The sequence below is a fragment of the Chenopodium album genome, chromosome 19, assembly GCF_948465745.1.
Source record: "Chenopodium album chromosome 19, dcCheAlbu1.1, whole genome shotgun sequence".
In the NCBI taxonomy this organism is placed as follows: domain Eukaryota; kingdom Viridiplantae; phylum Streptophyta; class Magnoliopsida; order Caryophyllales; family Amaranthaceae; genus Chenopodium; species Chenopodium album.
Genome location: NC_137852.1, coordinates 1,981,975 through 2,039,175, shown reverse-complemented (window position 1 = coordinate 2,039,175; position 57,201 = coordinate 1,981,975). Strand labels below are relative to the sequence as shown.

General features: G+C 35.1%; 4 protein-coding genes, 4 non-coding genes and 2 pseudogenes across 9 annotated transcripts; 4 read left to right on the top strand and 6 right to left on the bottom strand.

Moving 5' to 3' along the window:
- Positions 1–1,370: 1,370 nt before the first annotated feature.
- LOC145596091 (putative cyclic nucleotide-gated ion channel 16 pseudogene) lies at positions 1,371–2,179 on the bottom strand (annotated as a pseudogene).
- Positions 2,180–13,662: 11,483 nt separating this feature from the next.
- Positions 13,663–18,065, bottom strand: LOC145596090 (sister chromatid cohesion 1 protein 1-like). The gene is made up of 19 exons (XM_081652522.1): positions 17,998–18,065; positions 17,857–17,915; positions 17,688–17,732; positions 17,582–17,601; positions 17,400–17,476; positions 17,172–17,298; positions 16,645–16,714; positions 16,393–16,471; positions 16,139–16,251; positions 15,745–15,830; positions 15,503–15,664; positions 15,208–15,370; positions 15,041–15,123; positions 14,805–14,967; positions 14,618–14,702; positions 14,243–14,418; positions 14,060–14,144; positions 13,849–13,961; positions 13,663–13,745 (listed from the first exon to the last, which is right to left on the bottom strand). Exons 1-19 carry the CDS (start codon positions 18,063–18,065, stop codon positions 13,663–13,665), a joined length of 1,857 nt encoding a protein of 618 aa, XP_081508648.1.
- A 5,315-nt stretch (positions 18,066–23,380) lies between these two features.
- Positions 23,381–25,412, top strand: LOC145594770 (peptide-N4-(N-acetyl-beta-glucosaminyl)asparagine amidase A pseudogene; annotated as a pseudogene).
- Positions 25,413–26,001: 589 nt separating this feature from the next.
- On the bottom strand, positions 26,002–31,567 carry LOC145594627 (putative methyltransferase PMT23). Its single transcript, XM_081650955.1, has 7 exons — positions 31,052–31,567; positions 29,578–29,727; positions 28,841–29,111; positions 27,837–27,947; positions 27,344–27,752; positions 26,776–26,970; positions 26,002–26,625 (listed from the first exon to the last, which is right to left on the bottom strand). The coding sequence occupies exons 1-7, from the start codon at positions 31,541–31,543 to the stop codon at positions 26,421–26,423; spliced, it is 1,833 nt and encodes a 610-aa protein (XP_081507081.1). The 5' UTR covers positions 31,544–31,567; the 3' UTR covers positions 26,002–26,420.
- A 5,075-nt stretch (positions 31,568–36,642) lies between these two features.
- On the bottom strand, positions 36,643–36,724 carry TRNAS-CGA (transfer RNA serine (anticodon CGA)). The gene has a single exon. It is a non-coding gene; the product is annotated as a tRNA-Ser (tRNA).
- Positions 36,725–36,798: 74 nt separating this feature from the next.
- Positions 36,799–36,871, bottom strand: TRNAK-CUU (transfer RNA lysine (anticodon CUU)). The gene has a single exon. It is a non-coding gene; the product is annotated as a tRNA-Lys (tRNA).
- Positions 36,872–37,800: 929 nt separating this feature from the next.
- TRNAG-UCC (transfer RNA glycine (anticodon UCC)) lies at positions 37,801–37,872 on the top strand. Its single transcript has one exon. It is a non-coding gene; the product is annotated as a tRNA-Gly (tRNA).
- An 808-nt stretch (positions 37,873–38,680) lies between these two features.
- Positions 38,681–44,406, bottom strand: LOC145594934 (polynucleotide 5'-hydroxyl-kinase NOL9-like). Its single transcript, XM_081651284.1, has 10 exons — positions 44,209–44,406; positions 43,406–43,634; positions 42,573–42,670; positions 42,421–42,454; positions 41,401–41,570; positions 41,105–41,288; positions 40,184–40,364; positions 39,917–40,016; positions 39,584–39,711; positions 38,681–39,085 (listed from the first exon to the last, which is right to left on the bottom strand). The coding sequence occupies exons 2-10, from the start codon at positions 43,594–43,596 to the stop codon at positions 39,020–39,022; spliced, it is 1,152 nt and encodes a 383-aa protein (XP_081507410.1). The 5' UTR covers positions 43,597–43,634; positions 44,209–44,406; the 3' UTR covers positions 38,681–39,019.
- A 142-nt stretch (positions 44,407–44,548) lies between these two features.
- Positions 44,549–44,620, top strand: TRNAG-UCC (transfer RNA glycine (anticodon UCC)). The gene has a single exon. It is a non-coding gene; the product is annotated as a tRNA-Gly (tRNA).
- A 5,342-nt stretch (positions 44,621–49,962) lies between these two features.
- LOC145594539 (putative apyrase 7) lies at positions 49,963–55,721 on the top strand. Of its 2 annotated transcripts, none has more exons than XM_081650855.1 (4): positions 49,963–50,122; positions 51,756–53,869; positions 54,392–54,709; positions 55,276–55,721. In XM_081650855.1, the coding sequence occupies exons 2-3, from the start codon at positions 51,889–51,891 to the stop codon at positions 54,691–54,693; spliced, it is 2,283 nt and encodes a 760-aa protein (XP_081506981.1). In that variant the 5' UTR covers positions 49,963–50,122; positions 51,756–51,888; the 3' UTR covers positions 54,694–54,709; positions 55,276–55,721. The 2 variants fall into 2 exon arrangements, with proteins under 2 accessions (XP_081506981.1, XP_081506980.1); XM_081650854.1 differs by having other exon boundaries at positions 49,963–50,298.
- The last annotated feature ends 1,480 nt before the right edge of the window (positions 55,722–57,201 follow it).

Genomic DNA, 57,201 nt, shown 5'->3' with positions numbered 1-57,201 from the left:
CATATTCGGAAGTACTGCTCCATGTCGAAGAGGAAGTTATCAACTTCTTTCGCATCTCTAGCGCCACTGTAGTCGCGAGGTTTGGGCGGCTTTATCTTTGCCGCACCAACACCCAGTGCGTCTCTGCCCACAGCGCGCGTTAAGGTAGCACATTTCTCAAGTGCTTCGTCGGCTTTTCCTTGAACAAATTGCAATTGTTCGCGGAAGGCATCTCTGTCAGCCATCAATTTCACAATTTGCTCGGCTTGCTCGTGTACAATGACTTGGAGCTCGGCCCATTTGTCCGCCTTCTCCTCGAGCCAAGCGAGCCTTTCTTCTACAAATTCCATCTTCGTGTAGCCCTCCTTGGTGCCTACACGGGTTGCTTGCGACGAGATTTGAACCTGGCTCTGATACCAACTGTCACGGTCCGGGAGTTTGGACCCCGAAACGTGCGGCGCGCTCTAGCCTTTTGGCGGCAAGAACGCTAGCCTTGAGCGGAAGAGGGGGCTTGTGAGCACAAAGCAACACAAGCGGGCAATAGAATCTCAGGAGCACTCACGTCTATCTGGGCGACGGAGTGCGGGTGGTTGGGGCTTGTGACGGCCGATACTTCAAGGCGGGCATAAGCGGGTCCGAACCACGAGACCTTAGCGCATCAAGTTGGGTTGGAGGGGAGCTAATATGCAAGTAAGACACAATATCTATAAAGGTCTAACAACAAACAAGCATAAAAGCAAGGCAACACTTGGTAGAAGGCTTTAAGATTTCATTAATCATTCGCCCTCTAAAGAGCTTTAAATGACATACAAGGAGAATCCCTAGTGAACACTGATCTGACAGTAACACAATAATGGGACCTCAAGCTAAGAAAACATAACCTAAACTCTAGGAAAGCACTTAAATGGAATCTAATACCTCAAAAAGGAGTTGGATTCTAACACAAAGTCTTATATGTGACGCACCACACCTTTAGGTAACAATACTCATTCTCATTCCATATTGTAGTAGTTACATAAAAACTCCAGCATATATACATTTTAGTTTCTAGTATGCAAAAATTTTATAGTTCAAGAGAAATTTATTTTTGAAATTGAGAAATAATAGACTTGTCTTTTCCTTTTTTGGTATACAAGAACATCACATTTTCTAGTATTTCCTGCATTCATGTCCAAGCTTTACATTTCAGTATCTACAAAAAGAATGGAGATGCAATGTACTCCCAGCTATAATTGTTTCCTTAAACTGAATTGCATTCACAAAGTATGTTAGCAACATCTAGTAATATTCATAGGCCTTTAGTAAGACCTCAATTGAACCAATTATATGACATACTTCCAAGTGAAAATCAGCAGCATTGTGAGCTTAGGATAATATGTCATATATTTAAGTTAAGGGTAATGCTGCTTGAAAGCACGCTGAAACTCTTGATTGTGCGCGAATTGAGTTGCAAGAATCTTCATGTCATAAGCTTGCAGCACAAATGCTTCAACATCTGTGAGGCACTTTATGGTCCAAGTCGAAAAGGGAAGGCTGTCCATTGAAGTTGTAGGTTGTGAAGCCCATGTTACAAGGTCTTGACCACAGCATTCACCTGGTCCTAAGATGGTCAAAGTGGAGTTTCCCTTGTCCGTGAAAGATAGTTCCAATTCACCACTGAAGATAAAGAGCATTTGCTTCACAATATCGCCTTCATAAACTATGTATGTGCCTTCTTTACCAGAGAATGTTTTTAGGAGTTGGCAAATAGCCTCCACTAAAAGACTATTCATATCTGCAAACTTAGGCAACTGAAAAAAAAAAACCCAACTAATACATCAGATCAGCAAAAAGACACTATGGTTATCAACTTGAATATGATGCACAAAGGCAATTCTCTTAGCACTTTATTTGCAAATAACTATGTCAGTGTGCTGCCAATAATGAACAAAACGAATATACAAAAATGCAACTTGGGAGGATTGGAAATATCTTACTGTACCTTGCAGACAGAATCCATGTATAGGTATTTCCGAATTTCAGATCTCAAGTCCATAGGAAGTGAAACCAACATGGCCTCATCATCAATACCATTTTCAGTCCATTCAGTTTGAATAGCATGATCAACTCGTTCCTTTAGATCGAGTGATAGTTGATGATAATCCATCCACTCCTTAACTTCTCGTTGTCTAGCTCTTTGTTGTTCTTCCTTCTCCTCCATGGACTGTATGCCAGCCTTTTATATGTATAATAGAGGAGACCTTTAGCTAGAAGAAGAAGAGCATTAAAATTCAACAGAAAAAAAATAAGAGTAAGCGTAGATATAAACATGATTGAGCAACTTTACCTGAAACTTTTGAGTCCCCATGAGAAGCAAAACATGAATCTTTGTATAAAATTCCTCTTCACTATCTTATTTGTTAAACCACTACTAAAAATTCCCATTTCAATATCCTTGTCTTGGGTACAGTTGGAAAGAAGTTGATCCCAGTCAAGAGTTTTGGGTTCGAGTCCTTTTTGTATTACCACATCAGTGCAACAAATAATCCAGTATATGTTTTGGAAGTAATACACAGCTCCCAAAACCTGCACTACACAATTTATAAGACAGTACATTATGCTATCCAACACCAATCAATGCAAATAATGAAAAGATCTTAAAGATAACATGAAAAGGAAGTATTGTGCTTACATTACTTATACCCGTAAACCAAAGGAGGTTGTAGAAGGCCCCTGACATGCCACTTTTCAATAAATTACCAGCCGTTTTTGAAGCTTCTATTTTTGAGAAGCACATATCATATAACTTTGGATAAACTTGAATCCAAGAAATTAAATATAGTACCATAAAACTGGTAACATGTGACACAGGAGATATTGTAGCTTTTGAGGATTGAAGTTGTAGCCATATGTAAACCTGAAAGCAAAGAGAACTACTAAACTAATAATTTTAAAATTTGCATACAGAAACTTAATTAAACCTTTTATTGGGTAGGAGTTTGTAAAACACACCCACCGACCAAGCACAGGAAGACTAAAATTTCTCAATAGTGAAAAATATTCCTTTTGTAAGGAATGTAAGAAAATCATTTTCTTGTTTTCAGCCAAAACAATCGCAACCTTAGTAAAAACAAATGACACTTGCTGAATTGAGGAAGTGAATAGAGGCTAAATAAGTAAATCTCACACCATGAACATAAAACCAGAGAAAATAGCACCACACAATTTTTGATTAAATATGCAACTAAATTCAGATGTATCAGTTCACCTTTGTACCAAAAAAGACAAAAATGTATTAGTTCACCTCTGATAGTGGTAATGCTGCGATGAGGTCAATAACGAAAGTAGATTTAATGTTCTTGATTGCAATATCTCTAGGTTCTTCGATCAATCTCCTCCTTTTGAACACTCTAGAGCCAGGAGCTTCATAAGCCGTGCGAAATTTAACCAAAATGCCCAACATTAGGAAGGAATCTCCTATCATTTTTAGTATTGTCAGGGTTATTGCTAATTGTAGATCCAAGCCTACGGAAGTTTACGACTCTTGAAACGTTGGGATGTACATGACTACAGGGTCTATGAAGAAAGTTATCACGCAAACCATGATCATAAATCTGTTCCATTGAACCATAAGTTCGCTGCTTGGATCAAAAACTTGGTTGAAGAAGCAATTTTTTTCTCTAGCCATTTAATTGTGACTGGTGAGGCTAATGATGGAACGTATCCATCAAGGTTTAGAGTAGTTAGATGGGCGGAGATTGTGGCTAACTGAACGATGCTTCAAGTATTTATTTTACTCCTCAACGGAAAAGTCGCTAGTACTTCAAATTTAGCTAGGCAAAGCCATGATATTAGGACTACTGATGTTTAAAAAAGTATAACAAACTAAATTTTTTTTTTCAAAAATATTGTGAAAAGATTGAAATTATTTCACTTTGTTGATCAAATTTGCGTAAAATCCCTTTGTTTCTTGTAACAAAAGGCCAACGACAACCGACAAATAAGAATGTGAGGTAGAACGTAGAAAACTATTAAAAAAAAATTGTGAAAAGATTGAAATTTTTTCACTTTGTTGATCAAATTTGCGTAAAATCCCTTTTTTTCTTGTAAAAAAAGACCAACGACAAGCAAGAATGTGAGGTAGAACAATTATATAGTTTGGTACTTTGGTGTAATAAACTTAACACGAAGATTAAATTGCATAAATTAACTCTATAATTTCTCAAGTGGAAAGTTGTTGGTTCAAGTCTTAATTGAAACATTTAAAAGTGAGGTAAACTCTTAAATAAACCTGATTCACATACATTAATTTATTATAAACCATTAATAAAAGGATCACAATGTTTCAATATTGTTATTTTATAATAATGGTCATTATATAAATAAAAAAAAAAATTAAATAAATAGAAAAAAACAATATGTTAAAAATTGGAGTAGGCCCATTTCTAGCTTCAATGCCTACTAGGCGGCGATCGTGCTCCATAGTCAATACCCAATATTAGGTCAACTTAAATCAAAATTTGTCAGGTTTGCTCACAACGTAAAAGGTCAACACTCAACAGTGCAAGGGAGTTTTGACAAATCAATTCTGCAAGTCTAAATTAAACGTTCGCGTAGAAGTAATGCCACACAAGACATAACTTCCATCTTTATTGTGTGCTTGGAATGAACAGAACAGATGCAAAAAAGTACTCTAGCAGAAAAGTGGTGGTACGTTACACCGTGTCTTTTACGCACTCTATGAGCCAACTAGAGATGCTTTCTAAAAGCAAAATGAAGAAATGTACTAGTAAAAAAACGGCCTCCTTCTTTCTTGTTTCTATAGTTTTATCAGCCCAACATATTCAAGCAGCATTGGTGTCAATTGGAATTGGCGTAGGAGTAATAGGAGCTTTCAGCATCGTTGTTGGCGTGATTGCTCTACGTAAACTCAAACGCATGGAAAAAAGAATTACAGAGCGCCCTCGTGCACCCAAAGCTGCTGATCAGTTTCTTAAGAGAAGTACCCGTATTGCAAATACTATGCCGGCAATGCCGCTTCGATGTGGCTAGAGTTAATGCGTCGCCTTTGGTCCTTCTAATGTTGTTCATTTTTTTTTACCGAAGGTAAGAAGAAGATCGACCTTATCCAGCCAAAACTTCGCATAGGTCAACAGACTCAAATTGGAGGGCAAGGTCCCTTGAAGAATGGGGAAAGGGTCGGACGTTTGCACTCCATATAGAAAGTATTGAGATGAATCTTTCAAGACCTCCAAAAAACTTCTCTATTCATTTTATGATAATTGCAACAATTTGACTAGCACACATGCCAATACACAACTAGGGATGTCGGTGGGGCAGGTCAAGTAGGAGACCCGCTATGGGTCTCGGTTTGGCGGGTGGTGGGGAGGGGGTGGATTTTAAGTTGTACCCGCCTCATCCCCACCTCATACCCACATCTATATATCTTTTAAAGCAAAATTACATACTTTTATACTATTTATAAAATAATTACGTAAAATACAATATTCATTATAATACTTTGTACGACACTTATATTATAACACAAAAATGTGTGTAGAATGTTTTATTTTATAATTCGTATTAATTATGTAGGATTGTGTATTTGAGATACGGAGATTAGGTGGATCTTGGGTGGGGATTAGACGGGTCTTTGGTGGGGATTGGGCGGGGATGGATATCCAAGTGGGGGGTTGGGCGGGGATGGAGATGAAAATTAGACCCGCCGCGGGGATGGGGATGGGGGAGATGAAAATATTAAGTGGGGATGGGGATGAGAAGGTCAACATCTACCCCGCCCCGCCCCATTGACATCCCAATGCACAACTTTAAGTATAAATATTTATAAATGCATATTAGTAATAAAACGTTGATATATTGAAAATATACATTAACATAAATCCAGAAATGTTTTACGGAGTATATAACAACATAAATATATATAGATATAAAAATATACTCAAAATAAGTAGTACTTTTTCTCTTTTTTTTTTTTTTTTTTTTTGAAATAAATAGTACTCGTACATACATAATTGATGTAAAAGTCAAATTGTGTGCCATTATTATGAAACAAAAGTATATAGCATAATTTTCCTAAAATGAATAGAGAATTTTACGTCATGTGACTATGCTTTATCAATGATTATTTGAGTTTGTTTTATATAATGCTCATCCTCCCCTCTTCGCCGCACCTCCCTCGCCCTCATCGCCGCTCCTCGCGCCCGCACATATCTCCCCTGCCCTAGCCCCGCAAAACCCTAGAAACAACTCCCTTTCCCCGTAAAATTGTTGGTCGGTGGGGGGAGGTGCGGCGAGTGGTGGAGGAAGTGCGATGAGTGGTGGAGTGGCTGGGTGGTGGCTGGAAAAAGTGGGAAGTGAAGCAATGTGGTGGTGGTTGGATTGGTGGCAGTGTTTCCTTTTTGTTATTCAAAACAAACAACACAGCAAAATTGGGAGATTTTCATTCCATTTTGATTCTTTCCCTATATTCATTCTTTTCCGATTACCCCGTGCGAACCAAACAACCCCTAAGATCTTTTGGGATGGTTTCCAAAAACAAATCATTACTAGGATTATGTTAGTTACATTACTTACATCAATCATTTACACGATGAAGTTGAGTTTGTGAAATAATTAAGCTGGCACTATCACGTGATTAGGCCTGGACTCATGATGTTATTGTACAAGAGCAATTAAAATCCATATGAACTTTTAAGTAACAAGATGTTCTAATATCTGACGATAAGTCACTATCTTCCAACTAAAAAAACTTTAAGTTCAAATATAATTCCACAATCTGGTACTCATTAATCATTAACCAAAGCGTTGTCCAAACCAGTTAGGCAGTTAACTCGCCATCTAATAGTCTTGAGTTCTTGACTACTGAGCCTTTGAGTTTAAATTAAACTTTAGGCCCAAATATCCAAAAAAATCTGAGTCAACTTTAGTGGACCATTTTTCTTTAACAAAAAACAAACTTTAGTGTCTTATAAGCTCTTAACTGATCTCGCTCTTCTATAATTTTAATTTTAATTTAATTTTTTTTTTTTTTTTTTTTTTTTTTTTTTTTTTTTTTTGTTAAAAATGTACTCCGTATCTAGGACTTGTTCATATTTACTGAAGTGAGTTGAAATGAACTGATTGGAGTTGAACTGAGCTGAAATGAACTGATTGGAGTTGAACTGAGCTGAAATGAACTGATTGGAGTTGAACTAAACTGAATTGAATAGAGTTTAAATGAATATTTTATGAGAGAAGAAAATTAGAAGCTGAACTGAACAGTATTGATTGGAGCTGAACTGAATTAATTAGAGCTAAACTGAACTGAACTAATTGGAGCTAAACTGAACTGAACTGGACTGAAATTAAGCTGAAGTGAACACGCCCGTACAAACAAATACTCGTATCACTAAACATGAGTATTAATAGATGAAGTTGAGGGTTATAGAATTTTATCATCATAAAATGAATAAAATGGGAACGAGAACATATTTATGACCGAAGGTGCGCCGATGTAAAATTGATTTTGTATTTATTGCAATACTGTATTTCTGTAAAAAAAAAAAAAAAAACGACAAATTTAGGCGTATCAAATAATACGAGAATATAGGCTATGTAAGTATGCGTGATTTTGTCATGAATTCCCAACTTAATTCCATTTTAGGAAGTACAGTATATTTAATGCTTATATATAGCCCTAAAGACTATATACTACCTCCGTCCCCTTTTGATAGTCTCTTATGGGCATTTTTCACGGGAATTAATAAACACAAATAAAAATAGTAAAAGTACATTGAAAAAAGTAAATTAACATTGGATATGCAAAAATTAGAGAGAAAAAGTAATAAAAGTGCATGGGAAAACAAAATTTATATGGGAAAGTCAAATTTGCACAAACATTGTTGCAAATTGAAGGGAATTTTGGTAAAAAAAATTACGGAGTAATATTAATGGTAGTTGGAAAAAGCAAATGAGGTAAACATTTTGGGACTAAAATTTGCCCGAACTATCATTTGGGGACGGAGGGAGTATATCACTATACCATTACCCTTTGATGAGAGTTGACCATTAAGAAATACAGAGTAACAACTACTGCACGTACGGATTATTGAACAAATAATTTCAATTTTTCAAGTGAAACTTCATAATACTCTTATACTCCGTATTACTTCATCAAATATTGGGCCGAATGAACCATAAACTTGTGTACAATCAATGCAATCTATCCTTTCCACGTAAAATATTTTTATTTTTATTTATTTATTTATTTTTTTTGACGGGTCCATGTAAAATAATGTTAATGTCACTAATTATTTGAACATTTGAAACCAAGGCCTTGTGTAACGAGTCAAACTCAACAGCTTTGCCAAAACTTGACCAAATTTTCAAGTTTTCGTTTGATAGTTGAAATTTTTTTAAACACTCCCCGTGTAATTGCCAAAGTCGAAGCCAAAAAAATAAAACTCGTCCGTACTTCAAAATATGATTTGATTAAAATGCATAATAACATTTCAATTACTGAAAATTTATTACCTAAATAATTAGATATTGTTGTACAACATATATATAGGAGCTGATATTGCATTGATTTAGGTACGCCTTTACGACATTTACCCAAAGTTATTTGTAGCATTGTTTGAAATTTTCTCATACAAACTATATAGGAAAAAAATAAATCCTCATCATGTATCACACTTTGTTACGTTGTGATTATTGCTTATATTTAAAGCTGTAAGCAACATATCGTGAAATAATACCGTAAATGATAAAAAATAAAAATTAAAATTAAAAAAACAAAAAAAATCTTTAGCTAACAATTTTTCAGAGTAAGCAATAATACTACTTTAACTTTTAAAATTTTAATTAATTTTTGAATGAAACAAGATGATACTAAAAAAAATTACAACCAGCGATTTGAAATTTGGTTGAAATTTTGAATTCATACTTCGTAATTATTTTATATTGCAAATAAGACAAATTGATCATAATTTTGGCCATCAACACCAGTCCAACACTCACTTCCGTGAATAGAAATGACTCCGGACTCCAGCAAACAGATAGCTTAAAGTTTTCCTGAGTTCTTGGAGATATCAGATACTCCCTCCGTTTTTTTTTATATGCATTACTTTCCTTTTATGGGTGTTTTTTTTATATGCATCACTTCTATATTTGGTAAAGTTATACTATATTTTATTATTTCTCTCTCTTACTTTAAACCCCACTCAAATTATTTTATCATTTCTCTCTCTTCTATGTCCCCACTTAAATAATAAAATATCTACTCTCTCTCACATACTATCTCTTTCATGATCCCCATCATACTTTTATTATAATAATTTATTCACCCACTCACAATATTATATTTATCTCCTAAAACTATATGCATTATCAAGTGATGCATATAAAAAAACGGAGGGAGTATGAATATACTACCTCCGTTCCCTTTTGATAGTCCTTTATGGGCAAATTTTAGTCCCAAAATGTTCACCCCATTTGCTTTTTCCAACAACCATTAATATTAATATTAATTTTTTTACCAAAATTCCCTCCAATTTGCAACAATACTTGTGCAAAGTTATATTTCCCATGTAAATTTAGTTTTCCCATGTACTTTTATTACTTTCTCACTCTACTTTTTTGCATACCCAATGTCAATTTACTTTTTCAATGTACTTTAACTCTTCTTATTTGTGTTTATTAATTCCCGTGAAAAATGTCCATAAGGGACTATCAAAAGGGAACGGATTGAGTATAATAGTATGATAGACATTTTCCCTCCACCAATAATTAAAAACATTATTGAAAAATTTAATCAAACAAAAATGCATAATATATTGAAAATATCTGTATTCCACTATTAAGTTCCATTTTCCCAACTCATTTGATTTACTTACAAAATTTGGTATCACAAACATAAAATTAAAACACTGCCTAAATTCACTACCATCAAATTTATCTATTCCTATCAATCTAGATTGGAGTAACCAATGAAACAATAATTCCTTCATATCGGATAAGATGTCTTCTCCTTATATTTTTTTAAAAAAAAAAAAAAAAAAAAAAAAAAAAAAATCTTCTACTCCTTACCTCTACCTTCTCATTCCCCTTTTTACATATTTCACCACTAACCTCCAAAAGCCCCTTTATTACCATTTCAATTTTACCTATTTAGAGAAAATCCATACATCAGAACAAAACAGAAGTACAAAAATTGCACTGAACCAAACCATTGACATTACACATAGAACAACTCTTAAACCCAGATTTATCCTTATGACTTCCATCACACCATTGACACACTACAAACCTATACCCTCCACACACTTTACAAATCCCTCCTTCATCCAATGCCAACCCTCGGATCATCCTCTTCAATTCTCCGCTCTCTTGCAGCCGTCGGATCTCCTCCACCCCACCAACATACTTTCCACCAACATAAACCGCCGGTAAACTCGCCTTCTTCCCTGAAACAGTACAAGGAATTATCCTCTGCAACTCATCTACGAACCTCGCATCCATCGCTAAATCTCGTTCGTCCATTTTAACCTTGTACCCTTTCAAAATTGATCTGACGGTCTTGCAGTCCTCGAACGTCCTCCTCACCACGTGGAGGCTGGTGTAGTAGACGACCACCTTGTTGTGCGAGTCCGGGGGCGGGTCGGGCTGGTGGGCCTGACGGTGGGCCCAAGTTCTGACCCGGTTGAAAACAGAGGGCTTTCTGGGTTGGGTTGTCCGGGTCGGGTCGTCGTAGAGAAGGGAGTCGATGTCCTTGAAGGAGACGGAGTGGTGGGCCGGGCTGAAGGAAGCAGAGTAGAGAGAATGCTTGTGAAGTGGGGTTAGCAATGGAGAAGGGTGGTGATTGAAGAGGGTTTCAATGTCTTTTAAGGAGGGAGAATGTAGGTGAATTGGTGAAGAAGGAGGGTGGTCATCCAAGGTTAAGGAGGGTGATCTTGTGTGGGTGCGAACAGAGGATTTCTTCACCCATGGAACCCACATTTTAGGAGAGAAAAAGAGAGGAGAGAGAAAATTTATGGAAAAAAATTGGGGTTGAAATTTTTGAAATGGGTTGATTAATTGAGAGAGTGAGAGGTTTATAAAGGGTGAAAGAAAAAAAAATTGGATAAACATCAAAAAAAGTTGGATGGAAGAAGAAGAAAAATGGGTTTGGATTATTAGTAGGTTCTAGTGAGTTTCATTTTTCTCGTGAGTTTAATTTTGTGCAAGTGTGCAAGAGAGCAAGAGCATTAATTGTTTGATTTTTTTAATTATAAAAATTAATGAGAATGGTGATTATATGTTGATTTATTACCTTGTTTGTGCTTTGGAGTTTGATGATGTGTTAAGATAGCGTAATGTGAGACATTGTGTCATTAGTGAGTCATGTGGTAATTGACTCTTGTGTCTTCGGTTACGAGGTACGGTTGAAAATGGGTTGAGTCGAACTCAGAGTGAATTAAAAATTCGTAGTTTTTTTTGTAAATAAATTTTTAGTTTCTCCATCCCGCCGTATAGTTGTATATTGATATGACATGCATATACGGAGTACATTATATAAGTACATGATCTTTTTAATTCATTACGGGTATGTAAATTTGGGATTTTAATAAATATGTTATCAATTTTTTTCAAAAGGTCACTTAAATAAGAAGTACATAGACGGCTAACTTTAGCTGATTATTCAAAAGCAATCACATACTCAAAACGTAAACTAAAAAAATAAAATTAGTTATGGGTTCGATCCACATACAAGACCGATTGTTATATAGGAAAATTAGGAGTATATAAAAATTAATAGTATTTGAATTTGTGGAAGAATATTGTAATCATAAGTCATTATGCTAGGTGTGAATATGTGATTTAGTTTCAAAATGACATATGGATCAAATGAATCATGAATTGTAGACTTATGAAAGCTTGTTTCAGGGATAAAATATCAATTAACTAGGACTCAGTAAATAAATTAATGCTTATAGATAAGTTACATAAGTAAATGAGGTTGGTGACTTGGTGTGCCTACTTTAGGAATTGCACATAAATACATAATCATCTTAAGTTTTAAACTTGCAAAAATAATTAGACTATTACATAGCTTTTCCCTTGATTCTCTCCGCATCTCCCTCTTAGGAAAGTAATCATCAATTTAATGCATAATATATCAACCTTACCAAAAGTATCTGATTGCTAATAATTTTTGTAAGAAAATATCTGCTTGTATTAAACCTTAGGTCTATCTGTTTCATCTTTATAGTTCGTATAACTTATCTCGACTTGTCCTAAAAAAGAAAAAAAAAATTATTTAGACTTAATTTAAACGAAATAAGTTTAGATAATATAACGTCACGTTAAGGAGTACCGGACTTCCGGGGTAGACCTCACACAAAGGTCCCAAACGATTTGATTGGGCAAGCTATTCATACCCCCACTTCTCCCCATAATATTTCTCAGGCAGAAACTATTCATACCAAGTACTTTGTAGTTCAATAAATCCTTTGAAATGTGATGCAAAATTGCAAACATGCAATACGTACGTGTAGTATATTAGAGTTATAATTTACTGTACAGTTTTACATGATTACAAACTGTAATTATGAGCCATAACATATGCATAACCATCAATTATGTGGACCACGACAAAAGCTTTTATTTCTTAAAGTTGCCAAATGGCAAATTTCATCATGGAAACTAGTAGGTGATTTACTTTTCATGGGTTAACAGCAATACAGCATTACTTGATTTTTCTAAATGAGGATTCTATGTTCAAACCTGCCTATTTTGGTTCAGAGGTAACACTCATGTCTATTCTAGTATGCCTAGAAAAAAAAAATCTATCGTTAGAAAGAGGAATGATTTATATGTGGATTTCCAAACACGGATCCACTATTGAACTTTGTAAAAGATATTTATGGAAAATGTGACAATTAATTTTGGGCGGATGACATACTCCATATAAGTATATTGGTCATTGCCAAGAGTGTACGTAGCACGTAGGTGTGAATCTGAAATAATGTTATCAAGTATAGCAGCTGACCAAAATAAATATCAGCAGAAAATGAAGCATGTGGAAACAGCTTAAAGAGGTGCCCATATAATACTGCAAGAAGTTAGGGAGTGTGAGCTGTTTCAAACCGTGTCAGCTAGATTTAAATCTTCTTCATAGTTTGCCCAGATAAGCGTATCCCATTTTAAGGGGTGAGATCATGGGAAGAAAATAAAAGACATGAAACGAGGCCTTTATGAAAGTGACATGAATAAAACATGATCAAATCTTTCGAAAATTATCGTTGTATAATATATATGGCACACTTGACCTTATCCTGATCAGGTGAACAAGGAGATACAATGTACTTTGCTAGTGATACTTAATTATAATAATCAGGTCGTATAGCTGGATAAGACATTCACTATCACTTAGTTTAATTGGCTGCCTTTTCGACAAGTGTTTCGATAAACATATATACCCTCCTAAATATTTTGTATGAATTTAAGTCAATAATTTTCTATATCTTATATACTAGGATGCAGTAACCAATATATTAAGAAGTATGGACTAAGACCTTTATCTTCTGTATGTGTATTGAGAATGAGTTTCCTGCAAGCTGCTTACTTTAAAAAATGTCTGAAGCAGTAGTGCTGATCAGTGAGACAGAGTAAGTGTAATATCTTGGTGTTGAGTGATGAATTTGAGCTCTAATAATGCACCCATCTTCACATCTTAGCTCCCCTAGAGATGTTAATGTCTCCATATGCCAAATTCTGCTGCACTTTCAGGACATCACGCGTAACCAAAACTGCAACAGATTAGATTTTTGTGTCAGTAGTTTGAGAATCATTTGTGATAAAAAACATAAATCAAAATGTAGCTTATGAGGCTATAAGGGGATTGATGTTTACCACAAGTCTGATAAAAAAGCTGTGCAGCTTGCTTCCTGTTCATTCCAAAAGCTAGCTGGTTCAATGATTCTGTCTGAGGTGCTCCTGGGGTCTCGAAATATGTCTTCAAATGCCTAGGATAGTGATAAAATCAGGGATCAGCAACACAATATTTTACATAAGAACATAATTTGCTTTTGTAAAACAGAATCCGAAATGACTCAGGATTTACGTTTTGATATTGTTGGCCATCACCTCAGCTTCCTCATCAATTGCAGCACGCTGAGTTTGAGTAATTCCTGTTTCTACCAGCAGCTCTGCAAAAATCAAGCAGTGATAAGATTGTCCGAAACTTCCTCACAAGTATTGCTACTGCAAGAGCTAAGAGCTCATATATATATCAAGTGCATGTTACCATGATCAGGGGTTGGACCATGTCGAGTGTGTCTAGGCACCTTGAAGCCTGGTTGTCGCTCAACAAATGAAGGAAGGTTGAGTTCTGCTGCATCATGTATCCATTGGTTCTCCTCATCCAGCGACTCAAGCCCAGCACTGTTAACTCTTGTTGAAGAAGGCCTTTTCTTTCTTAGCCTAGGAATAATGAAATTTCAATAACCTCAAAGCATATGAATAAATCCATCATGTGTCAAAATACCAGATTTGAATTGGTTTTTTCCAGAATCTCATTCATTTTCTAAAGTAATGAGATTCGTATCAAGAGGTAAAATCTGATTCCCTTTTAAAAACAAGTAATTATACAGAGGAACTGCATTTTAAATTTTGTACTAACCGTTCTGAATAGCTGTCTGAAGTGTTAGACATAAAGTCAAGTCCAGGACCTGGGCTGGGAACTGATAATGATTTAACAGATGCTCCTGTAATGACACATAAAGTTCAACTTTACCATCTAAAATGCAGTAATTTCTTACAAATAAGGCAACATCATATAAGAATATCAAAAGGCAGCATCAGTATACCTGAGTTAGTGACTGCAGCATTTGGATTTGTTGTGCCCACACCATTAGACATGAGGTTGAATTCATGGAGAGGTATCTCCATTCCTGTGGCCACGTTGCTTCGTATTCTTTCATGTGAGGCTACTCTTTCAGTTGCACCTCCATTGCCAAATTCCCCCATAGGCTTCAAAAGCAAAAATTCAGTTTGACCATACATGGAGTTTTATCACATAAAGCTAGATGAAAATTTTTCTTACAATCTCAGGTGGATCTCGATAGTCTTGTCCAGGGAGAGGTGAGGATGATGATGGTTCTGGTGGAAGGGGTGAAGTAGTTCTTCCTGTACAAGATATTTAAATTGTTGTGACATTTTTCACAGCCAAGCTAAAACTCTCTTATAGGAGAGATAGAGTAAAACACTGACCAGAAGGTGAATCTTGTCTAGGCTGTATACTTGTCATCCACAGATCTAGAAGCGGTTGTGGATAATACACTTCATCATATTTTCCGACTAAACCACAAGATAGCGCAACTGGTGGTAGGTCTACTAGTTTGGCTATCTTCACAGTTGATTTTGCTTTGTTATGCTGCAAAACAGTATTTGCAAGGTGAGCTTGATAGCAGTAGTTTCCTGCCTTAGCAACTCTTAGAGAGTAGCACTGTATGCATGCCTTCTATGATAAATTAGAAGTATTATAAAGTATATGTGAGGGAAAAACCTCTACAATTTTGGGCCTTTTGACCCGTATGTCACCAGAATCTTGGAGCCAAGTTTGGTATAAATTGCTCTGAAGCATGGTTTGTTCCATATCCATTATTAAAGGAGCTTCCCTTGCTTTTCTTCTTTGTGGCTTTCGCTTCTGTACATGTTTCTGTGGTCTCTGTAAATGGGTTATAATGATAATCAGTTACATTTTATTTCCAAACAGGACACAGACACAACACAGCTTATAATAGCTACCTGAATTGCCTCCCTGATTTGGGAAGGAGATAAATTAGCATGGTCTACTGGTTGTTGGTCAGGAACGTCGTCGCCAGCTCTATCATCTGCATCCAACTAGTTTGTTAGATCCATTTTGTAAAATCCCAACAGATCAAGTAGGTGTTTTAATCTCTGTCTATACTCTAGAACAACTATATCTAGCCTTATTAAATCTTTTTCATGATGAAGCTTGAGCATAGTTATGTAGCACCAATTGTACAGTTATCAGTTTATTTCTGACTTTCTGAGCATGCTTCTTCAAATAATAATTTTGTGCTTTCTTTTTTAATATTGTGTCGTGTATATGACATGTAATAATCCACTGAATAAATATATCTGCTCAATTGGTTACTCATGCATTCATGCTACCAACCTTTCTTTGGCTCCATTTCTGGAGGTGGAGAGTGTGTAGTAGCAGGTGGTATTTCAGTTTGCCCGTGAGACGGGAAGTTAGTTTGTGTTTCCTCATCTCCTTCAATATCAAACCTGCAAGGAATAGATTAAAAATGTCAACTGAGAAGATATAGTTAGCTGATTGAACATTTTAATCATCAAAAAGGCTCAAGAGCTTTTTTCTTGAAGTATTTGGAAATTTCTGACTCATTCAGCATTGCAGTTGGGTTTTACCTTTCAAAGCGATTATAGAGGCCTCCTCCTACTTGAAATGAATCAAAGGGGTCATCTAAGGTGATATTAGCACGTTCAGCTGAGAAAACAATAAGCAGAATGCAGAATAATTAGATGGTCATTACCACTGAGACTGATTGATATAAATCCATTATGCACACACCTACACAAACAATCTACTGTAAACAGACAGAATTACAAGCCTTTGGACAGAAAATTGGGGACTTATTGGACTAGTGTCTAGAGAAAAACCTTGATGGTGTCTATCATCTTGTTCTTTTTCCTTGAAGCTCTCAGTGAGCTCATCAATAGTATCCAGTCTCTGGAAGATCACAGACAGGTTCAAATGTTCAATTATCAGCAAATTAAAGTTGCAACAGATGTCAGAATATCACAACCCCTAGAAAAGATTCAAGAATACATAACACATCCATAATGTGGATATGATCCCAGCTAGTATGTAGGCTATATAGCTGATACATATGTACATGGAGTATGTAAATCAGACTTGTGCACTATATTTTAACCAATTAAGAGCTTTCCTTGATATCAATGTGGCCAAAGGATTGTAATTGACCATTTCTAGGAATTTTTTGTATGAGCCTACTCAATCTTTCATGACGCATCTAAATGACCAAGGATTAGACAGCTAATAACTTGGTGAGGAATAAAAGTTTTGAGTTAACTACATCAGAAAGAGCAGTTATATAGCAAGTACATGAATTGCATCCCAGGATAATCATGAACGAGTTTAGATTAAGTGTGGTGCTTCAATTTACCATGGCAAAATAAGCTGTTTGCTGGAAAGTTGCACTACTGGTGAATTTGTTAGAGTAGTCAATAGACTGATCAATATCACCAATATCTGCATCATCATGATTCTCAGGCAATGTCACTGCCTCAAACCTGCACATACAACACCAACATCAACTAAAACCCCCTTTAAACCCAGAAATCTAAAAGCAGAAATAAACAATATACAGAGGAGAAAATAGTATAGGACCCACTTTGCTTGATTCTTGCTTTTGGGAAGAACTGTGGGGTCCACAGCAGGTTTCACCTTCCATGCTGAGTTGATCTCAACCTGCACATATTCAACACACTGTCACACCCACAACACAATCTCTCAATAATAAGCAGAATTATGAGAGAAAAAACCCTAGGATTAAGATTAGCAAGATTAACATACCAGAAGACGATTAACATCATCTGTTTAAAACAGAAATTCACAATTAGCAGCTATTTAAACATGATTATATTATTTTATTCGAAAAATTGACTAAAATGATGCTCACCATAGAGAAGTCTAACTTTGCGCTCATAAACAATCACCACACCACCTAATTAATAAATACAAAAATTGAAAAAATAAATAAATTATTCAGATAAAATAAAATTGAAAGTTTGCTTCAAAAAAAAAAAAAAAAAATTGAAAGTGTTACTTATTCGGCAAGTATACTATACCCATTAAAATTCCAGACAATCTTAGCGCCATTGGTACAGAAGGATTCAAGATTTCTTCGCTGAAATTTTACAATTACACAATAATGTCAGAAAATTGAAATCAAAGTTGACCTAAAAAAAGAGAGGAGAAAGAAAATAAACCATATTCGGATGATGTCGATTTGATCGAGCTTTCTCCGATTCATCTTCGCGTGCATTGTTGCTGCCATCCTTATACCCACAGAGAGAAGAGTTTAGTGAACTGTAAAGCTCCATTGATAATTTTATAGAAAATTTCGCAGTAACACTGAAATTGATTAACATTGAATAATAACATCGACGTGATTCCATTTTTAATTACAACAAATTTTGCAGAATTTGAGCAAAAATATCAAGAAAATGTTGAAATAAAATGGAAATTGACTTGAGTTTGAAGAACTTCTGGATGAATTATTAGCTCACGAAAATTGATTTCGTCACATAATTTCCATAATAGAGCTAGATTAAAAAAAATCCAATCTATATTATATAATGTCGCCATTTTTGTTGAAAAATAAAACTATATTAAGTATAAAACAATTACAAAAGCAATTTAAACATAATTTCAAGTTCCCATTGATATCAGATGATGAGTGAACTAACAAATTCGTACTCATAATGAGAAACTTAAACACAAAAATCATAAAAATAAAAAATAAAAAAAAAATAAACCAGCTAATTTTGGAATTTTGAAAACAGAGGACAAATTAACTAACAATATCATACTCATACTGTAATAATTCCACAATCCAAATAAAAACAGAAAATATTATCACCATTTTAGATCAACTTGAAGATCTGTAGAAGTTAAGAAATCGACGCCAACAAAAGTTCAAGTTCAAAAAAAAAAAAAAAAAAATCGAAAACAGAGGATGAACTAGTAAAACCTAGCTAGAAAAATAAACTTCAAATAATCAATCAAAACCATAAATGGATGAATCAAAGCTAAAATTGAAGACTCAACGAAGTTGCAGAGAGAATGTGCGAGAAAATCGTTACCATATCTGTCCAAGTGGAGCTTTTCGAGCAAGCAGTTGATGAGAGTAGAACATTGTCGCTAAATTCCAGTTTTATTTCAGCTTAAGAGAGAAGAAAATGAAGATGGAGGAGGTGAAGCAGCTTCAGTGGAGCTTAAATAGAGCTTTAATGGCGGAAAGAAGAGAGAGAAACTAGAGAGAGAGAAGGAGAAGTGTGTGTGTGTGTGTGTCAGAGTGGTATGTAACAGAATCCCCGCCAAAAGGCCAACAGTGGAATTTTGAGTGGGGGTGGTTTTTATTTTTTACTGTTAGCAAATGCATGTGCATATTATTTGTACTTTGCAGCTTCATTTTTGTGTAACCATTTTTTTTTTCCTTTTTTACTCATTCATTTTCTTGTGTAACTTAATAACTCAATACAATATACAAGTACGATTGTATGAAGTATGGTGATACAAAGAGTGTTAATTTCTATTATGATTATACGTGTATGAAAGTTGGTATCTATAGCTCAAATGAATAACTTCGTTTGTGGATTGTATAGCTTAAATAAATACGGAGTAGCTTCAATTCGTATGTGGTTGGTTGGTTGCGCTTTATGCTGTACTCCTAGTCAAATATATGTACTACTTCGTATATTTTTAGATATTGTTTATCTGTTATATTAGATATTGTTTATCTGTTATATTGTACTAGTACAACATTACCCATCTACCAGGAATTCTAGTTAGTGCAAGTTTGCAACATTGCATGTACCTATGTAAGTGCACCAGTAGCCACTTTGTTAATTTGGTAACTGAAGTATAAAGAACCAAAAATAATAAGGAATGTTATCTTTAATTTAGCCCAATGGATAATGGGTTAATGGCCCATTGGATCACAAACATGCTTTTGGAGTACGTCCTGTTGGCCTGTTGGGGATGCATAATACATACTGTATATGCTTCTTATTGGCATAGTAGTAAGAATTAACTAGGAAACCAATACTTTCTCTGTTCCTTTTTACTTGACGTGTTTCTTTTATCACGCTTGCCAATGTAAAACTTTAACGATCAATAATTTAAATTTTCCTTAAGTAAAAATTATAAAAGTTATAATGATAGTACTTATTGAGACGAATCCAAAAAAATCATACATAATATATTTTTCCTTACATATTATTCACAAAAGACGATCAAAGGAGGGGTGGTAAATAGTGTAAAAGTCAAAGCGGGTCAAGTAATAAAGAACGAAGAAAGTATATACTAGTATAATAATTTGTCATTCTCCAAAAGTTAATAATGTAATTAGTCATCTTTGATTATTATAATAAATTCAATCTAAATGAACATATCAACAAATGAGCAGCTGGAATTGCCTGGCTGTTGACAAATAAGCATCATGCATCTTATAACATGGATAATAATCCAAGAAGTTTTAGATGTCCACTCTTACCACCTCTTGATGTCCAAATATAATATACCGGAAAATGAAGACCTATTAAAAATAAACATTTAGGAAATACAATATTTTAATCGATCGCTTATGTTTTTTTTTAATTTTTTTTTTTTTTTTTTTTTTTTTTTTTTTTTTTTTTTTTGGGGCGAAAAGGTTTTTTTTGTTGATGATGTAATAATATACTCCTTCTATCCCTTATAGTTTGCATTATTTAACTCAAAAAGCTCTCACAAAAAGTAGATCTATGGTGCAAATAAAAAGGAATTGAGAGAGTATTACGTAAATGATTTGGTGTTATTATTCGAGAATCGATGAATAATTATTTTTTTCATTGTATCTATCTATCCTTCCTCTTTATATGTCATGGCCTCATGGGTAACAATATAAATTGTGTTTTAGTCAATTATTCTGAGGAAATTCTTGTTCATAAGACTGATTTGCGAAATCAGTAAATCAGGGGGCAAAAATGTCTTTTTCCAATTAAAGTTGGGGGCAATATGGTCGCATCGCTTGTTAAAGGGGAAAACGTCTGAAATTCTGAATGACATGGCAGACGTTCTTCATAGTCAAACTAACGCTTGACTAGTCATGTTCTAACGTCCGTCCTCAAGCCAATTGTTCTAACGTTCCTGGATACTTTCCCAATTTCTGAAACCCTAAGGTCTACATTCTCACCGATTGTTTTATCAGTGGCCGGAACTATGACATTCCATCGTCGGTGATCAATTGTATGTGAAATTGAGGTTCTTAAGGGTTAAGCGGTAGTCGGAATACAACCAAAAGTTGCAACCGCGTCCGGTCGAAATCAATTAGAACAGGTTAGTGGAAGTACTGAATTTGGTATTTTGTCGAATAGTAAGTAAATTTGCGACATTGTGCTCATGCTATGGTTTCAATGAATACCGTTAGCTTATCATCAAACGACGTAAGTAGCGGACTTTGTAACGTTGAAAACTTCGACCATCAACATAGCATGTCACCATCAGCAGAACTCAATATAAAAATATTACTTTTGCTGAGGAGGGCCCACAAATGCCGCTGATTAACAACATTTCGTTAATCAGGCTGATCAACCGAGTCGGCCTCAATTATTCTTTGATAGAATTTCCATTTATCTTCGCACACAAATTACAAAATTCAATATATATAAAGAGTTTATATTTTGCATGACGATATCAACTATGGAGCTATTTGTGCAACGACATAATTGGTGCAAATATATTTCGAGAACATCCAACAATGTAATTAACTAATTAATATTAGTTTATATTTATTCTTCTTCTTTTTTTTTTGACAAAGGTCAAGTATATATTTCAAAAAAGAGAGGAAAATTGTTTTAAGTTTTAAGGAATTGAAAGGGAAAAAAAGAAAAATTCAATTGATCCTCCCATATATAGTCCCCCTTGGAATATATCTCCCCTCCTGGCCTGCGAAGTGCAAACACCCCGTCAATATATGATCTCATTATCATATGATAAAACTTTGCTTGCCGGCAATTTGATAGAATTTTCTTACATAATTCCAACTCTTAATCACGAAGAAATAACAATAGTATCTAATTGTATATCTAGTCTACAATATAATGAATATATTAATTGTCAACTAACGAAACTTCCACCATTTTTATGTGAAGGTTCATAAGAGAAGCATCTTGTAGGATATTATTACTGAATTAGTTCAAATGTCTTTCATAAACAGGTTAAAAGTGATTAAATTCGTGAGATTATTAGTTGATAATTACTATTCTTAATTTGTAAAGATAAAAGGAGTAATTATGACTTATGAGCCTAAGTCATAAAGCTAATCACGAGTTTTTTTAGCTTAACTCCACTCATTAAATCGTACTTGGAATTCATTGTAATTTTACATGTTTTTAAAATTGCAATGATTGTTAAGGTGATCATAAGACAAACTATGCTAAAGGTTGTAATGATTTCACTTAACTCATTATAATTTAATGTCGATCTCGAGTTTGAATTTTCAATTTGGACTTAGATTCATAATTCAAGTCGTTATCAACCCAAGTTTGAGTGAGCAACTCATGATCAGGTAATAGATCGCGACCAAGCTAAGTAAAATAATCTTCATCAATTTTCTTTCCTAACAAATCAATTATCACAAAGCAATTAGAGATTTTCTAAACTACTTAATTATTAACCGTTACTTAATGTCGTAAATGGTCTATTCTATCTAGTTCAACCATGCAAGTCTAACCAAAAGTTTATAATCGCTAACATCCTCTGACCTTACTTATCTTCTCTCGACACTAACCATAAACAGCTCCAATCAAACTCACTCACAATAAGCTCTATTCTATAGTGCTCATTTTAATCTCATCTCATACTCCCTTTTATCATGAGTATTCATAATAGTTTGATGGGCATATGTGCAATTGCACAAATTTGACCTTAAACTTATGCAATTGCATATTAATAAAGATTATGAAAAAAAAATAGTATTTGTAAAATTATACTAATATTAAGGGCCTGTTCACATTTACTTAATTTCAGTTCAGTTCAGTTCAGCTCCAATCAGTTCAGTTCAGCTCCAATCAGTTCAGTTCAGTTCAGCTCCTAATTTCCCTCTCTCATAAAATATTCATTTCAGCTCAGTTCAGTTCAGTTCAGCTCTGCTCCAATCAGTTTAGTTCAATTTAGTTCAGTTCAGTTCAGCTCTAATCAGTTCAGTTCAGCTCAGCTCAATTCAATAAATATGAACAGGCCCTAAGACTAATCCATTAACATACTCATACACAATAACAATTAATTCTTATACTCTATATGTTGCTACTTCTTAATAAATATAAAAGTGAATAATTAGAGTGAGGAATAGCTAAACTGATTAGAGTTTTCCTCCCTATTTAACGATTCCACGGATCAATTCACAACATCTCTCTACTCTCTAGTGTCAAAATCATCACAAGTAGTAAAAAAACAGGGGAATAATTACCAACTAAAATTGGATCTTTTCCTACAACTCCATCCATGTGAACAAAACAAAACACAAATCGAAATCTAAAGAATAAAAAGTCAAACAAAACCCCTCCATATAACTCCCTCCATCTTAAACAAAACCCAAAAAAACAACAAACTTTCTATTTTTTGATCAAACACTAATTCAATTCAAACTCCACAAATACAAACAAACAAAATGCACTCCCACCACTTCTCCACCATCTTCCTCATCATCTTCCTCACCTCACTTTCCACCACCTTCTCACAACCCCACCACCTCCTCAAACCACCGTCTTCCGCCGCCAACACCACCGCATCCCAATCCATCGCCCTCACTCCGCCACTCCCAACCGCCTCCCTCCCACTCCCTCCACCAGAATGCACTCTCTCTCTCCTCAACTACTCCTTCGCTTACACCTACAATCAACCTCCTTACTCCGTCCTCTACTCGCCGCCGGCCGACTGTCCTCCGCCGTGGTCTCACGTCGTGCTCCAGCTTTCCGGCGAGGTCTCCGGTAATCAGTATGATCGTATTGCCGGAGTTTGGCTTTCTGGGGTTGAGATTCTCCGGACTAGTACCCCTGAACCTTCTGAGAATGGAACTTTCTGGGATGTTGAGAAGGATGTTACTAGGTATTCCTCTGTTCTTGAACAATCTAATGTTTCTCTTTCTATGATGCTTGAGAATTTGGTCAATGATGAATTTACTGGGATTTATAATATTAGTCTTACTATGTTGTTTTATAAGGATGATGTTGTTGCCGAAATTAAGAGTCGGAAATTAGGGTTTGGTTCTGGGGTTAGGGTAGGGTTAGAATCTGGGGTTTTGGGTAGTGGGGTTTATGAAGAACCAGCTGATTTGGTGATTCCTATTGGTGAAGAAGGTGAACAAGGGTATTGGTTTAGGATTGAGAATGAATCTGAACCTGGTTTTAAAAGGGTTGCAATTCCGATGAATTCTAAGCGGATTGTGCTTGAATTGTATGTTTCATTTCATGGGGATGATGAGTTTTGGTACTCGAATCCTCCTACTCAATACATTGAGATGAATAAGTTGAATACTCGTCGAGGGAATGGTGCATACAGGGAGGTTTTTGTTAAGATTGATGGGAAGTTGGTGGCATTTGAGGTGCCGTTTCCGGTTATCTTTACCGGGGGAATCAATCCGTTGTCTTGGGATCCAATTGTTGCGATTGGGGCGTTTGATCTGCCTTCGTATGATATTGAGTTGACCCCGTTTTTGGGTTCCCTTTTGGATGGAGAAAGTCATACTTTTGAGCTTGGGGTGGCTAATTCGCTTAGTTTTTGGTTGGTTGATGCGAATTTGCATGTTTGGGTGGACAAGAACTCGACTCAGGTTGAGGGGATGGTGGCTGTTAGTGAGCCATCTGAATATGAAGAGTCGCGGGAGTATAAGTTCAAGCAATTGGATGGATCATTTGAGATTGAAGCTGAGAGAACGAGTCAATCTTCTGGATGGGTTAATTGTAGTACTGGCAATTTTACCACTAGTATAACTCAGAAATTGAAATTCAAGAATTCGATTGAGTTTCAAGGAGCTGGTACACAAAAGACTGTTGAGCAGAAGGTAAAGGTGAAAACAGAAGTGAGGGTGGTAGCAGAAGACGGTACAGTGGTCTCTTTAAGAACTTCAAAACGTCAGTATCCACTTCAGATTGTAACTTCAACGATCCCTGGACCGGAGATAGATACAGAGGTGATGACTACAACCATATCAAACGAATTGAAAGTGAAGTCCTCTGATGGAAATGTGAAAACAACTCTTCAAAACACTCAAGAGTCAGAGGGTTCAATGATGGTAAAGGATCATTCGGTTCTCTCTGGTAGAGCTGTAACTCGACAAACTTTGAGCTTGAAGGGAGCTAGCTGCTTTTCAAGGAACGCTGAAGCAGCTGATGGGATCCTTCTAAGGGATGATTCAGTTGTTGCTTGCTTTAATCTCAACAATGATTTATTGAGCGCTTGGTAGACTTACAGAACTCTTGATTTTGCATGATTATGGAAGATTTTGAAGCTTCACTGTTAGAACAATAATGTATCATGTGGCCAGTGCTTAGCTTATAATCATTATTTATGCACTCTGGCTATCATGTCTCCTCTTTACCTTTGTAAATTACATTACTTGTATCTTTGTTTCTCTTTGTTTGAATGTGTGTTGTACTTTTCCCATGTAATGAGTTTTTTCTGGAATTGAAGGAATGAAGTTTTATACTGCCATGTTGCAATGGCTGTTTTCATCAAACTTTGCGCTCTTTTTATTACTGTCTTTACTTCATCATACTTTTCTCGACTCTCCTATAATGAAAACAAATTAAACTATTTGACTCGCGAGGAGTATAGACAGTCTCTTACAGGTTAGTTAATGTGTTGAAGTCTTGTAGACCTTAATTTCTGCTTGTGTTAGCAGTCTTTCTTGGTATCTTTTTTTATTGTAAGTACAAATTTGTAGCAATCTCTAATGGTTCCTATTTTATTTTATGAAAAAGTAAATTGCTAGTAATGCAAACAAAAGTGCCTGATTAATGTGGATGTGCTCTGCAGGCACTAGGTTGTATTAACATCATGTTGGATCAAAGTATTTGCCTCAGGTCATCTCTACCTTTGAAAATTATTACTAGTTGTCTTCATAATAAAAAAAAATAATAATAATTATTGCTAGTATTTCTGTTTGTTTAAATGTGTTTGTTCTAACTTGGCACCACCCAGGGCTGCTAATAACAGCACAGGAAGAGCAGAATCAACCAGGGAAACGAGAGCGTAAACATTATGCAGAGACCATTCCTAACATAATTTTTCCTTCATTTCCTTCATTTTATCTTCAGTGGCTTGCTTGGGATGAAGTAAATTATTTAAGGGGATAATAGGAGTTAAATAAGAGGTTGCAAAGTGGGTGGAGGTGGGGGTGGTTGTTAGTTTAATAGACCACCTCCTCTTCCTTTAAGTCCACCACTATTCTCGCTTATTTAACACATCATTATCAAATTATATCATCCCTTAAATAATTTCCCTCATTCCAAGCATGGCCTCTATAAGGCTTGTAATCAAAACATTCCAGGAAATCCCTATACACACTATCCATATGTGGTATCAAAAGAATGGTAAAATTGCATTGAAAATTATACAATAGAAGTCGTACTTGTTCAATTCTTTGCTTGGTTCATCTTTGCACCCGACCACCATGTGGACGCCAGAAACTTTTCTGGCCAACAAGATATCGATCATTGTAGGATTTCACAGACCACTGAAGAGAACGAAAAATTGCTCCTATGCTGTTGATCTGTTCTTTGGTTTCTTGAATCAGTACCCACCCACCTGGTCTTACAATGCGATCAATCTCTGCAGCCAAATCTATGATGTCGCACCTGAATGGTACAAAAGTTCAGATCATCAAATAGATGAAGAGAACAATAAGGTTGCACTGACTCAATTGATTTCTGTGAAGAAATTTACTCTGAAAGAACTAACATTAATAGAGAAATGAACACTAGAAAGGTAAATATTCACAGTTTTACCCGTTTGGGAGATTGCTGAAGAGGAAAGTAGAGTGCAGGAGATCATAAGTCCTTGGATAAGTGTTGAAAGATTCACACCAATCATGATACACTCCAATTAACCCTCGGTCAAAAATTATGGGAAGTGTATCTGGCTCATGGACTGGAACAACATTCATCACCCACAGTGGCATATCAATAAGTGCTGCAGCAAATCTGTGACAAATGCAATATGTTTAATAAGTTAAAATTTTGAAACACAAAACAATTATAAATTGTGCCTGTCTAAGTTGCAAAGATGGCAATGAGCCAGGAGTAAATTTGAAAATATACCAAGAATAGAAAAGTAACAGAAAGGTGAACTTGGTGTAAGCCTTTAAATAAGTAAATCAAGTGTTCAACAACCTTAAATAATTCCTCTCTAAGGCAATAAGAATCAAGTGCTCAACACACAATAGTATGCAAAAACTGATAAGCAATTGATGATCAGAATAAAGCAGTTCTGCTATAAGATTTGATAAGCAAGGGCAACCAAAAAGGAGAGGGTACAAACTAGCAAAGTAAAGGTCATTTTGTAACAGAATCTCACCCTCCGTGACCAGCAGTCATGTCCATTACATTACGCACACTTGACCAGTTAATTCTAAGGCCACCTATGTAAACATCTGCCACGAGAGCATGCCAGTCACGGGTGTCATTATGAAATGTTTGTTCCACAAGTGGTGCTGAAGGGAGGCTATATGGTTTAGCGGTAAGCCTTTTGGGCCAAAGAGGAGGCCAACTGGAAGCTTCAGGTGGAAGCTGGGGAAGACATTTTTGAAGAGGTGAGTACCATGACATATTTCTCCCCATTTCACACATTGGCGGTTCATTCTTTTCACGTTCCCTGTAACAGGATGGAGAGACAGGTTTCTGATACACCACTAGCCCAATACCTGTTGACGCCATGGTTTTAGCCACTACCTTCCAGCACATTGATTTTGTTAAAGCTACCATGGCTGCAATAAAAAAGCATACAACAGAGATCACAGACATATTCAACACTTCTTGACATCAAACTCCCTGTTAGGAAATTGACATACAGTTCCATACGGTCACGTCCTTTTCATCATTGCGATAGACTGGTGTAGCAGACCAAATGAAGAGCCCCCCAGGCCTGAGAATCCTGTTGAGCTCCAATAAAGGTTTTCCACCTACAAAACAAAATATGAACAAGATCATAAGGCAGATCAAATACAAATTTTTTACTGATTGGGCAGCTAAACATAGCAAAGTTAATTACTTCATAACTCTGTCAAAAAAAAAAAAAAAAAAAAAAAAAACCCTTCATAACTCAAAAGCTGGCAAGCATGTCAAACAGACATGTTGACCAATAAACAAAACTCAAGTTGGACAAACAAAAGCTACTGTAAGGCAATGCAGAAGAATTTATCAAGTGGTGTTTACATTCGCTAGCTACAACCAGATACTCTTCTACAATCCATGTTTATCAATTTAGTTCAAACTCAACCTACGCTCGAGAGAAACACAATCCTAAAGAACTCTAATGCATAATCTTCCACAGCAGACAGAAGAACAAGAAACTTAGAAAGGAGATCTCATAAAACCAAAGTAAAGCAGCTATGTTTGAGCACCAAGTTGAAAATTGTGACAGCTTTTTGGTGTTCTCAAATCAGTGAACTTGAACTGCCTCCCAGTAATCCAGTATTAAAGCCTAATCCACCTCTTTCTTTCCCCTCCAAATATATTTGTCATTAAATGGCTTCCATCCTCGAGATCCAGATAAATGAACTTAAGACTCTGCTTGTGTATCGTGTAATACATCAGCAGACATATACATCAAGACTCAAGAGCTAATTTACACGAGGCAAAGAGTGAAATTGAGTGGCTAAACTGCAGTTTAACAAACATGAACTTTTTTTCTTAAGAGTCACACTGAGTAATTAACTGCTGCACAAATTATGCTCTGATAAAATCCCTTATTTTTCCAGTTTAGCATCACCTTGTTATTATCATGTTGCAGAAAACTATAGAATTAGATGTATGAGAAATAAAACAAAAGTATGAGGTGGCTCTCAGGAAGTACCATCTGCATCCCAATGTACCCTGCACCTAGCACAATGAATGAGATCATAGGCATTGTCTGGAAATGTTAGTTGTTGAGTTCCAATAACTGAAAGAAATGCAGGAATTCCACGTTCTAGAGCAAACTGTATTTGAGCTTCGTGTTCATCTTTAGGGGCCAATGACATGGTAAGAACATCTTTATCCAACAAATGTCCTCCAAAGCTGGCAACTCCACAACCAACATCCAGAACAACTCTGATGTTTTGACCCCATTTGACAAGGGGTGTAGCCTAATAAAGAGTAAAAGAAGAGTCAATATAAAGGCATATAGAGCAACAAAGACTATTTACAAGCAAAATGAGAAAAGTTGGTAAATTCTGCTACAATTTGGAACCGGTTCTGATCAAACTCTGAAATCTGTAATTTATATTGATTTTCATATACTTGTAATAACTTATCATTAGACCAGGGTGACATTTCAATCTAGAGACAACATTTAAGTTATAACTTTAGTCAGGGATGACCTTTAACGTTTTTGAATAAACAAGGTGATTATTCCTATGATAAAATAATTTAGTACTCCATTAAAGATAAATTTTCTCGGCCAGGAAGGCGGATATGTTCTACCCCAAAGTATATCACAGGCCAGATGCACTTATGTAGTATAAAGTTATTATCTTTCAACTAAAGTAGTACTATAATCATAAACATCTGTGATGTTTTTAAATACTAAACAAACAAAATCGAGAAATATACCTTTTCAATAAACTGGATATAGTTTGCTACACCTTCCTTAAATTGAGTTCCACCTCCAGGAAAAATAAAATGATCACCTGACTTGACAACCCAATGCTGGTCCTTCTTGTAGTCTACTAGCTTTGGGTGAGGGACATTATCATACCAAATCTGTGTCATAAACAAAGTTGTTGAGCAAACATTAGAATAACATATCCAGATACGTGGCACTCCTAGAATTTAAGTAAAAGCAGTGCCGCGGAGAAAAACTAGTAGCACAATCATCTTACTGACTTTCAAGTGCATGAAAGAATACATCCCAGCACCAAAATACTGAGACAACTCATGTAAAACTACAATTCTTCTACTAATAATCATGGCCGGTAACACTTAGGTAGAAAAAAAGTACAATTCAAGGTAGCCAGTAATACATTCATACACAATGCTACTCAAATCAAGTACTCGTATAAGTGTTTGACACAGATTCATGTACGAAAGTCTGACTCAACTAAGTTCCATGTGTTTTGGTCCATAATGAAGTAAGTCACAACAAGATATGTTTATACCCAAACTATGTTGGAGAGTCGAGGATCCGACATAGACACTATTTGAGGTAAAATGAAGGGTCATACTTACACATGAAAACCACACAAGACGTACAATTAACAATGATCATCATTCCATGAAATAGCTAACACCAAATCAAAACATCCGCCCATGTGCAATCATAACCTACTTCAGAACAAGTCTTATACGTCCAAATAACTCCAAGTTTCTTTTCTTGTATTCCAATACACTACATTACATTATAACAACTCATACATACCCACATGCCACATTTCATTTGACAAGCTAGTACCTACTATATGGTTTATTCATTAGTCTATAATTAATTAATTAATTATACTTTATTTAAACCACACGTATACTACTGATCAACAATTATTAAAAGTTTCATACTATAATTTTAATAATATAAACTCCTTGTTCAGAACTGAGCAAATCTAGTGCAAACAATATTATAATTTCACTGTGTCATACACCAAACTTTCCTCTTCTGTGGTCCTTTAAACATTCTCAATAATTTACATTTACCCATTCCAATATTTTTTTAAAACTATGACCTAATAAATAAAGTCTTATGAATTTCTTAATAATTCTTTTAAAAGGTCTCGTATTAAAACCTTTGATCTAATGCAACAGTGCAACAATGTAAACGATATTCGATATTAATCCTAGATTTCAACTTTATTCCATCCGAGCTACCAACTAAGCTAATTGACATACACTCGTATGATAAGTTTTACACGACATAGGCAGCAGGATCCAACTTAAATCCTAGATACCAATACCAAACCATCTCGAAACGAACTACCAACTAAGCTAGATGACATCCACGACTCGACTCGACTCGACTCGTACTCCTACATGAAATTAATCGGAGTATTGAACAGAAAAAACTAAAACCTTACCAATAAGCAAGTAACAAGCTCACCATGTCCCTACTTTTAGGCCAGGGGATAGGAATCTTATAACCTCTCGGCAACGGCACCAAACACCGAGAATTCGGCGTAGGGCAATGCCGCTCTCGATGCTCCATATGCTTCCTCGATTTCAAACCCTTAATCGCTTTCCAATTATCAAGGCAAGGTATATAATCAACCGCCGACAATCCACCCTTACACACCTCCCATTTCAAATTCAACAGATCTCCGTCGAAATCAATCTCGCCGGAAACGGTAACCTTCGCCGGAGATTCCGGCGAATCGATCGGAGCGGCGACGACGGCGGAAGGTTCTGGAGAGATTGTTAGAGGTTCGAGAGGCGTGCCGCGGCGAGCGAAGTTGAAGGAGGGGAGAGAGAAGGAGGAGGATTGAGAGTTGGAGATGAGGAGGAAGGTGAAGGAGAGGAAGAGGAGAGAGAGGATGAAGATGAAGGGGTATTTCTTTTCATGGAGGAAGGTTGAAGATGAAGATGAAATCGCCATTGTTGAACAGAGAGAAAACAGAGGAAGAAGGGAGAGTTTGTTGGTGGGAAAATAAATTAGTTACGGAGTGCGTGGAGGTGTGTGTCAGAAGAAGCTCAGAGGAGAGAAAATGGAAAGAGGGATTAAATTTTATGAATTTTTGATGAAGTTTGATCGTCGAGAAAAAATTGCTGAAAAAGAAAGATTTAAGATTAATGGCGAAAGTATGTGATGCGTGGGTCCTTTTCATCAATCAATCAATCAATCAATCAATATATATATTAAAACTCATGGCAAGACATGATATTTTGCCATGTGTCAACAATTTTGCCATTTGGCATATAATGTGTCGTCGCCAAATCATACCATAGCATTAAAAACTCTATGCATTAACTTTCATGTATATATGCAGATAATGGGAGAAGACATCTTTCAAGCAGTCAACAGCTTTTTCTCGAGCGGATATATGCTGAAAGAGTGGAATAAAACCTTCATTTGCCTTATTCCAAAATCAGAGAATGCTAACAAGGTAGACTTGTTCAGGCCAATTGGGTTGTGTAATACCATTTACAAAGTGGTTTCGAAGTGTATGGTGAACAGGCTAAAGCCGGTCTTACAGGAAGTAGTTGGAGAATTCCAAAACGCTTTTGTCCCGGGAAGGCTGATGACCGATAGTGCCCTAATGGGCCATGAACTTATCCAGTTTGTGAAAGGTAAGAAGACTAAAGATGGAATTTATGCGGGGGTGATGAAGGTAGATCTTAACAAGGCTTATGATAGGGTAGATTGGGACTTCATCAAAGGGATCTTAAGAGCAATGCGATTCCCGGAGAGATGGATCCAGTGGGTTGACCAGTGTATCTCGACAGTAAAGTATGCAGTCTTGGTGAATGGGGACCAGTCTGATTGGTTCTACCCGCAGGCTGGATTGCGTCAAGGTGACCCGTTGTCCCCATATTTGTTCATCCTTTGCATGGAAGCCCTTTCACGAAGACTTATTTGGCTACAGGAGCAAGGTAGAATTACAGGGCTCAGATTGTCAAGGAGAGGTCCCTATATTTCACATTTGTTCTTTGCAGATGATGCTTTATTCTTCTTCAAGCCAAGCTTAGAAGGATGCAAGGAACTGAGAAGGACCCTGGATGAATTCTGCTGGATTTCGGGCGAGATGGTCAGCGCTAAAAATCATTTGTAATGTTCAGCCCAAATACTCCATCTACTTTTGTGAGAATTCTCAGGAAAGCTCTGGGCATGATGAGCAAGTCCACGTTTGGAACTTACTTAGGGTGCCCTATGGATGTTAATGGTAAAAGCTTGTCCCAGTTTGACTACCTGGTGGAGAGGATTTCAAGCAAGGTTCTATCATGGAAGTTCAGCGCTCTATCGCAAGCAGGAAGGCTCCTTCTGATAAATTCAATCTTGATGGCTTTGTCTACACAGTAGACACATCTTAGCCTTGTTCCTGCTGCCAAAAAGGATCCTGAGAAAGATAAATTCATTATGTCTGAAGTTTTTCTGGGCAGGGACGAGAGAAGGAAGACCCATCTACTGGAAGAGTAGAGAGATCCTGGAGAAGCACAAATCGGAAGGGGGTTTGGGTTTGAGAAATGTGCATAACCTGAATGTGGCAATGGTCCTGAAACAAGCCTGGAGGGTACACAACGACAGGGGCTCTTTGATGAGCAGGCTTATCTGTGGTAGATATGGAGACTCTCCAATTGAATGGGGAATCAAAGGCAGAAGTCCTAACAGATGTTCATGGGCTTTTAGAGGAATGTCGAAATCAGCAGTACTTATGAAAGAGGGCTTCTGGTTCAAAGTTGGTGGGGGACGCAGAGTGAGAACTGAGGAGGACTGGTGGACTGTGGGAAGAAAAGTGAGGCTGAAAGAGGGAATAAATAATGAGGATAAAAGCAGATACAAAAAGGTTGCTGACCTGATTGATGAGAAGGGAGATTGGAAATCTGGAGTAGTATGGAGGCTATTTGACACAAAGGATGTAAAGTACATTCTTTCTACTCACCCAAATGTTGACCAGGAGGATGAAATTTTGTGGGGGGGGACTAGAAATGGACAGTACACTGTGAAATCAGGTTACAGATGGCTTACTGGACAGGGGGGTGGTAAAGCTGGGTCAACGTTTTGGAAGGATTATTGGAAATTGAGAATCCCACCGAAATGGCTGATGTTGGGATGGAGAATAATGCAGGGAGCAACGAGTTGCAGTGCAGAGCTTGCTAGACGGGGAATTAGTGTGGATACCACATGTGTCCTTTGTCGAAGTGGTAGGGAAACCCCAGCCCACCTTTTTAGGGACTGTGAGCTAACAAGAAGGGTATGGCTGTGTGGTCCCTTGGGAATTAAAGCAACTGAGGAATGGCTGCCAGTGGAGACATGGGTCAAAAATATGCTTCACTATGCAGGAAAGATGAAAACCCCTCGTTTTTTGGGTTTTTCCTAGCCACGCTGTGGGGAGTCTGGAAGCATAGAAATGAAGTCCTGTTCAAGAAGACGGTTTGTCTCCCTAGTCGGGTTCTGCAACTGGTAAGAGAGGGGGTGGATTTAGTATCGAAAGAGTTAAGCATACCGAAGATAGGAGGGGAGAGAATGGATCGAGCAGACAATGTGCTGGATAACCTGAATTATTGGCAAAGAGGAACAGGAACCCTAGGAGAGGTGGGAGTGGTAACAGTAGATGGTGCCTGGAAGGAAGAAAAGGGAAGACTAGACTCTGCGGCAGTAGGTTGGATTGTCTCCAAGGAGAATGTTACGATTGAGGAAGGAAGCAAGAGAGTCTTAGGAAGCTCGGCGATCCAATGTGAACTTCTAGCCATAAGGGAAGGGCTTATTATGGCCAAGCAGCATTTCACGCAACTGGAAATCAGAACAGATAGCAAGGTCAGTGTAGAAGCTTTCAGATCCCCAGGAAAGGCGCCGAAGGAGGTTTGCAATTTGGTGGCAGATATCCTTTTCCTCTCTTCTGATCTTACCTATCTGTGTTGCTGTTATGTACCAAGAAGTGTTACCTCTAAAGCCCACAACCTGGCCATCAGGGCTAGGCGGGGGCGTTAGAGGCTCTTCTTTAGGGCTTTTGTTTCCTAGTTGTCAAAAAAAAAAAAAAAAAAAAAAAAAAAAAAAAAATTCATGTATTAATATTAAATTTAATTGATAAACTCTTCATATGCATGGCATGACAATTTCCCTTGAATTGGACTATAACTCCTTAATAATTACATAATAATAAAGTTTGTAAGAAATTAAACATTACTCCGTTTTTATTTTGTGCATTAACTCATAAAATTGTTATCATAGAGTAAAAGATTTTTGTGCATTATGGAGTCGTATATATTTTGACATCAAATTTATAAAGATTTGATTTATCATATTTTTATGATTATTTTAATGTAAAAAATTTATTCTTATAATCAAACCAACTCATACAAGCAACAAACTACTTAAGCTATCATATTAAATAAAAAAATTAAAAAAAAACCACCACTTAATCTTTCAATGACAAACAAGCCAAAATATATATAGTTCAATTAAAGTAATAAATTTATAATGACCCGGGGCATCGCCCGGGCCAATAACTAGTTTATTTTATTTACTCTTTGTTTGGCAATTATCATCAAGTTGTTGACCGCTTCTTCTTCATCAAACAAAATTATCTAAATGAGATAGTATATCGTACACAGGGACCTCAGCTGAACTGAATTGTTTATGAAAGAAGGAAATTAGTAACTAAAATAATTTAAAATTAAGCTGAAGAGAACAGATTCTTAGAACTTGTTTTTTTTTACCTGAAATAAGGAGATTTGATCTGATTTTTTTTTTTTGAGGGCATTTGATCTGAATTTAATAAGGTCTAATTTGGTATAATTTGAATTTTTATTATCTGGTCTGATCTGATTTAATAATTTGACTAAACTTTGAACATATTTTAATACTAACCAATAAAGAAAATATTGTCAAATTAGATCTTGTTAGATCCATCTCAACATGAACTTTTTAAATAAATATGTAATTTACATAATTTTATTCAATGCGTAATTAACGATATTTAGCAATAAGTAAATGCTTAATAAAAGTTCTGAATTTATTAAGAAATAACTCCGAATAAGTAATAAATACTAACAAGTTGAATAGAACAAGTCCTCCATCTTAATTATTACAAGGTATAATATACGAAATACTCACCCTAACTTTGTTGGTAGGTATTGGTTCGGAGATAAGAGAAAAGATTTAGCCCTTTACTCACTAGAATGCTCCAATCGTCCAAGGAAGAAAAAGTTTTATGATCATTAGAGTATTTTTAACGTTTGTAATCCTTGTTATGTTAACTATGCTAGTTGTAATGATGGTCTAATAGAGTTTGTAGCTTGTAATAAAATAGTCATAGGCTAAAAGTAACAGGTTTAATTGTGTCTTGTTTTCACTTATGCGAAAAAAAATATCTATGATTTGAGATTTACTTGTATTCAAAGATATACTAGCTATCTCGGGTTTACTATTTGCGGTATTTGTGAATTTAACTAGTTCTATGTACAAAGTATATACTTCTTATTATGTTAATGTTAAATTGTTGTGGTGAGACTGTTTGTACTCCATGTTAATTTATTTTCAAATTGAGCATCTTTTAGCTTTGGCAAAAGTGTAGTCTTGGGGTGATGTATCACTTGATTAGCTTAATAACAACTTGATGATGATACATGTATAGTAATGATTCCATTGGTTAAGAATAAAAACTAAATTGTGGTAAGATTGTTTAATTTGTACTCCTTGTTTAAATATTTCAGTTTGAGTATTATGTTTTTAAGCATGAATTTATTGTCCTTTTTGTTTACAATATTTGATTACCTTAATGGCTTAATGTACTAGTTAAAGAAATTACCAAATGAGAAAAATAACAATACATAAACGGCACAGTTGTAGAGCAACAATTAATTAGATTTTGCTAAAATTAATGATCTTTTATTTCTGTGAAATGCTTGTTTATTGTTTCCTAGGAGTATCTAAATCTGATCCAGGTAGCTCAATTTTCAATGGCAACATTTTCAAGGTGAGCACCGATTTCTTTTGTTAACAATTTCAGGGTTTAGAAAAAAACAGGAACAAAAAATCGTCAGCAGCAGGATTCGAACCTGCGCAGGCAAAGCCCAACAGATTTCGAGTCTGTCTCCTTAACCACTCGGACATACTGACGGTGGTTGATCAGTGTCATACAAAATAAATAATATATTTTATTTCAAAACAATACAGGCAAAATAAAATTATAGCGCCCACCGTGGGGCTCGAACCCACGACCACAAGGTTAAGAGCCTTGCGCTCTACCAACTGAGCTAGACGGGCTTGTTGGTAATTAATTGTTTATTAGATATTTGTTCGAGATTTAACCACTCTCTCTTTTTTTTTTCCCCTTCCTTACAATGAACCCCTATTAATACTGACTGAGTAGGAAAACTTTTGTATACACCCGGTTTTCAGTAATTTACTGTACATCGGTTACACTTTTGTTTAGTGTCACTTTTGTCAAATTTAGTGTCACTTTTGTCATATTAATCAATGAAGCATAAATAATTCTTATATATGTCAGGGTAACTTTTGTGCGTTTTAGTGTAACTTTTGCACATTTTATTGTCACTTCATAACGGATGTTCAGTAATTTACTGAACATCAGTTTTATTTAAAAGTTTGTGGACTGAGTAATCCCTGTAATACTGATTGAGTAATCCCTATACCACTGACAAAGTAACGCCTTTAACACTGTCAAGTGACCCCTATTACACTACAAAGTAATCTCTGTCACACAATGTGGCCAGCCACATATAAAACTTTGTGTTTTAAGAATATTCAAATACTTTCTTCTTCAAAAAAAAAAAAAAAAAAAAGTCTCCTCGTGTAGACGTAGTTATAAATTGTTCACTTTGCACGTGTCACTGTTTGGACTTTGGAGAGTCCATTTATGTACCAAAAAAAAATAAAAATTATCAACACTTGTATACTAGTTGTCCTATATACACGTATATATTCCCTATCATAACATATATTTCAGTTCGCACAAATAACTAATGTTATTTAAATATCTAACACTATACACGTAGTTATTAATATATACCTTTCTCACAATTTTTTTTTTTTTTTTCAAATTAAATTTCATTTCTACAGCAAATTGGGTAGATTTCATTACTCCATAAGATATTTCCACTATTTTGTTGAGGTAGATGTGGTATTTCCGTATTTCTAATTTGATAAAAAATTGTAGAATTACAAACATGAAAGCGTTTGTAGTCCAACGGTTAGGATAATTGCCTTCCAAGCAATAGACCCGGGTTCGACTCCCGGCAAACGCATTTTTTAAAATTCAACAACTTTTGTTGTCTCTTTGTAATCTCTCTCTTCAAGCATTTTTCAATATGTACTGCCTGGATTTACACGCTTTGATCTTGCTTTCCATTAATTTGTTACTCCGACTCCTATATTAGTAATCTAGTACGCCTTCTAATTGGTACTTCGACGGATCAAACTCCTCTAGATGGATGAATGTGTTATGCGTAGATAATTAGCTTTGAGATAGTGACATCAGCACCATGCATTAATTAGGCTTCAAGTCACATGACATGATTATTGACATCAACATCAGTACCATTGTAAGTAATGTACCTTTGTCCAGAAACAAGTTCTCAAGTGCATAAAAACGTGGACTGATAGCACAATAAGGCATATTAATAGGTAGAACTAATGAGACTTGTTATTTCTTGAGAGATTATTATCTTCCATGGTTTTAGCTGTTAAAGGCACTGTCTATCCATTCTTCACCTTGGTCCTTATGTATAATTTCTTCCCCTTTTATCCATCTTGGCATCCTCTGTATTCATTCATCTTCAAAATTTTCTAGATCATTAGTTCATTACCTAGTAGCTTTTGAAAAAGTTGTTGATAGGAATTGTATAGAATTTTCTAGATCAAATTGATGAATTGTATAGGAATTATATACTTGATGACAAAATAAATGTGTCTCGGATTGAATCTTTCCCAATGAAATGTCACAGATGGAACAAGGTGAGAGCAGTAGTCCCCTGCACATACTTTTCGTTAGTAAGACTGTCAAAATGTCTTAGATGTGCTTAATTTTTTCGCACAGTTTCAACAAACTGAGGATCAGAAACACTGTCAATTATGCGGTTATGCCATAATGTTGTCTATCAAACGACCACTGTAAAAACAAAATGTACCCATTAAAATTACAGCTAAATTCATGGATTGATGCTCCCTCTTTCTGCCTTCAAATCTCATGGATTAAAATCGCACAGTTCTGTTGGTATTTTGTAACTAAGTTATATAGCAAATCTCCATAGATGCATCCTCATCCGGCAGTCACCTAATGTTCTAAACACTAGTTAGTACTAACTAATTAACTTAAAACTACAATTATATCATAAGTACATTACAGTTTTCTACTCCACTACTCTGACGTTCCTCTCAGTTGGACAAAGTCTATCAGCTAGTTTGCGCCTTTGTGGGGATGACATTTGCAGACATGTACGGCGACATGCAACCTTGTACCTGCAGAGAAAGATCGTAAAGCAATAGCAAAGTCAAGATGTTATGGTTTATAAGAGTTTATTGAATGTAAGAAACAATGGAGCTGATAAAAAATTTTATAAATCCAGAAATCACATCAGGTATAAATATGTTGATTCAAAAATTTGCCTGCCCCTTCTCAAAAAGTAACACTCCCTTCATCCTTGTAAATAAAGCCACGTTCCGATTTTGAGCCATGGCAAAATGACAAGCCGTCTTTAACATTTAGCAAGTTAAGCTTTTCAATATTACAGTTACTGTTAGCAAAGAGTGTTATGAATGATTAGACTTAAGACATGATTGAGATCAAGTGAAGGCTAGTTAAAGTAAGTAATCAGTAATCCTGCCCCGGATAATCCGCCAATCAATAGTTTAATAAGATTTTTCACTATTGCACAAACAACGTTTGAAGGGCAAAAGGAAACTACAAGACCTAACGAACTATGGGGAAGAAAATCATAAAGAAAACTATTATCATACCTGCAGCAGGCCAATAGGTATCTGAATATATCCTTGCAGGAGAAGATCTACACCAGCTAGGATATTCTGCGGAACAGGTGTGATCAAATAGATCACATTCTTCAATGAATCAATGCCTCTCACGATACCTGGACCGCAAAATAACATTAATACAATCAGATAGCTATGTCCATACGCCAATGAATAGCGTGCTTTGCATATAGCAAAATAACTACAATATTTCTTCAAAAATTAGAAGTGTGATCTAAGTGGCATTATTAACAAAATACAGCATTTAAGTTTAAATACTTTGTATTGATTATGTCCTATAAATATATTATACATAGGACATACCAAGGCCAATGCAGACAGGCAAAGATTGAGAATCTTCACAGCTAACAGCCAATCCTACTATTGTTGCATTCAAACTGTAGAACACTTCAGAATTTGGTACCTAGCAAAATATCACATAAAAATGACCCTGATCATTGGAACATAAATGACAATGATCTACAAATACTGACATCAAATAGATAAACATGTAATTATAGGAGTAGCGATAGTTCAAAAATATACAGTACAAGTATAGGAGCTTGGTACGGAGCAATTAAAATAACATACCTCGCAATGAAGATGCCTGATTTTGATACTTGATATAGGGACTTGATAAGGAGTAAGAGAGGCTAATGCAAGAGCAAGTTCTATGATTGTGGTGATATTCATACCACTTGGAAAGCACTGCCTAAAGTAAGCCATCAGTCGTAGCTCTCTAATAAGACGTGCTTCCTTCTGCACCAACACCCTGGGAGACGGTTGAATCAACACATGAGGGGGAAAAAAAAAAATTCTCTTAATCTTCAGAAAAAGAATACAAATGGGTTCAAATAGTGATTTTTCTATTGACAAGAAATCTATGCAAGAGTAGAAACAGTAATCAACTATAAAACAAGGAGCATTGATCCCTTAAGTCCAAACTGCAGCAAGGAATAAAAGAGATAATGCTTGTTCACTGTTCAGAGAATCAGAGGAGAGGGGGTGGACGATGAAAGAATAATTTCCTGCGCTCATACACTGTTATTTCGGTTGGCAACAACTGCAGATCGATTCAATTAAACAATTACCCCTGAGGCAAATCTACCCAATTAATCAAACATTCTTTTGTCAAATTTGGTTAGAATGAACCAGGGGCCAGATATACGTGTTCTAGAAAAAAGATAAGGTTGATATGGATTTTGTTTGGACATTAATAGAACATGCAAAGCCTGAACCAATCCAGGTGTCAATTAATGTTGTGCCTACATCAGGTATAGTTAACAATCGTCTAACATCAATTTTTTCTTTCAAGCCAAACATTATTGGTCATCAGGTTCAAACATATAAGCGCTACAGCTAGGTTTTGTGGAAAACAGTCCAAAACTCACAACAGAATTTGTAGAGAAGTAATAGAACATTCATGATGACACAGATTTGAATAATTGCAGATTGCAGCCAATAAATCTAGCATTCCACCAGTTCACATAAATATGTATATCGAGAGCTTACGATCGGTTGTAGGAATCCTTGCGAGCAGAAGTGATCTCCACCAAGTTTACGGAACATTCATCAAGTTCATCAAGCCAGAATGCGCCACTAGGTAGATTCTTACGTTCAGAAGATATATTTATCTTAACCACATGTGTAGCAGAAATGTGTTTCAATATATCAACCAGTATATCAAAGCCAAGACCTGTTGTACAATAAGAATGTGAATAACACATTTATAGGATTCCCAAAGAAGAAGAAGAAAAGTACAATATTCAAGGGGAAGAGAGAGAGAGAGAGAGAATTTCACGGCCTACCTTTAACCCAACCAGGCGTGTTAATAATAAGGGGCAGCTCAGCTGCACCAGGGCTTCCATTCTTACATGAAATCCTTAGGTCCTTTCTATAGTGATCATACAACGCATATATACAATTCAAGTATGTTTCAGGGTCCCTTTTCGAAGAAACATCTCCAAAGAAATAGCATAATGTGTAGAATTGAGTGGGAATTGATAAGAATCTGTTAAAGCTCAATTATAATGTGTAGGATTACAAAGCAATCCCTTCAATGCTCCACATCTCTATCACATTTTAATGTCTGGGTGTGAAGAATCAGCTTGTTTCTACTTAGTGTAATGTTCAATATTATGGTTGATTGCCTCTCATTAGGAAGTTACCATTAGCCAAAGTTCTGCTGACATCAATCACTTTGAGTAACATCTTCAACTTCAATCACCAAGCTAGCAGGTTTAGTTCTGAAATTTGAATTTTTATAGAAGTTTCTTAAATTACCAAAGATATTTGCTTAATGCACCTCCAATGCTTGCTTGATGTGCCTGTGATGCTTAGTTGATGTACCTACAAACTACAAGTGAAAATCTTCCCCCTATACTAACTTTTACAAAAAAAAAATTCATTTTTATTTTCACCTGCTGTTTACTTGTGACGCATTCTCACCTGAGGTATATTTATCAGTTAAATTGAAAAATGCCCCAAATTTTCAGGCGATGCTTAAAACCCACATATAAATATATTAAGGATAGTAAAGACAAACAGAAGGAGGTTCGATGTTTTGTGACAAGGTTATCAGGTATTACAACTAACCAAACACATTAAATTAAAGCATACAGACAAAACATGGTCATTTTACTGCATACAAGAATAGAGCATAAGTAAACAGAGCTTCAAATAGTAAAAGACAATGTCATAGATTAAACCCAAGCATAATGGCCAACAATATGACATTGCAGATGCATTTTAATTTTTCTTTCACCAACAATATAAATAACATTCTCTTAAAGGACATGAAAGCGTATATTACAATAGGGCGTTTATACCTTTGAGGTGTCTTCAGACAAGGGATTGTTAAGTCTGGATGAAGGAAATGAAATTAATTACAAACGACAAAACATTATACAAGTAATAATTAGTGTCTTCTGATGAAACACACATAAGAGAAGGTAAAAATATATCTCAAAAATAAAAGTACCAGGAGTTGCTTCATCAATGATAGTAAGGGATAGGCATCCAGGAGGAGTGAACTCTGGCTGACCAACATCCGTATCCAGATAAGCTACACTTTTGTATCTGCCAACCAGAAGCAATCATAATATCATTGAGTGACATACGTATACAAATATTTACTCAATACAATAATAGCTATGTGAATTTCGAACTTTTACAATGTCATAATGGTTTATAACATCTGACACTTTTAACGTAGTTGCTCCAAAGTCAGCCAAGAAATCCAGGGAAAAACCGAACAATACAATTTTGCCAGCAAACATAACAAAAATGCGTTGTTTTACTATTTTGAGAAACAATGGCTTTTTTTTTAATCAGTCTGCATGCCCAAGTTCAAGGTAACACAGATAAATGTAAACTTCTTTTTCCAATAATTCTACGAAGAACCTAAAAGGGAAAATAAACTCTGCAGGAAGAATATCAGTATAAGCTCAAATCCAGATACCAATTTGATTGAAAAAATCCAATCAGCAACAAAACTGAACTATTAAAAATTATAACATAAATTATGTAAATGATTTTCAGTTACACAAGTTCATTACATAAACTAACACAATCCGAACATACAAAAGCTAGGGGGTTCATGTAAGACCCTAATTACATTCCAACTTTACCAAAGTATTCAAGTTCACACAGTACACGAATAATACTCCGTAGCAAAACCAACAACTAAGCAGAACAACCACAAAATGAAACAAAAATTCTGGACAAATCTTTAACTGCCCAAAAAATGCCATATAACTTATGAGAACTCAAATGAAATTATTTGCCAATATACAAAATAGAGAGGAATCTAACCTAGGGAGGAAAGTGTTAAGGAGGTAACGAGAGAAAGTGGTTTTGCCACTGTTCTTAGCGCCGCAGATGAATACAACAGGAGGCAGTGATCTGGTAAAACTTTTTGCTATGGTGTCTGCAGCAGCTGACCATTCTTCAGAAATCTCTATGCCTGGTGATGGGGTCTTTCTTGCTGGAGCAAAAGCCGCCATTCCTTCTCCTTTCCTCAATAACTCTGTACTGTATGTGTCTGCAATGGCGAAATCAGAAACAAGATTTGTTTATGAGAAAGGGTGTACCTTATTGATGGTTTTATATAAGAAATTTAGATCAAATAAATTAATCACATAAATCAAATTCCAATACTATAGTCCAAAAAACCAATATCTAACTCTTATCCTTCATCTTTCATGCTATATCAACTTCCCAAATCATCACAAATTAACAATCACTTTATTAACATTCGAAATATTACAGATTTTGGCAAATTTCTAACCATTTTGCTCAACAATTAAAACAAATGAATTGAGTATCTATCAATTTCACCCAACTATCAAATATCAATATAGCACCATTACATCAACTGATCAAAATATGATTAGATAAGCATAATCTTAATATCAAGAAAACATCAAATTAATCACGATTAAGAGCTAGGTTATGAGCTAAAAAATCAAATTATACACTAAAAAAAATTCAAACATTAAACATATAACAGCATTTAACAGATAAAAATAGTGAAATTAGAGCAACAAGGTGACATATAATAAGAATTTATAGTAAAAAAAAATAATAAAAATTGGCAATTGAGCAATTTGATTTACCTGCTACTACTATGAATATGAATGTGAGTGAAAAACAGTTCACAAATTAGGAGTGAAAATCAAATGTAAAATCCCATGTATAATGAATGAAGAAAGAGTAGAGATAGTACAATAGTAGGATTTTTAGGTTTGGAGAATCCAGATTTTGACATGTTGAACAAAATTAACAAAATTTTCACAAACAAGGGGAAAAACAACAAATTGGTAGTTTTTTGGGGAAAAAAAAAATTAAAAAATAGGGCAGGGTTTTTTTTTTTTTTTTTTTGAAGCAAAAAAAAAAAAAAATGAATGCCAATAAGTTTATCAAATGAACGTTACTGTAGTTAACATAATCAAATAAGCGTTTGTAGTCCAACGGTTAGGATAATTGCCTTCCAAGCAATAGACCCGGGTTCGACTCCCGGCAAACGCATTTTTACAATTTTTTTAACCAATCTTATCATTAGTTTTTTTTTTCCCTTGGGAAAATATACTCTTTGTTGGTAAAATAAGTTTATAAAATGGCTTGTAAATTTAGAATTTTTTTTAGAATTAATCATTATAGATTTTTAATTAACATGTGACATTATTTTTTGGTTGTTAAACATCAACATTTTATAATACGAAGTACACAATAACACAATCGATCTTCAAATGCCGACAACCACCACCAGCCAGCTAGCCCTAAATTATTTCTATTCACAAGCAGATGGCACAAGGCACAACATGACAATGAACACCTTGGACACTTAAATTTCAATTATAAGTCAAACCTTTCCTTTTCAAGTGGGAACCATTTTTGCCCCCTTAAATACCCTTATTATGGGTCCATAGAAGAAGTTTGCTTAAAACTTATTTAGCTATAATTAGGACCAATTAAAACGTAGCATTTATCAAATGCTTCTTGAATATTACTGGTATTACGAATAGTACTTATAATTGATGGGATGATTAAGACATATTAGCTTCCAATTTGGTGTTAGTGACAAAGATATTAATTATTTACTTGTTCAAACACACATTATGGAATTGATTCAATTCATTATGCCTATTGACAACGACTCAACCCTATTAGCTTTGAGTCTTCCTTCTACTCGTACCTAACTAGTCAATTGGTTATTCATCGAAGGAACATCCATTTGATCAACGCTTTACTTTTTCCTCTCTTCAAATTAATAGAGCTTATCACCTTATGTAGATTGATACCTTTAATCGATCCATGATAATTTAAGTTGTCACACTGGCTCAGTCTCTTGTAATTTAGGATATGGTTAAAATACCCCCTTCTGTTCTATTATCTTTAAGGGCTTGTATAAGTAAATATAATCATAAACCATTGCTAGCTAATTAATTTATGTAACGCATAATGCAAAAAAAAAAAAAAAAAAAAAAAATTAATGAAACCATTAACTATCAACCTTATTTTAATTTTTCTTTGCATAGCAATTAGTTAATTTAGTATTGGACTCGATATTTATGTAATTGTATATACTACAACGAGCATTATATTGCCATTATTCTCCGTATTATTTTAAGAGGAAGCTAGGTATCAATATACCTATACTAAATTAGTATAGAGCTTGTTTGGCATCATTTTTTGTTTTCAGTTTCCTGTTTTTTGGAAAACTAAAAACCAAAAACAGGAAACAAGAAAAAGGTGTTTCCACTGTTTTGTTGTCAGTTTTCGAAATTATCATGATTTTTATAAGTCTAAATAATTTTTTATCAAAAGGTTTTGTGTGAGACCGGACTCACGTGAGACCGGGCTCAATAACAAAAGTCCAATAAAAAGGTGCGGGCTAACTAAACCCGATCGCGAGGCCCGCAACACCAAAAACATGATAGTGGACTCACGTGAGTCCGTCTCACCCAAAACTTTACCATTTTTTATTCATTATGTGACACATATAATATACTTTTAAAAAACAAAAAACCAAAAAACAGAAAACCACAGTGATGCCAAACAAACTGTTAGTTTTTTGTTTTATATTTTGAAAGATAATATACTAACTTTTTTTTTTTTTTTTTTTTTTTTGTAGAATTATTAACTTTGCTAAAAATTTCATTATTTTAATATTATTATTGACTATTGACTTACATAGTTACATTTCTCTAAAAACTTCTATATTTCAATTTTAAATTTCAATTATTATTGATTTTAAAAATGAGCATGGCTCAAGAATTATCTTAGTTATATAAACCACGGCTAATTAATTTTATAACTTGGGTTGACCTTGCCGTCCATGTAGGGGTGTCAATCGGTTTTGCGGTTCGATTTTTGGTTCGGTTTATCGGTTTTCGGTTTACAACGGATCGGTTTTTAACGGGTTGGAATTATTATCGGGTCAGTTCGGGTCGGTTTTAAATAATTTCGGGTCGGTTCGGTTAGGTTTGTTTTTATTACAGTTTCTTTTCGGGTCGGATTCTAATCGGGTCGGGTTATAATTGGTTCGGGTCATAATCGGTTCGGGTTAAAGTCGGTCGGTTTAAAAACGGTGTTTGTCAGTTTAAAGCGGGTTTTGGGTCAAAACATATCGGGTCCTAATCGGGTCGGGTTGTAATCGGTTTAGGTCATAATTGGCTCGAGTTGAACATAGTCGGTTTGATAACTGGTTTTGCCAGTTTTAAACGGGTTACGTTAACGTATATATCCTAGTATATCTCAACATTCTATAATTAGTTATTCCAATAGATCATACGGAGTATTAATTAGTTGTTTAGCTTTAATTAAGTCCCTTTTCTGTATAAAGATTTTCAGAATCAAATAATAATAACAAATCTAGAGTAAGCTTTTGATTCAGATTTTTTTTAATACAATATAGTGTTCGGCTTTAAGTTACAGGTTGTAAACGATTTGGGTTTATCAGGTTTTTGTCGGGTTTAATCGGTTTCGGTTTACAATGGGTCGGGTTGCTATCGGGTTCGGAAGTACTTGGTTCGGGTTGTTCTCGGTTTCGGGTTGTATCAGTTCTGCTTGATAACGGGTACGGTTCATTAACGGTTCTCAAACATTCGGATCGGTTCAGTTTCAGGTTTTAAAAAATCGGGTCGGGTCGGTTTACGGTTTTAAAATAACAGGTTCATAGCGGTTCGGTTCCTTTTCGGAACAGTTCGAAACAGTTTGGATTCACCAGTTCGGGTCGGTTTTTGACAGCTCTACGTCCATGCATTTCTTATTATGTTATATGTGCATAGTACGTAATTGACTGTTTCTGTTTTTTTAGGTACTCTAAATTACTACCGAGTATAACATTAATCAGTCAAACATTGTATTTGAGTTGGTTAATTATTCATAAAAACAAGGGAATTTTTTATTTTTATTTTTTTTATCCTTCCAATCCTCTTAGCTTGACGGAATAATTGAATCGTTGTGTTCTCATAAATAATGTTGAATCAAGAATGGCTGGTTTCGAATTAATCTACTTTTGATTGTTTAGGACCATCGAATTCCGTAAACACTACAAATAATTTAGATTTTAAAATGGGTCATTTGGGTGTAATAAGTAATATCCAAATTAATCACCAATTCTTTGAATTAATTGTCTTTCTTGACTAAAGCTAGGACTAGTAATCCTACAACTCAAAATATATCCTCATATTTCTTTCATACATTTGCATGCATGAGAGTATGAGACCAATTATGTAGGGCTCGTTTTTCTTGATACATGCATTTTGTTCATTACTTCAGAACATAATTAATGTTGTCAACTCGCATTTATTTCATTCCAAGTACTTACATTTTTTTGTAGGAGTATATATTTATTAACCTTTATTTTAGTAATTAATTAATTAAACTTCAATGTTTGAAGTACTCATACTAAATTAAACCCATAGTAAATACTCCATATGTTTTTAAGTAAATATGAGAGTAACTAACATTATAACAAATGAACAATCACTTAGGCCCTGTTCTCTTCACCTTAAAAAAATAATATTAAGTAAAATAATTTCAGTTCAGTAAAAATAAGTTTAGTTCAGTAAAAATAATTTCTGTTCAGTAAAAATAAGTTCAGTTCAGTAAAATTCAGTTTTCTTAAAGAAGAATTATAATAGAAAATCAGTAAAAATAATTTAAGTTCAGTAAAAATAATTTCAGTTCAGTAAGGCCCTGTTTGATTCACCTTAATTTTGCTGAACTGAAATTATTTTTACTGAACTGAACTTATTTTTACTGAACTGAACTTAATTTTACTGAACTGAAATTATTTTTACTGAACTGAAATTATTTTTACTGATTTTCTATTATAATTCTTCTTTAAGAAAACTGAATTTTACTGAACTAAACTTATTTTTACTGAACTGAAATTATTTTTACTGAACTGAAATTAATTTTACTGAACTGAAATTATTTTTACTTAATATTATTTTTTTAAGGTGAATCAAACAGGGCCTAAAAATAAGTTCAGTTCAGTAAAAATAATTTCAGTTCAGCAAAATTAAGGTGAATCAAACAGGGTCTTACTACGAGTTTTTGTATCACATGTACTAACAATATACTCACTCTACTCAATGTTTGCCTGTTTGGCCTGTTTGCTAGCTAAATATGGGTCATGGACTTTATTCAATTGTGCTTAAACTATTAGATTGGCCTAATAATCTAATATACAAAGTATGTATAACCTTGGGATATTATCGGTCACCACACAATACTATGATAGGTTTAAACTCATCCTATATATAACATCTCAAAAATCAATTAAAATAGCTTCTTACTTTCGGGAGGTATAGTAAGGATGAAGTAGAAATGCAAAATATAAAGTAAATGTAAGAAAAAAAACAAAATAAATAAGGATTGTGCACATTTACTGAACTGAACTAAACTGAATTGAACTGATTGGAGCTGAACTGAACTGAATAGAGCTGAAATGAATATTTTATGAGAGAAGGAAAGAAATGAACTGAATTGATTGGAGCTAAAGTGAACAGGCTTTAAGTAGCTAATTGTTATTTTTGGTTAGAATAATTTTGATTGAATTGTTGGAAAATGAAAAGAAATAATCAAAAGAAAAAGACCTTTTCTAGGAAAATTATTAAACTTTCACATTTTGACACTTCAAGTTCAATAGAAATGAATGGAAAAAATGATAAAATAAAGTCAATCAATTAATTAAATTTCCTTTCAATTCCCTTACAACAATTATTAACCAATCAAATTATTCCACCTATTAACTATTACGTATCACATCAAATATGTAAACAAAGAAAATATCCTTTTTCCACTCCTTTCCTTTTTTGTCCTCCTTTTCTATTAACCATTAAAATCAAATTAACCTTTGTAATCTCATACAAATTTATACAAAGTACTCCTATTACTTTTACTTTGTTTCCAGAAAAAAAAAAAAGTATTCCTATTACTTATTTTAGTGCGAGTCTCCCCCAATCGAAAGTGATTTTACTAATCAAAACTAATTTATCTTAAGTAAACGTCAATTAATTGCCCCAGGGTATTTTCAACGGTATTTTCAGCTCATAAGTGTCGTGTACACCAACACTATAATATTTAAGAACTTCCAACCCATATAATCTTGAGTATCAAAAAAAAAAAAATCTTGAGTTCTTGACTATTTAGAGACACAATATTCCAAAATGTCCAATTTCCAAAATAATTTTTATAGACTTGGCTCACAATTAGGGACAATAGATAAAAACTTGCAAAATTATCTGATTTCATAAATTTGACTTCTAATCTTAAAAGGTCATACAAGTATAATACTACCACACCTCTTCCTCTTTCTCCTGCCCTTTTTCGCACAAAATTCTCACACAATAAAAACCCAATTTTTTTTTAATTTTTTTTTTTTAAACACAATTAAAATTCTGGGGGTTGCTTCCGTTGGATCTTCCTGAAACCCGGAGATCAGATCACACCAGCAGAAAAGAGGAGAGAGAAAACAAGCAAAAGATTACAACGAAAGAAGAAGTTTCACTGTTAATGGTTGTGCCCCCATTTCATAACTCTTCACTATTTCTTTCCTACCCAACTGTTTTTTTTCTCTCTCCTTTTTTCACACTTTTAGCATTGTTAAACCCAAATTCCTGATTCAAAGGAAGAGGTTAGATTACTACTCTTTGATCTGCTCATAGTTTGTGGAAATCCGCGGTTTTTTAGAGGTTGGTTTTGATTTACATTGCAATAAAGATTTTAGATTTGGGTTTATTATATTTCATTACTTTGATGTATGTATTTGCAGTTTGATTTTGTGAGAGTTGGTTTTCTGGTGAAATTTCGTGATTTTATGTTGTGGGTATTTCAGAATTGCTGATAATTTGATTGTTTTGTGTATTAATTTTGTTGGGTTTTGACAATATTTTTGAACGGATTAGTAATTAGTTTGAGATTCCCACTTAAAAAGGTGTAAGAGTTGTGTTTAGTACTAAGAGGGAGATTTGATTTGTATCGGAAATGAGACATTGTCAATAGGAGTTTTATGGAAAATTTGACTGAATCTTGTGTAATGGCTGGTATCCAAGACCTGGGATCGAATCGAATTTCGTATACATCATTGCCCTTTTGCGGCTCCCTGGTCACCCAAAAATGAACAATCTTGTGAGAAGGTTAGACAAATTTTGGGTTATTTGGGTTATTGGAGAAATTGGGAAATGGGAATCAGCTTTGTATAGTTGTCTTACTGCCCTGACTGCTTTCTAGAGATTTATTTCCTATGAAATAATGTGAATGATGTGCTGAAACAATTTAGCTACTAATGTCTACTGCTTAGGGATAAGAACGTGTACGTCCTCACCTCCTTGACATTTGCCAATGATGGTATTAATTGGGATTGTAATTGTTGGACCTGGGTGTATTAGCTGTTATAGCTTGGTGCATTGTAAGTGCTAATTGTGGTATACATCACATATCCAGATGTAGCAAGGTGGTTAGTAGGGGTTTATTTGGACCTATGGTTGCTATGGTGTGAATTTGGTTCAATTTTGTGTAAAGAGTCTTTCTAATAAGATATCTGTATGAGTATGAATTTTATGAAAGTCTTTCTAATAGACTTTCATAAAAGCTTTTGTAATGTCTTGAAATCTAACCTACCAATTAGCCAATGCAATGTGTTGAAGTGTAACCTACCAATTAGCCAATGATCTGTTTTATAATGTGTTTTATATTATTACCCACATTGTTTTGCTCTATAAACTCCTTGAAGAATATAATGATGATGCTGTAGCGTTTTAATCAGAGCGAGTGTTTTACCGTTGTGCATATCCAAGCTGGTGAGTCATTTTTATGTTAACAAAGAGTAACCTGAAATTATACTCTTTCCTAGCTTACATTATTGTTTCTAAGAATTAGTAGCCTAGGCGTTTCTGCATGTTTTCAATGTGTTTCAGCAAAATGCTTGAACATAATAGGAATTTCTCGGCAGTGCATTAAAGTTTAAAACTTGTCGTCTACTTTCGGGAAATGTTCGGAATAAAGAACATCTTGAATTATTAGAATGACTGGTTTTAGACTGGATTAATTTTAATTTTTTCAAGCTTAGAGGTTCAAAATTTTTCTGTTGGAAATTTATGGTCATTTACTCATACTCTGACACATGATTTTGATATTAACATGTTTGCAGGATTTCTGAATGTTAGTGTCTGGTCTGGATAAGTGGCCCATTGTATACCCAAACATACTGTTTTCTGGCAGCAGCACGTAATATATATGTTGCCAGGAGACAGATGAGTGTGCTCCCATATTTTTAGAAAACCATGGTCTTTAGCAAAATCTCAGAAATTATCTCATCTGCAACAAATCGTCCATCCATGCGGCATTCCTCATCCATCCCATACATCCAAGCTGGATTATCACCTCCAAAAGGTTCTGGCCATGGTTTTAGTTTTAGCAGCCCTGGGCATATGAACAACATGAGGCTGTCTTCATCATTACAAGACTTTTCTCAATATCGTCGATTAGATCCTGAAAACGGTGATCAAAATGGTGGGACTGATGTCATCAATGCAATGCCTCCTCATTCATCCCGTAAAGATATTTCCAGCCCTAGTTTCTCGAAGGATAAAGTGCCTCAAAACAATCCATTTACACGTAAGAAATGGGTTAGAATATTGATGATCTTTCTGTGCCTACTTTTCTTTGGTTTTCTTTTATTTATACTTGGTCAATTTCTTTATACTTTTTGGTCTGGTGGACCTTCCAAGTTTTATGTTGTGCTTGATTGTGGGAGTACTGGGACTCGGGTATACATATATGAAGCGTCTGTCGCTCACAAGAAAAGTGGTAATCTTCCCGTTGTTTTGACATCATATTCTGGGGGAGTTAAGAAGCCAAAGGGACAGAGTGGACGGGCTTATAACCGTATGGAGACTGAGCCTGGGCTTGATAAATTGGTACGTAACTCGAGTGGTTTGAAGACTGCAATAAAGCCACTTCTCCGGTGGGCTGAGAAGCAGATCCCAAAGAATTCACATAAGACTACCTCTCTTTTCCTCTATGCTACTGCTGGTGTTCGTAGGCTGCCAAAACCTGACTCTGATTGGCTTCTTAATCATGCTTGGTCTGTTCTAAGAAGTTCCCCGTTTTCGTCTCAAAGGGAATGGATAAAGATTATCAGTGGTATGGAGGAAGCTTATTATGGCTGGATAGCTCTGAATTATGAAACAGGTGTTTTAGGGGCCATACCAAAGACAGATACTTATGGTGCCCTTGATTTAGGTGGTTCATCACTGCAAGTAACCTTTGAAAGTAAAGAACCTGTTTTGAACAAAACTAATTTAAACCTGAGCATTGGACCAGTGAACCATCATCTCAGTGCCTATTCTCTTAATGGGTATGGATTAAATGATGCCTTTGACAAATCTGTTGTTCATCTTCTCAAAGGAATGCCAAAAGTGAGTATGGAAGACTTAATTCATGGAAATGTTGAGATTAAGCATCCATGCTTACACTCTGGATATAAAAGTGAATATTTCTGCTCACTATGTGCTTCCCTGAACCAAGATGCTGGGAGTCCTCGTTATAGAGAGAAAGACCTTGGCAAAAGGGGCAAACCTGGAGTCCCTGTTCGGCTTGTTGGCTCTCCAAATTGGGCAGAGTGCAGTGCAGTTGCAAAGGTTGCTGTCAATTTGTCAGAATGGTCAGATCTTAGCCCTGGAATTGATTGTGAAGTGCAACCATGCGCTCTTTCTGAAGAACTTCCCCATCCTAGCGGTCATTTTTATGCAATGTCTGGTTTCTTTGTTGTTTATCGGTTTTTTAACTTGAGTTCAGAAGCAACACTTGATGATGTATTGGAGAAGGGGCATCAGTTTTGTGGTAAAACTTGGGATGTTGCATATAAAAGTGTTCCTCCACAGCCCTTTATCGAACAGTACTGCTTTAGGGCACCCTACATAGTTTCATTATTGAGGGAAGGCTTGCACATAACTGATGGTCAGGTCATGATTGGCTCTGGTGGTACCACTTGGACACAAGGAGTTGCTCTTGTTGAAGCTGGCAAGGCATTTGCAACAAGAACAGAGCTTCATACACTTCAGCTATTTGAGATGAAGATAGATCCTGTTGTGATTTTTGCTGTTCTGTTGATATCATCATTCTTGTTGGTTTGCGCATTGTCATGTGCTGGTAATTGCCTGCCTAGATTTTTCCGCAGAACACAACTTCCTATTTTTAGGCATAATAGTGCGCCAGCATCAGTTCTCAATATTGCTTCACCTTTCCGGTTCCAGCGTTCAGGTAAGGTCTTATTTATTTATTCTATCATTATCTAAATTTCATATTGTAAATGAACAGAACAACCACCAGGTTCTGTTGCAACCAATGTTACAGTTTGGCATATTGATGATCTGCTTTGATTGTTTAGAGTATCATTTTGAATTTTCTGAAATTGTCAGTCTGCTGAGAGATAATGCAGTCCTTTAACTTTTGTATCCTCATACCTCTCCAATTAAGAGCAATACTTTGTATCTCAGATGTTGACACACTTTAGTATAGCTGTCAAGTTTGCCTCTTTTCTGCCTGTAGGCTAGTTATATTACCTTAGGGTGTAGGAGTCACAGATAGTTGCTGTTGCACTAAATTGATTTTTCACCAAAAATACTATTATGTGCTAAATAAATATACGATACAAAGACAAAGCATTGGTTTTGCTTGTTTGTATGCATCTTTTGGTCAGTACTTGTAGTTTTCAATGATGTGCTCGTTTTGTTAAGTTTTGCCTTACCAATTGATGAGATAAGAATATCTGTAATTTTCCAGGGGATGCAAGAGTAAAAATGCCACTGAGTCCAACTACTGTTGGTGATCAAGATAGGTCACTTGGTAATGGACATTGGATTGGCGGAAGCAACATTCAGCTCACTGATTCTTCTCTATATTCAGCAGTCAGTGGAGTTTCACATAGTCCCTCATCAGGTAGCTTAGGACAAATGCAATTTGACAACAATGGCATGGGTGCCATGTGGAGTCCTCATAGAAATCAGATGCGTCTCCAAAGTAGACGGTCAGCATCCAGAGAGGATCTGATGTCTTCTGTGGCTGATGGGGTGGTGAAGGTTTAGATCTCCAAAAATCCTGGTATGAGCTTGAAATATTTTTATAGTTTTACTTTTATAAACCTAGTCTTCTACATGCTACAAGGTTTCGGAGTCAGTTAGTCTTGATGTCTTATCTCTAATTGTTTCCTCTATATGCTACATGAGTTCAGTGTTAGTCAGCTGTCAAACGCTATCTCCAATTTTGTCCTCCTAGTATATATTTTTTTTCTTGGATCTTCCTTGTAAAGAATTTAATTAATGATGAAATCAATCTTGAAGAATTCTCACCTGCTTTTGTTTTCTTGTGTATTTTCCCTTAAAAGTATCCTATACATTTCATTCTTATTCATAACTATTCCACTCTTTATTTGTTGAGTTAATACAGAAAGCTCATATAGGGGTGAGAGAAAACCCTTCTTAACAGTTGTCTTTGATATGTATTAAATAGACCAAGGGATTTTTTTTTGTAGGCTTTTCTGCGAATTTGAGTTTGGCTCCATTCATTCAATGGAGCACCGTAATGAAATTCTATAGACGTTATAGTTCATCAATCTTACTATATGATCTGCCAAATAGACTATTCACTCATTATTCACATGCCTACAGAAATGTCCCTGACTGGGATGTTAGCCTGCTAATGAACTATTCATGACTGGAACACTGGAAATCGCCATTACGTTTATTCAAAGAGGAAAGTTCTCATTACTAGAGAGGCACATGCCCAAGCTATTCAAACTCCTAGAATGAGTATCTGGAGAGCATCGAGTATCACTCCTCTGAACCAGCAATGCCCCAACCTGTAAATTACACATTTTACCAGAGGCGGCAGCGCTTACAGAAGCTGAATATGAGTTGAGATTGTCTTGCTAACACCAATTTTCATGAATGAATGTGCTATAATGTTATTTACTGTAATCATATAGGTGACCCTGCTGGTCACCAATTGAATTTTGTTTAGCTGATAATTGATGTTGAAGAACTGATTGCCCGGATGATTCTTTCTGGTAATCAGATGGGAGTAAATATAAAACCGATATACTTGATATGGAAAATGTGTCTGTTAGACTGGTAGTTCTGCATCATGGAAGATGCATAAGAGCCTTAATGCTGGATTATGCTCATAATTTCTGCGCAAAATATTAACATCTTAACCAAGTCATCGAAGAGAGGGCAGCAGAGATTTTTCTCGGTTATTTTTGCTGGAATTCTGAGTTAAAAAATTGAGATTCTCTTTATAATTGACATTGATGTATGAGTTTACGCAGTAAAACAAATTCTTGCAAAGAGTAATGAAAAGAATTCTGAGTAATTCTTTACATTACTCTAGAATAGTTGTATCAATCAGATCTTAATTGAATTATTAAACAATTCAAAGTTTTGTAACATAGTAATAACTAAAAAATTTTGGCAATTGGCATATGCTTTGTGAGAGTACGGTTTGCTATGCTCCTGTCACATGGAGCCATGGAGGTGTGTCAAGTTCAATTCCCTTTGCAAAATCTAATATATATATTTAAAGGGGAGTTCTTTCCCGAGTTTTTAGAGAGCCATGTAGTATCTAATTTTCTCAGCGCGACATGTAGGATTATTAATTTTTGTTGTGGGCAATTAAATTAAATATTTAAAGGGGAGTTTTTTCTCGAGTTTTTAGAGAGCCACGTAGGATCTAATTTTCTCAGCGCGCCATGTAGGATTATTAATTTTTTTTGTAGCCGATTAAATAAGAGATTATTAATTTCTTTATTAAATAATTCAAATGCCATGTAAGCAAAATTGGCGAATGAGATTTTTAAGTTTAAACTAATTAAATATTAAATATTATCTTTTAATATTAGGAATTTTATCTAAATATATAACAAATTTTAGCTCATAAATACAAAAAAAAAAAAAAAAAAAAATCAAACAAATTGTGCATTGCACGGGTATGAATTTTATCTAAATATATAACAAATTTTAGCACATAATTTTTTTTAAAAAAAAAAAATTATTTTAAAAAATTCAAAAATAAAAAACCGTGCATCGCATGGGCTTCATCTAGTAATGCAACTAAATCTGAAGCAATTCTTTATGTACTAGTATTGATAAGGGTTACAATGTACGACAATCTAACTATGTTAGAAAACCTGTCAAAATAATATTCACATTATCCCAAAATAACGGAGCCCGAATTCAAATTAGCCCAAAGGGTAAAGTGAATGGAACACAAAAGAGATTATTTTTTAAGTTGTAGATTTAATAATAATTGCTTTTGAATTTGTTTAGAATTAGGAAACTAGGTAGTATCCTACTTTTCATAGGTTTCCCTTGCTACACAAATTTGTGAGCTTGTATAAATCTATAAATATACTTATGTTATCATAAAATCTCATCTCTTTAACTGCTTTCATGTTTTTATTTGGCAACAACATTATCAAATCATATTAGGAAAGATATGATATATTATTTGATTACAAGATATATTTTCTTATAGTTTATCTTAGGAAAAGATAATTAGTTTCCTAAGTTAGATAAGTTTTGTTTCCTTGTTGCTCA

Coding starts and splice junctions, on each gene's coding strand:
- LOC145594539 (XM_081650855.1), top strand. CDS start 51,889: ATGGTCTTTAGCAAAATCTCAGAAATTATCTCATCTGCAACAAATCGT. Junction 53,870..54,391: donor TTTCCGGTTCCAGCGTTCAG/GTAAGGTCTTAT, acceptor GTAATTTTCCAG/GGGATGCAAGAGTAAAAATG.
- LOC145596090 (XM_081652522.1), bottom strand. CDS start 18,065: ATGGCAGCAACAATGCACGCGAAGATGAATCGGAGAAAGCTCGATCAA. Junction 16,715..17,171: donor AAACAGCTTATTTTGCCATG/GTAAATTGAAGC, acceptor GTGATCTTCCAG/AGACTGGATACTATTGATGA. Junction 15,831..16,138: donor AGAAATGGAGCCAAAGAAAG/GTTGGTAGCATG, acceptor AGTTGGATGCAG/ATGATAGAGCTGGCGACGAC.
- LOC145594627 (XM_081650955.1), bottom strand. CDS start 31,543: ATGGCGATTTCATCTTCATCTTCAACCTTCCTCCATGAAAAGAAATAC. Junction 29,728..31,051: donor GGCCTAAAAGTAGGGACATG/GTGAGCTTGTTA, acceptor TTTATGACACAG/ATTTGGTATGATAATGTCCC. Junction 26,626..26,775: donor TTCAGCAATCTCCCAAACGG/GTAAAACTGTGA, acceptor TGTACCATTCAG/GTGCGACATCATAGATTTGG.
- LOC145594934 (XM_081651284.1), bottom strand. CDS start 43,596: ATGGCGGCTTTTGCTCCAGCAAGAAAGACCCCATCACCAGGCATAGAG. Junction 41,571..42,420: donor TGTCTGAAGACACCTCAAAG/GTATAAACGCCC, acceptor ATTCTACACATT/ATGCTATTTCTTTGGAGATG. Junction 41,289..41,400: donor CACGCCTGGTTGGGTTAAAG/GTAGGCCGTGAA, acceptor ATTGTACAACAG/GTCTTGGCTTTGATATACTG.